Below are 56,772 nucleotides of genomic sequence, written 5' to 3'. Positions count from 1 at the left end.
ACCTCTTACTGTACACTATAGTTAAAAAATGCATATGTGTACCTGAATTTGCTTGGCTTGAGAATGTGATATAATTAAATATGAATAAAGAAGTCCCCTTGGTCACTGGCTCATGTTTTCCTGAAACATTCATTGAGTTTCTGCTATTTGGAAGACCCTGGGTTAGTATTGGAGATGCTAAAGTAAGCCAGGCCCAGCCCTAACCTTATGGTGGTTGAGTCTAGGATCTGTATTCATATAACTAAGCTGGCCAGGTGTCCCCTAAGATCTAAAGGAAATATAAGAGAGGGGTGAGGGTGTGAGGCAACAGGTGAGAGTGGTGGAGTGTACATGCCCTGAGCCAAGGCCTTTTGGGCTTTGGGAAACTACAGTGCCTTTTGGGTGAGCTGATTCTAGTGAAATGGGTGGGGGCAGAGCCAGATTCTCAGAGGACAAGAGAAAAGCTTGGGAAGGAAAATTGCTCAGCAGTTCCTTTTGGATGGTGGAGGAAACAGAGAGTCATCTCTTCCTGGGGCAGGAATGGGAGGTGTCCTACACGCTTGTCTCAGTGTGATTCAACACAGCACACGAGGTTGGTGATGGATATCCATCCTATGCAAGGGTTTCCTGAGAGATAAGCATGAATCTGCTGGGATGTGAGGCCCAGATACCACTGGCCAGGTGCTTTTCTGTCTGGCTGGGAGAGCCAGAGCTGACTCCTTTAAAAAAGCATTCTAATTAGCTTATCTCAAGTGTCATTTGGCCAACTGTAAGAAAGAGAAAGATTTTCCATGGTGACAAAATGAATGAAAAGTAGGTGCTTTCTGTTGAGGACCTACTGTGAAAGATGTTATGGGATCTTCTATGAGTGCTCATCCACATCTTGGCTCCTCTGTCAAAGGCACAAGGGACAAGTACTCTCCCAGCCAGCATGTCTGTCTGGGCCCAACACTTTCCCGAATTATAACACCCTTTCCCTGGTCGCCAACACGTTCCCTCTATTCCAACTCAGAGGCCAAGCCTGGTGCTTGTGCTTCCTTGCTGCCTCTGGAGGCTGCACGGAATCCCCTGCTTTCCCCAGAAAATGGAGCATCCCTGTCCCCTGCAGAACTCCCCTAGCTTTCCCACGGCTCACCTTCTGTCCTGTCCCACAGCCACAGCCACCTGGTCCTCCCTCCCTAGGAGTTCCATACACATTCTTTGTTTTCCCAATGGGCTGTGAATAGACTATACTTTGCCCATAATCTGACTCTTGGGAAACATCCCTGAAGGTGGAGAGTAGGTTCTTAAGCCACTCACATATTCGCAGTAGGATTCAATAAGCTTCTTATCTGAAGCTGGGGACTGAATAGGCAAACAAATGGATAGTGCTCAGAAACTCCATTCCTTCATAAGAGGTAGAAGAGGAGCAGCCATCCTCTAAAGCTGAATTCTTACATCCTCTAAAGCTGAATTCTAAAGCTGGGCTCCTCCTGGGGCATGAGAAATGGGTCCTTGATGGACATGCCAGCTGGAATTTGAAAAGAATAATTAATCACTCTTCCACTGCCTCCTCTCTGGCATCTGCACCCAGGGACATACTGGCTTTCAGTGTGACTAGTGACACCTGCGCAGGTGTTCAGGCAAGAACAGTTATGTGGAGAGTAGCAGTATGTTGGGTAAGATTCTGCCCCTGCATCAGATGGAAGGAGGAAATCCGCAGCCTCCTGAGGTGATAGATGGCTTTGCAAAGGGAAGTGCAGTCAATGCTATGGAGTAAAGAAGGTGAAATCTCCCTGCTGACTTTTGCAGGATCTTCTTCCATTTGATGGGTTAACGCATTTGAATGCATCTGATACATGGTAGACACTTGCAAATTCAGATAATTTCAAGGCAAAACTGGTCTTCTCAGAACCGTCTATAAGAAATGAAGAGTGTAGTTAACATGACAAATTAGAGTTTGTATGTAGTTTCCTCTACTTCTGGCTGCATTCATAGCTGTTGTTTCTCCACAGCTACATTTTCAAATTTCTCAGATTGACATGGGTCATTTTAGCTAGTCTGATCTATGGAAGAAAAAAAAAATCTTGGTTTCGTCAACCCCTTTTACTGTTTCCAGAAGTTTCTGAAGTTTCAATTTCATTAATTTTTCTCTTCATGTCTATATCACCCCCACATTTTTGTTTTCCTCAGGTTTAATTTACTTTTGTTTTCCTAATTATTTAACATCAACCATTAGATGTTTATTTGAGTCCTTTGTTACTTTCTTACATAAGCACTTAAGGACATAAAAAATCCCCTAGGGACTACGGTAGCTGATTTCCACATATTTTAAAACATCATATTACCATTTTTATTCATCAGAGTATGTTTTCTAATTTTCCTTAAGAATTTTTTAAACAAAGAAGAGTGAAAATGTGTTGTTTATTTAAAATTACTTAGAGACTTTACAAATATGTCCTTTGTTATATTTTTATTTTATTTTATTCTGGATTTTTAAAATTTATACTTTGTACCATTTCAATTATTAAATTGAAATGTATATTTTGAAATGTATACTTTCATCATATTAAAAGGTATACTTTGTACAACTTCAAATATTTTAAAGTTGTTAAGGGTTTTTTTTTTTTTTTTTTTGGTCTATCTTTGTAAAAATTCCACATACACTAGAAAAGAATATTTATTCTGCTGTTCTTCTGTGGCATGTTCAGTAAAAGCCAGTCAGCTCAACTTGGTTCTTTGTGTTGTTCGGGTTGCTCTATAATCCTGCAGAGTTTCTGTCTACTTCAATCATGTACTCAGACAGGGGTTTTGTAATCTCCAAATGCAAGTGTAGATTTGACTATTTATTCTTTCAATTCTGTCAGATGTTTCTTGTATTTTAAAACAATGCTTTTAGGTGAAGTAACAGGATTATTATGTCTTGTTAGTTAATCAACTCTTTTGTCATTGCATAATGTCCCTATTTATCCAGGGTAATTTTCCTTCCCATAAAGTTTTTTAAAGTTTACTTTTCTTTTTTCCAGCTTTCTTTTTTAATTTTCAATTTCATTATTTAAATGAACAAACAGTATTTTTTTTCTTTTTCTGTCCAGTTCTGTGTGTGTAGCTCATGTGTAGATTCATGGAACCACCACCACAATCTTCATACAAACAATTCCGTCACCCTCCTTTCCAGAAGAAACCCCTTTTACTTGCTATACATTTATAGTTATACCCACACATCTACAACTAAGAGTGGGAACCACTCACCTGTACTCAGCATTTCAGTTTTCTCTTTCAAGAATGTCACATGAAAAGAAAAAATAGAATACGTACCTGGTTCATTTGAACCAGGTGCAAAGAGACTGGCTCTTTCCACACTGCAAGACACCTTTGAGTTTGATAGACCTTGTTGTGCATACTAATAGTTCACTCCTTTTTATTGCAGAGTAGTTATTTCATAGTATGGATGCACAAAAACTTCATTATCCATTTATTCACAAAAATACATTTGTATAATTTTCAGGTTTTCTCAAATATGACTAGACCTGCTATAAACACTCACGTAGTAATGTGTTTAAAAAATTTCTTAGTCATTTTCAAATATATGTTATTGTAGCTCATTATGCCTTAATATGCATTTCTCTAATAGCTGTGATGCAGAATAATTTCTCATGTGCTTCTTTGTCATGCATGTGTCCACATTGGACAATGCCCTTAACATACTAGGCATTGAAGCAACACACCTCAAAATGATATAGCCATCTAAGTACAAACCTACAGCCAACATCATATGGAATGGACAAAAGCTGGAAGTGATCTCCATGAGAACTGGAACAAGACAAGGATGCACATTTTCACCATTCCTATTCAACATATTATGGAAGTCCTAGCCAGAGCAATCAGGCAAGACAAAAACATAAAAGGCATCCAAATAGGAAGAGAGGAAGTCAGATTATCTCTCCTTGAAGATGATATGATTTTACACCAAGAAAGCCCCCCATAATCTCTGCCCAGAAGTTCCTAGATCTGATAAATAACTTCAGCAAAGTTTCAAGATACGAAATCAATGTACAAAAATCAGCAACAATTCTATACACCAACAACATCCAAGTGGAGAACCAAATCAAAAACATAATCATGTTCATAATAGTCACAAAAGTATAAAATGCCTAGCAATGCAGCAAATCAGAGATGTGAAACACATTTACAATGGCAGTTACAAATACTGCTGAAAAAAAATCGGAGATGACACAGTCAAATGGGAAAACGTTACATGATCATGCATAGGAAGAATCAATATTATTTAAATGCCCATAATGCCTAAAGCAATTTACCGATTTAATGCTATTCCTAACAAACTACCAATAACATTTTTCACAGATTAGAAAAAAAACTATTCTAAATTCCAAATGGAGCCAGAAAGGAACCTGAACAGTCAAAAGCAATCATAAGCAAACAGAATGTAGCCAGAGGCATCACAGGACCCCACTCTAAACTATACTATAATGCTACAGTGACCAAACCATGATACTGTTCTCTAACACAGGTCATAAGCAAAAACAGCATAGACAGAGGCATCACAGGACCTGACTCTATACTGTAATGCTACAGTAACTAAAATGTGATACTGTTCTCTAACACAGGTCATAAGCAAAAAGAGCATAGCCAGAGGCATCACAGAGAGGCATCACAGGATCTGATTCTATACTATAATGCTACAGTAACCAAAACATGATACTCTTCCCTAACACAGGTCATAAGCAAAAAGACCATAGCCAGAGGCATCACAGGGCCTGACTCTAAACCATGCTATAATGCTATGGTAACCAAAACATGATATTCTTCTCTAACCCAGAAATAAAGACACACAGCTATAACCATCTGATCTTCAACGAGATTGACAAAAACGAGCAATGAGGAAATGACTTCCTATCAATAAATGATGCTGGCATAACTTGCTAGCCATATGCAGAAAATTGATAGTGAACCCCTTCCAGTTTCAACTCAAGATGAATTCATCTTTAATCCATCAACTCAAGATGAATTGAAGACATAAATTAAATCCTAAAACCATAAAAATCCTACAAGAAAACCTAGGAGATACCATTCTGGACGTAGGCCTTGGCAAAGATTTCATGATGAAGACTCCAAAAGCAATTTCAAAAAACCCGCAAATTGATAATAAGACCTGATTAAACTAAAGGACTTCTTCACGTGAAAAGAAACTATCAACAGAGTAAACAGAAAAGCTACAGAATGGGAGAAAAGATTTGCAAACTATGCATCTGACAAAGATCTAATATCCAGAATCTATAAGGAACTATAAAAAATTAACAAGAAAAGAACAAACAACCCCATTAAAAATGGGCCAAAGACATGAGCAGACGAGCAGACACTTCTCAAAAGATGACATATACACAGCCAACAAGCATGTGAAAAAGTGTCCAACATCACTAATATAGAACGGCAAATTAAAATTACAGTGGGATACCATCTCACAACAGTCAGAATGGCCACTAATAAAAAGTCAAAAAATAAAAACTGATGCTGCTGAGGTCGTGAGGAAATTGATACTCTCCTGGTGGGAATGTACATTCCTTCAGCTATTGTGAAAAGCAGTTTGTAAATTTCTCCAGGAAATTAAATCAGAACTACCAATCGACCCAGCAATCCCATCACTGGATATGTACCGGAGGGAATATAAATTGTTCTACCATAAAGACACATGCACACATATGTTCATCGCAGCACTATTCACAGTAGCAAAGACATAGAATTAACGGAGATGCCTATCAATGGTGGACTGGATAAACAAAACGCGGTATATATAGAACATGAAATACTATGCAGTCATTAAAAATAACAAAATCATGAACCTTGCAGCAACATGGATGGAGCTGGAGGCTATTATTCTAAGCAAATTAATGTAGGAACAGAAAACCAAATACCACATATTCTCACTTATAAGTAGGAGCTACACATTGAGCATACGTGGACACAAAGGAGGGAACAATAGACACTGGAAACTACTCTACCAATGTGGGAGAGTGGAGCTAGGGGTAGGGTGACAATTTGAAAATCACCTATCTGATACTATGATGATTACCTGAGTGATAAGTCATCAGTATACCAAACCTCTGTGACACGCAATATACCCTTGCAACAAACCTGCACATGTACCCCCTGAACCAAAAATAAAAGTTGGAAGAACCAAAGAACCAAAACCTAATTAAAATTTTTTAAATAAATAAATGCAGTAAAGACTGTAAAGCCAGAAAAAAATTTCCAAATCATTTCCCACAGTTTTTGTACTATTTCATACTTCCCACTGGCAACATACCAGATTTTAAGTTGGTCTTCATCCTTGCTAGCACTTAGCAGTATCTTTTTTTGAAAAAATTTCAGTCATTTTCAACTATGTGCTATGCTATCTCTTTATGGTTTAATTCTCATTTCTCTAATAGATATGATGAACAATAATTTTTCATGTCTTACTTTGTCATGCATATATCCACTTAGGGGAAGTGTCTATTGATATATTTTGCCCATTTACAAAATTTAGTTATTTGTGATAAGTGAACTCATGTCAGGTGATTGTTTTGGACCAAGGTCTGTGTCTGGGCTCTAGCAGAACAGACCGATACAGAATGGAGACACTGGCGCTAACTGTCACTTAATCAAAGCGAATGGTGGCTCATCCTGTACTCTCTTGTTCCCTGGACTGTCTCCTCTGCTGCTCTCCTTTTGCTCTACCATGCCCTGCTCTGAAAAGACACCTGCCATTTCTCCCCCAGCAAGCAGGCCTGCTCTGCTGAGGAAGGCAGCATGCAGCTGTGCTTTGCCTGCTCTCCAAGCATCCATGGCCCTGAACCAGGGGTCTTGGCTGATCGCAGCGTATAACCTGTATAGTGCCTACGATTGTACAATACCATCTATGGAGTAAGCTCTTGTGAACAGTGCTCTTCCTGCTGGCTGCAATGGATGAGTGGCTCCGTGGTCTGGCCTGGCTGCAAAGCACTTTATAGATACAGGAGCTGGTGTCATAGACAGAGATTATAGAGGAAATGGTGGTGCTGTAGTGCTTAATTTTGGTAAAGAAAGATTTGAAGTAAAAAAAGTGATCAAATTGCACAAGTTTTTTGCGAACAGATTTTTTATCTGTAAATAGAAGTTCAAGCTCTGGATGAAATGGAAAGGCCTTCAGAAGGTTTAGGTCCCACTGGAAAGAATGAAAATCTCTGCCAAAAGTAGAAAATGAGAAATCATAACTTTTTCTGAAAAATGAAGAGTTTTGCTTAAAGGGATTTGTTGGTTGGTATTTCTGTAAACTTAATAGTTTTAACCTTCTAAAAACACTGCATTTTCATATGATCAAGGAATGAGTACATCTGTACAGATCACATAAAATACCTTCTTATGTTTTTTTTTCCAATAAGCAGTCATCCTAATAGGTGTGTATCTCACTTTTATTGAATTCATAATTTCCTATTGAAGAATGATGTTGATTATCTTGTCTTATGATTATTTTCCATCTGCACATGTTTTTTGTCAATGTTTCCATTCAGAGATTTTGCCTGTGAACTTTAAAAAGCATTTGGGGCTAGGCATGGTGGCTCACGCCTGTAATCCCAGCACTTTGGGAGGCTGGGGCGGGCGGATCATCTGAGGTCAGGAGTTCGAGACCAGCCAGACCAACATGGAGAAACCCTGACTCTATGAAAAATACAAAATTAGGTGGGCATGGTGGCGCATGCCTGTAATAACAGCTACTCAGGAAGGCTGAGGCAGGAGAATCGCTTGAACCAGGGAGGTGGAGGTTGTGGTGAGCCATGATTGTGCCACTGCATTGTAGCCTGGGCAATAAGAGTGTAACTTGGACTCAAAAAAAAAAAAAAGCATTTGGGCTTCCATTTTTTGATAAAGTCTTTTAGTGCTTTTTTGTCTTTAAGTAAATTAAATATAGAAAATTAAATTATATAAATTATATATAGGTATACAAAACATATAACATAAAATTATATACACATAAGAGATCTCATGAGCTCTTTTGAAATTAGAAAAAATCTAATTTTACAAACTTCAAAATTATTTAAAGTCCCTTATGCAGCAGAGAGTAGCAAGAAGAAAGAGACAGGCAGAAATAAATGGAGAAAACAGAATTCAGTTGACTGAACAGGGTAAAAAAAATCCCTTTGTGTCAAAAAAATAATATCCTAGAAGAGAAAGAAAGCATAAAGTCCTGATATATATATGTATATATATGCTTCCTTTATACACATATATATGTATGTGTATGTGTATATTTATGTATATTTACCTTTTATTATTATACTTTAAGTTATAGGGTACATGTGCACAATGTGCAGGTTTGCTACATATGCATACATGTGCCATGTTGGTGTGCTGCACCCATTAACTAGTCATTTACATTAGGAATATCTCCTAATGCTATCGCTCCCCCATCCCCGCGCCCCACGACAGGCCCCAGTGTGTGATGTTCCCCACCCCGTGTCCAAGCATTCTCATTGTTCAGTTCCCACCTATGAGTGAGAACATGCAGTGTTTGGTTTTCTGTCCTTGCGATAGTTTGCTCAGAATGATGGTTTCCAGCTTCATCCATGTCCCTACAAAGGACATGACTCATCCTTTTTTGTGGCTGAATAGTATTCCATGGTGTATATGTGCCACATTTTCTTAATCAAGTCTATCGTTGATGAACATTTGGCTTGGATCCAAGTCTTTGCTATTGTGAATAGTGCCACAATAAACATATGTGTGCATGTGTCTTTATAGCAGTATGATTTATAATCCTCTGGGTATATACCCAGAAATAGGATGGTTGGGTCAAATGGTATTTCTAGTTCTAGACCCTTGAGGAATGGCCACACTGTCTTCCACAATGGTTGAACTAGTTTACAGTCCCACCAACAGTGTGAAAGTGTTCCTATTTTTCCAATCCTCTCCAGCGCCTGCTGTTTCTTGACTTTTTAATGATCGCCATTCTAACTGGTGTGAGATGGTATCTCACTGTGGTTTTGATTCTCATTTCTCTGATGGCCAGTGATGACAAGCATTTTTTCATGTGTCTGTTGGCTGCATAAATGTCTTCTTTTGAGAAGTGTCTGTTCATATTCTTCACCCACTTTTTGATGGGGTTGTTTGATTTTTTCATGTAAATGTGTTATGTTCTTTGTAGATTCTGGATATTAGCCCATTGTCAGATGGGTAGATTGTAAAAACTCTCTTCCATTCTGTAGGTTGCCTGTTCACTCTGATGGTAGTTTCTTTGGCTGCGCAGAAGCTCTTTAGTTTAATTAGATCCCATTTGTCAATTTTGGCTTTTGTTGCCATTGCTTTTGGTGTTTTAGACATGAAGTCCTTGCCCATGCCTATGTCCTGAATGGTATTGCCTAGGTTTTCTTCTAGGGTTTTTATGGTTTTAGATCTCACATTTAAGTCTTTAATCCTTCTTGAATTCATTTTTGTATAAGGTGTAAGGAAGGGATCCAGTTTCAGCTTTCTACTTATGGCTAGCCAGTTTTCCCAACACCATTTATTAAATAGGGAATCCTTTCCCCATTTCTTGTTTTTGTCAGGTTTGTCAAAGACTGGATGGTTGTAGATGTGTGGTCTTATTTCTGAGGGCTCTGTTCTGTTCCATGGGTCTCTATCTCTGTTTTGGTACCAGTACCATGCTGTTTTGGTTACTGTAGCTTTGTAGTATAGTTTGAAGTCAAGTAGCGTGACGCCTCCAGCTTTGTTCTTTTGGCTTAGGATCGTCTTGGCAATGCGGGCTCTTTTTTGGTTCCATATGAACTTTGAAGCACTTTTTTTCAATTCTGTGAAGAAAGTCATTGGTAGTTTGATGGGGATGGCATTGAATCTATAAATTACCATGGGCAGTATAGTCATTTTCATGATATTATTCTTCCTATCCATGAGCATGGAATGTTCTTCCATTTGTTTGTGTCCTCTTTTATTTTGTTGAGCAATGGTTTGCAGTTCTCTTGAAGAGGTCCTTCACATCCCTTGTAAGGTGGATTCCTACGTATTTTATTCTCTTTGAAGAAATTGTGAATGAGAGTTCACTCATGATTTGGCTCTCTGTTTGTCTGTTATTGATGTACAGGAATCCTTGTGATTTTTGCACATTGATTTTGTATCCTGAGACTTTGCTGAAGTTGCTTATCAGCTTAAGGAGATTTGGGGCTGAGATCATGGGGTTTTCTAAATATAGAATCATGTCATCTGCAAACAGGGACAATTTGATTTCTTCTTTTCCTAAGGGAATACCCTCTATTCCTTTCTCCTGCCTGATTACCCTGGCCAGAACTTCCAAAAATATGTTGCATAGGAGTGGTGAGAGAGAGCATCCCTTTCTTGTGCCAGTTTTCAAAGGGAATGCTTCCAGTTTTTTCCCATTCAGTATGATATTGGCTGTGGGCTTGTCATAAATAGCTCTTATTATTTTGAGATACGTTCCATAAATACCGAATTTATTGAGGGTTTTTAGCATGAAGGGCTGTTGAATTTTGTCAAAGGCCTTTTCTGCATCTATTGAGATAATCATGTGGTTTTTGTCTTTGGTTCTGTTAATATGCTGAATTACGTTTATTGATTTGCATATTTTGAACCAGCATTGCATCCCAGGGATGAAGCCCACTTGATCATGGTGGATAAGCTTTTTGATGTGCTGCTGGATTCTGTTTGCCAGTATTTTGTTGAGGATTTTGCATTGATGTTCATCAGGGATATTGGTCTAAAATTATCTTTTTTTGTTGTTTCTGCCAGGCTTTGGTATCAAGATGATGCTAGCCTCATAAAATGAGTTAGGGAGGATTCCCTCTTTTTCTATTGATTGAAATAGTTTCAGAAGGAAGGGTACCAGTTCCTCTTTGTACCTCTGGTAGAATTTGGCTGTGAATATTTGTGGTCCTTGAATTTTTCTGGTTGGTAGGTTATTAATTATTGCCTGAATTTCAGAGCCTGTTATTGGTCTATTCAGGGATTCAACTTCTTCCTGGTTTAGTCTTTGGAGGGTGTATGCGTCCAGGAGTTTATCCATTTCTTCTATATTTTCGAGTTTATTTGTGTAGAGGTGTTTATAGTATTCTCTGATGGTAGTTTGTATTTCTGTGGGGTCGGTGGTAATATCCCCTTTATCATTTTTTATTGCTTCTATTTGATTCTTCTCTCTTTTCTTCTTTATTAGTCTTGCTAGCGGTCTATCAATTTTGTTGATCTTTTCAAAAAACCAGCTCCCGGATTCATTGATTTTTTGAAGGGTTTTTTGTGTCTCTATCTCCTTCAGTTCTGCTCTGATCTTAATTATTTCTTGCCTTCTGCTAGCTTTTGAATGTATTTGCTCTTGTGTTTCTAGTTCTTTTAATTGTGATGTTAGAGTATCAATTTTAGATCTTTCCTGCTTTCTCTTGTGGGCATTTAGTGCTATCAATTTCCCTCTACACACTGCTTTAAATGTGTCCCAGAGATTCTAGTATGTTGTGTCTTTGTTCTCATTAGTTTCAAAGAACATCTTTATTTCTGCCTTCATTTCGTTATGTACCCAGTAGTCATTCAGGAGCAGGTTGTTCAGTTTCCATGTAGTTGAGCGGTTTTGATTGAGTTTCTTAGTCCTGAGTTCTAGTTTGATTGCACTGTGATCTGAGAGACAGTTTGTTATAATTTCTGTTCTTTTACATTTGCTAAGGAATGCTTTACTTCCAACTATGTGGTCAATTTTGGAATAAGTGCAATGTGGTGCTGAGAAGAATGTATATTCTGTTGATTTGGGGTGGAGAGTTTTGTAGATGTCTATTAGGTCCACTTGGTGCAGAGGAGTTCAATTCCTGGATATCCTTGTTAACTTTCTGTCTCGTTGATCTGTCTAATATTGACAGTGGGGTATTAAGGTCTCCCATTATTATTGTGTGGGAGTCTAAGTCTCTTTGTAAGTCTCTAAGGACTTTCTTTGTGAATCTGGGTGCTCCTGTATTGAGTGCATATATATTTAGGATAGTTAGCTCTTCTTGTTGAATTGATCCCTTTACCATTATGTAATGGCCTTCTTTGTCTCTTTCGATCTTTGATGGTTTAAAGTCTGTTTTATCAGAGACTAGGATTGCAACCCCTGCTTTTTTTTTGTTTTCCATTTGCTTGGTAGATCTTCCTCCACCCCTTTATTTTGAGCCTATGTGTGTCTCTGCATGTGAGATGGGTTTCCTGAATACCAGATTCATAAAGTAAGTCCTTAGAGACTTACAAAGAGACTTAGACTCCCATATAATAATAATGGGAGACTTTAACACCCCACTGTCAACATTAGACAGATCAACGAGACAGAAAGTTAACAAGGATATCCAGGAATTGAACTCAACTCTGCACCAAGAGGACCTAACAGACATCTACAGAACTCTTCACCCCAAATCAACAGAATATACATTCTTCTCAGCACCACATTGCACTTATTCCAAAATTGACCACATAGTTGGAAGTAAAGCACTCCTCAGCAAATGTAAAAGAACAGAAATTATAACAAACTGTCTCTCAGACCACGGTGCAATCAAACTAGAACTCAGGACTGAGAAACTCAATCAAAATCGCTCAACTACAATGGAAACTGAACAACCTGCTCCTGAATGACTACTGGGTACATAACAAAATGAAGGCAGAAATAAAGATGTTCTTTGAAACCAATGAGAACAAAGATACAACATACCAGAATCTCTGGGACACATTTAAGGCAGTGTGCAGATGGAAATTTATAGCGCTAAATGCCCACAAGAGAAAGCAGGAAAGATCTAAAACTGACACCCTAACATCACAATTAAAAGAACTAGAGAAGCAAGAGCAAACACATTCAAAAGCTAGCAGAAGGCAAGAAATAATTAAGATCAGAGCAGAACTGAAGGAGATAGAGACACAAAAAACCCTCCAAAAAATCAATGAATCCAGGAGCTGCTTTTTTGAAAAGATCGACAAAATTGATAGACTGCTAGTAAGACTAATAAAGAAAAGAGAGAAGAATCAAATAGCTGCAATAAAAAATGATAAAGGGGATATCACCACCGATCCCACAGAAATACAAACTACCATCAGAGAATACTATAAACACCTCTACGCAAATAAACTAGAAAACCTAGAAGAAATGGATAATTTCCTGGACACTTACACTCTCCCAAGACTAAACCAGGAAGAAATTGAATCCCTGAATAGAGCAATAGCAGGCTCTGAAATTGAGGCAATAATTAATCGCCTACCAACCAAAATATGTCCAGAACCAGACGGATTCACAGCCGAATTCTATCAGGGGTACAAGGAGGAGTTGGTATTATTCCTTCTGAAACTATTCCAATCAATAGAAAAAGAGGGAATCCTCCCTAACTCATTTTACGAGGCCAACATCATCCCGATACCAAAGCCTGACAGAGATACAACAAAAAAAAGAGAATTTTAGACCAATATCCCTGATGAACATCAATGCAAAAATCCTCAATAAAATACTGGCAAACCGAATCCAGCAGCACATCAAAAAGCTTATCTACCATGATCAAGTGGGCTTCATCCCTGGGATGCAAGGCTGGTTCAAAATATGCAAATCAATAAACGTAATCCACCATATAAACAGAACCAAAGACAAAAACCACATGATTATCTCAATAGATGCAGAAAAGGCCTTTGACAAAATTCAACAGCCCTTCATGCTAAAAACCCTCAATAAATTCGGTATTGATGGACTGTATCTCAAAATAATAAGAGCTATTTATGACAAGCCCACAGTCAATATCATACTGAATGGGAAAAAACTGGAAGCATTCCCTTTGAAAACTGACACAAGAAAGGGATGCCCTCTCTCATCAGTCCTATTCAATATAGTGTTGGAAGTTCTGGCTAGGGCAATCAGGCAAGAGAAAGAAATAAAGGGTATTCTGTTAGGAAAAGAAGAAGTCAAATTGTCCCTGTTTGCAGATGACATGATTGTATATTTAGAAAACCCCATTGTCTCAGCCCAAAATATCCTTAAGCTGATAAGCAACTTTAGCAAAGTCTCAGGATACAAAATCAGTGTGCAAAAATCACAAGCATTCTTATACACCAGGAACAGACAAACAGAGAGCTAAATCATGAATGAACTCCCATTCACAATAGCTTCAAAGAGAATAAAATACCTAGGAATCCAACTCCCAAGGGATGTAAAGGACCTCTTCAAGGAGAACCACAAACCACTGCTCAGTGAAATAAAAGAGGACACAAACAAATGGAAGAACACACCATGCTCATGGATAGGAAGAATCAATATTGTGAAAATGGCCATACTGCCCAAGGTAATTGATAGATTCAATACCATCCCCATTAAGCTACCAATGACTTTCTTCACAGAATTGGAAAAAACTGCTTTAAAGTTCATATGGAACCAAAAAAGACCCCACATTGCCAAGACAATCCTAAGTCAAAAGAACAAAGCTGGAGGCATCAAGCTACCTGACTTCAAACTATACTACAAAGCTACAGTAACCAAAAGAGCATGGTACTGGTACCAAAACAGAGATAGAGACCCATGGAACAGAACAGAGCCCTCAGAAATAATAGCACACATCTACAGCCATTTGATCTTTGACAAACCTGACAAAAACAAGAAATGGGGAAAGGATTCCCTATTTAATAAATGGTGCTAGGAAAATTGGCTAGCCATAAGTAGAAAGCTGAAACTGAATCCTTTCCTTACTCCTTATACGAAAATTAATTCAAGATGCATTAGAGACTTAAATGTTAGACCTAAAACCATAAAATCCCTAGAAGAAAACCTACATAATACCATTCAGGACAGGCATGGGCAAGGACTTCATGTCTAAAACACCAAAAGCAATGGCAACAAAAGCCAAAATTGACAAATGGGCTCTAATTATACTAAAGAGCTTCTGCACAGCAAAAGAAACTACCATTAGAGTGAACAGGCAACCTACAGAATGGGAGAAAGTTTTTGCAATCTACTCATCTGACAAAGGGCTAATATCCAGAACCTACAAAGAACTCAAACAAATTTACAAGAAAAAAACAAACAACCCCATCAAAAAGTGGGCAAAGGATATGAACAGACACTTCTCAAAAGAAGACATTCATACAGCCAACAGACACATGAAAAAATGCTCATCATCACTGGCCATCAGAGAAATGCAAATCAAAACCACAATGAGATACCATCTCACACCAGTTAGAATGGCAATCATTTAAAAAATCAGGAAACAACAGGTGCTGGAGAGGATGTGGAGAAATAGGAACACTTTTACACTGTTGGTGGGATTGTAAACTAGTTCAACCATTGTGGAAAACAGTGTGGCGATTCCTCAAGGATCTAGAACTAGAAATACCGTTTGACCCAGCCATCCCATTACTGGGGATATACCCAGAGGATTATAATCATGCTGCTATAAAGACACATGCACACATATGTTTATTGCAGCACTATTCACAATGGCAAAGACTTGGAATCAACCCAAATGTCCATCAGTGACAGACTGGATTAAGAAAATGTGGCACATATACACCATGGAATACCATACAGTCATAAAAAAGGATGAGTTTGTGTCCTTTGTAGGGACATGGATGCAGCTGGAAACCATCATTCTCAGCCAACTATTGCAAGAACAGAAAACCAAACACACCGCATGTTCTCACTCATAGGTGGGAACTGAACAATGAGATCACTTGGACACAGGAAGGGGAACATCACACACCGGGGCCTATTGTGGGGAGCGGGGAGCGGGGAGGGATAGCATTAGGAGATATTCCTAATGTACATGACGAGTTAATGGGTGCAGCACACCAACATGGCACATGTATACATATGTAAGAAACCTGCACATTGTGCACATGTACCTTAGAACTTAAAGTGTAATAATAATAAAAAAATAAAAAAATAAAAATAATTAAGACAATTTCAAGGAGAATCAGGTCTCAGAATCTTCTCTAAATAATGAAGAATGTTATCACAAGAAAATTATAGTTTACATATACTTTCCTCTATTTGAAGCTTTGTTAAAAGTCGTTGCTTCTGAACAACTGTTAGAAAAACATTCTCATATTGACGTGAGACATTTCAACTAGTCTTATCTATTTAAAGAAGTAACTTTTAGAGGCCAACACAGGCAGATCATCTGAGGTAAGGAATTCGAGTCCAGCCTGGCCAACATGGTGAAATCCCGTCTCTACTAAAAATACAAAAATTGGCTGGGCGTGGTGGTGGGCGCCTGTAATCCCAGCCACTCAGGAGGCTAAGGCAGAATTGCTTGAACCTGGGAGGCGGAGGCTGCAGTGAGCTGAGATTGCACCACTGCGTTCCAGCCTGGGCGACAAAGTGAGATTCTACCTCAAAAATTTAAACAAAAAGTAAATTTAGTTCCATCAACCTCATTTATTATTTTTCTATAATTTCTGAAATTTATTTTTGATGTTCATATATATATATATTTCTTTTTTTGAGATGGAGTCTCACTCTGTCATCCAGGCTGGAGTGCAGTGGCGTGATCTCGGCTCACTGCAACCTCCGCCTCCTGGGTTCAACTGATTCTCCTGCCTCAGCCTCCTGAGTAGCTGGGATTGCAGGTGCCCACCACCACGCCCAGCTAATTTTTGTATTTTTAGTAGAGACAGGGTTTCACTACGTTGGCCAGGCTGGTCTTGAACTCCTGACCTCATGATCCACCTGCCTCGGCCTCCCAAAGTGCTGGGTATCATCCATATATTTTTCTTGGCCTTAGGTTAATTTACTTTTTTTTTCTCATTATATAAGATCAAAGTTTAGATTTTTTGTTTGAATCTTTTTTTACATTCTAATATAAGCATTGATCTAGGCACTACTTTACCTGAATTCCACAAATTTTTAAACATGAAAGTTACGTTTTAATTTATTTGGAAATATTTTCTAACTTTCCTCAAGAATTTTTTTGAAACATGGATCACTAAAACTATATTATTTAAAAAACTACAGGTATCTCGTTTGTTATATTTTTAATTTTATCCCGCTAAGGATTTTAAAAATATACTTAGTACATATTCAATTATTTTAAATTAGTTATGGGTTGATTTGTGATTTATTTTGGTAAAACTTCCACATATACTTGAAAATCTTGTATCTTCTGCTGCTTTGCTGTGGCGCATTCAGCAAAAGCCAATCAGCTTGACTTGGTTCATTTTGTTGTTCAGGTCCTTCCATAACTTTGAGGACTTTCTGTCTAGTTCATTTATCATTTACTCAGAGAGGAGTGTTGGAGTATCAAAATATGATGGTAGATTTGACTATTTGTCCTTTCAGTTCTATCAGATGATGTTTTGTGTATTTTGAAGCTCTGCTTTTAGGTGAATTAACAGTTGTTAGGATTATTATGTCTTATTTGTTAAGTGACTATTTTTTATCATTGCATAATGTCCCTATTTATCCATGGCAATTTTCCTTCTTATAAAGTCAAAAAAATTAAGTAATATAGTCACTGTAGCTTACTTTTTAATTTTTAATTTTATTCTCTAAAATATCAAATACTAAAATTCTTTTCTTTTCTTTTGGTGTCCAGTTCTATGGGTTTTAGCCCATGTGTTAATTCATGGAACCAAAATTACTATCATAATACAATTTCATCACATTCCTCCCCCAAAACACCCCCTCCACCTGCTATTACAGTCAATCCCACCCCTCCACCACTAACTCTAGTATCCACTCACTTGCATACCATCATTTCAGTTTTCTCTTTCAAGAAGGTCACATAAACAGAATAATAGAAGTCAGGCATGTTTGGCACTTGTTCTTGTGGGGCAGTCGGGATTCTGGAATACTTTGGCTTTTGGGGTAGTCAGGCTTGTGGAGCAGTTGTGTTTCTGGTGTACTAGGCCTTGTGTGGTAGCCCGCTTGTGGGGCAGTTTGGCTTTTGGGGCATTCAGGCTTTTGGTGCACTAGGGCATTTGGGGTAGTCAGTATCGTCGGGCACTCAGGCTTGTGGGCCAGTCCGGCTTGTAGGGCACTCAGGCCTGTGGAAAAGTGAGGCTTCTGGAGTACTAGGACTTGTGGTGCAGTCAAGCTTCTGGGACAGTTGGGCTTGTGGGGCAGTTGGCTTGTGGGACAGTTGGGCTTGTGGGGCAGTTGGCTTGTGGGACACTCCGGCTTGTGGGGCAGTCAGGTTTGTGGAGCACTCAGGCTTTTGGAGCACTAGGGCTTGTGGGGCAGTTGGGATTGTTTGGCAGTTGGGATTCTGGAGAACTAGCGTTTGTAGGGCACCTGGGCTTATGGGGCAGTCAGGCTTGTGAAGCACAGAGGTTTGTGGGGCTTTCAGGCTTGTGGGGCTTTCAAGCTTTTGGGGCAGTTGGGCTTCTGGAGGACTCAGGCTTGTGGGGAACTAAGGCTTGTGGAGCACTCAGGCTTGTCAGGTTGTCACGTTTGTGGGGCAGTCAGGCTTGATGGTCAGTCAGGCTTTCAGGACAGCTGGCATGTTATGCAGTCAGGCCTGTGGGGCAGTCAGGTTTGTAAGCAGTTGGCTTGTGGGGCAATGGGGCTTGTGGGGAAGTTGTGATTCTGGAGAACTAGGGCATGTGCGGCAGTTGGGCATGTGGGGCACTCGTTCTGCTCTTTTGCCTTCCTTTTTGTCTTTCCATATCAGTTTTGAAAGCATCTATTTTCATTTTTTTCTGGCTTTCTTCTTGTTTCCTCAGCCATGTCCTGTCTATTGATGAGTTAATCAAAGTCATTCTTCATTTTTGTAACAGTGGGGATTTTGGGCTTCTTTTTTTTTTTTTCTTTTGAGAAAGGGTCTCACTTTTTCACCCAGGCTGAGTGCAGTGGCACTGAGTGTGAGTCACAGCTCACTGCAGCCTTGACCTCACTGGCTCAAGTGATCCTCCCACCTCAGCCTCCCAAGTAGCTGGGACTACAAGCATGCACCACTCTGCCCAGCTAATTTTTGAATTTTAGTAGAGAGAGAGTCTTGCAACTTTACCCAGACTGGTCTCAAACTCCGGATGTAAGCAATCCTCCTGCAATCCTCCCGCCTTGGCCTCCCAAAGTGCGAGGATGAACAGGCATGGGCCACTGTACCTGCCCTGGTTTCATTTTTTTCTAATAAAACATTTTTATTTTGGTAAAATACACGTAAAATTGACCCTGCTAACCATTTTAAAAGTATACTTCAGTGGTATTAAGCACATTCATATTTTTATGCAACCATCACCACCGTTCATCTCAAGAACTTGTTTCCTGTGGCAAAAGTGAAACACTCCACCCACTAAACATTAGCTCCCCATTCCCTCTTATCCCAAAGCCCTGGCAACTACCTTTCTTCTGTCTGTATGAATTTGACCATTCTAAGTACTTCATGTAAGTAGAATCATAAAGTAATTCCTTTTTTTGTGACTAAATTATTTCACTTAGCCTAATGTCCTCAAGGTTCATCCATGTTGTATACTATTCCACAATTACCTACCTTTTTAAGGATGAATAATATCACATTGTATGTATATATTACATTTTTCTTATTCATTCATTTATCAATGAATTCCTGGAAAATCTTTCTCATAGATCTCTTCCTGTCCACACCTCATGTGCAGTTCTCATATGTGGGCTGACTGTGACTCCAGGCTTGGAGGTACCAGAGGAAAACATGGTACAGGAATTTTCACTACCATATTGATCTTACTTCAAGTCTGGTTTCTTTCCCCAATGCTCTTGTTACTATTTACTTTTTAGAAACCTAACCATTTTGTTTTAGAACAGAGTTGGATTTACAGAAAAACTGCATAGATAGGACTCAGGGTTTTCTTCACAAAATGGGTGGAACAATAGAATCTATCTCAAAGGGGAGTGGTGAGGATTAAATTGGATGTTTGCAAACCATTGAGAACAGGCCTTGAGACCTAAGAAGCACGTAAGCAGGCTTGTCCATGATGATCCTTCTCAGCAGTGTCCTAATCTGAAATTCCCTGGAGTGGGAGATGGAAGGGATGGATAGGTGTGTCAGGGTCCCCAAAATGAAATGGGGGACCCCAAACCACTGAATCAGGTCCAGTAGCTCACTAGGAGAGCTCATAGGACTCATGATATAGTCCTACCCATGACTACAACTTATTACAGTGAAAGGATACCAAGCACAATCAGCAAAGGGAAAGGGTGCACAGGGAGAAGTGCAGGAGACCAGACACAGGTTTCCAGAGTCATCTCATCTCCCAGTAGGGTCACACAGAATGCGCTTAATTCCCCCACAACAAGGTGTGACCACACATGTAAAATGCTGCCAACCAGTGGAACTCGCCCATGAGTTGGACTTGGCACTGGTCACACAAGTAGTTCTTCCTAGGATGAACCAAAATTCCAGACTCCCAGGAGGAAAGCAGTGTGCAGCTTTTTGTTTGCATAAGCAGCTTGGGTATAGTGAGCCACTCTGATCAGTTCTGAGAAAAGTAGAATCCCTTCCAAATCCAAGTCCTCAGAATCCAGCCAATGGACAACATTGAAAGCAGCAGGCTTTGCCAAAGATAGCAGCGAGGCCTGCTGTGTGAACTCTTTTCTTCACAGTGCACCCCACTGGCCAAGGCATATTATAGGAAAATTATCACAGGACCTGACACAACAGGGTGAAACCAAGCTGCTTATAGATGTCACTTGTGCCAGTTAGGGGTCCTGTACTGAACCAGTTAACACAAACCCCATTAACCAAAGAGGTGTATCTTAGACAGCCACGTGGCTTCCCTCTTAAATTTCAGCACTTTTTCTTTATACTTGGCCAATTCAATCAATTGGGGCATCAATTCAGATAAAACACAGCTCTGGACAGGAAGTTTGAGTTGACCTGAAAGTCATCCAGGGCTGAGGCAGTGTCATGACAGGCAGGGCACATAAGCTGTACAATACCCGAGCATACACATGGTCTCCCTGCAAAATTAGAGTGTACTATAGTTTGGGCAACACAAGAGGATGTACCCAAGTCAAGCAGCGCAGGTTAACAGTGCCACACTGTGGCCTCCCACTGTAGCACCTCCTGCCAGTCACAGGTTTTCCAGTACAGGCTATATAATCCAGTTCCATCCTTGGTTTCCCTTGCAGACAGTTTGACCTGTGCATGACAGGTCCATAGGATACCAGGAGGTGCTCTGAAGGGAACATGGAGAAGCTGGGGCCACCCCCTCTGTCCCCTAGTCAGTGGGGTCTGGTGTGGTCTCAGGCATGGCCATGATTTTGGATACACAAAACTTGCAGAAGCTTGCAAAGGCAGCATGGGGTGTTTTCCTTCAGCAAGAGGAGAAAGCTTTCAGGATCAGTTCTGAAACACCAAGACCACAACGCCTTCATGCCTTCTCCCACACCTCTCCAGATGTCTCATTCTCTTTTTACTCCATCCTTATAAAATCAGCATGGTCCACTCAACAATAAAAGCTTTATATTGCTTCAATCATCTCTTACCCTCCCCCTGGCCTTCTTGCCTGGCAGGGCTATATTAAAGACAGATGAAACTGTTTTTACAGAAAAACACTGTCATACAGCATCATGAGAACAGAAAGATCCATCATGTTTAGGAAGCAGTCTAGAAGAAATCCTGCATTTCCAAAAGATTCCAAAATGGGTTTACTTCTTTTCATCCTGCTCATTTATGCAGTGAGCAGTGTAGAACAAAAATTTAAAAAATAATAATCCCTCCCTGGGCACAGCTGCATTTGATAATCCTACTGACTGACTTGCAGACCAGAAGTGAGGAAAGAAAGTAGCCCGACTGTCTGTCCACTTTACCAAACTGAAACTAATGTGGATCATTGGACACAAGTCACCAGCAGTGGACATCACAGAGAGAAGGTCTAAGACTGATCTGTCACAATTGGGCAGAGGGATCACAATCCCTGTTGGGTGCCCTCTATCAATGTGCAGCTTTTGACAGGCATTACCAGTAAAAAATGCCACCTGTCTACATCAAAAATACAGTGTTCATGAGTAGCTCCACTCTAGTTGGCCCCACCAGAGAACAATCCCCTCATCATGGGCATCTGCAAGAGATGCAGACAGTCCAGGACAGCATCTAGGTTGTGAGAGTTTCAGACTCCAGAGAGGGGTGTTCAAAACCTACCAGGATCACAGGGTCAAAGACCCCTCCAGTGCATCGAGCTATGCCTGCTTTCTGTTCAGCACAGCTTGACATGAGTCTGAAACAGTCCAGAGTGCACATTTTTGGGTTTTAGCTTAGAGTCAAGACAAGCCTATTGTAATTTGTGACTTCTGGGTTCCAAAACAGTCAGAGTTTTCTACAGCAGCAGGAAAGCTGAGATACTTCAAGACCAGACAACAGCAGCATTCCACGTCCTGGTGAGAAGCTTGCCTGGTGTGCTTTTCTAAGGCCTTCTGGCCTTGTCAGTTTAACCGTCCAAACAGACCCCCCAAAATCATACACCTCAGCTCAGACAACCATCAACCTCTAAGTGCAAGACATCCAAGTTCAGCAGAGTTCATTGCACACTCTGCAGGATTAGGGGGTTGATCAAGAAAAATGCTATGACCAACCAGGGGCAGTACCACACAAACAGCTTTATTGGGTGGTGCTTGGATAGGATGGCAGGAGCGGGGACATCCTCAGAGCAAAAGACTATCTAGAGTTTATGGGTGTGGGATCACCATCAAATGGGGAGGAAGGCAAGAGAACTGCTGAGGGAGATAGAAATTGGAGAAGGAGCTTATGGGTCTAAGTGAGGTGTCTCAGCAGCTAGACAGTATGTTTTGGGGGTCTTCTAACCACAAGGCTCCATCTTATCTATGGTTAGCAGATGTGGGGTGAGGTTTGCCAGGGTATGAAAGCCAGGAAGGCCTCCAATGCCTAACAATCTTCTTGGCTGAGCTATGTTGAAAACAATTTAGAAGTACGCAAATCTGAGTTTTATGCTGGTGGACTTCTGAGCCCTCAGTGTGGAGGAGAAAAACAATAGAGAAATGTCAGTGGTGTTGCAGGAGAGCTGAATTGCTGCAATGCTCTTTGATATCAACATCCCAAGTCTAAATGACAAGCAAGGCTTTCCTCCAACCTAGGGCCTATACACACAGGTCACCTTTGGTGCTTTTATAGAACACAAGCTGAAAACTTCCTTTAAAATCTCTGAAGATGTATCGCTACCTGGAGACTGCCTCTCTTTTCCATATGGACTTCCTTTTTCCAGGGATCCCAAGTGGCAAGAATTATCACCTACAGAAGCTCTATGTCCTATACTTGAGTTTAACATACACACACACACACACACACAATGTGTGTGTGTTCAGGCATTAGGTATTAATTCAGAATAATTTTAACACAATTCCTCACAAACGTTGCTACGAAAGGCTTTTAAGATACTGTAGAAAAGAAAACCAGCGTATTTTACTCTGAGCAGTAAATTAGGATAAATTAATTAGGATAAATTAATTAGATAAATTAATTAACTAATTTTTAAAAACGTGCATGGCCGGGCGCGGTGGCTCACGCCTGTAATCCCAGCATTTTGGGAGGCCGAGGCGGGCAGACCACGAGGTCAAGAGATTGAGACCATTCTGCCCAACCCCATCTGGTGAAACCCCGTCTCTACTAAAAATACAAAAATTAGCTGGGCATGCTGGTGCGTGCCTGTAATCCCAGCTACTCAGGAGGCTGAGGCAGGAGAATCACTTGAACCCGGAAGGCAGAGGTTGCAGTGAGCCAAGATCACACCACTGCATTCCAGCATGGCTACAGAGAGAGACTCCGTCTAAAAAAAAAAAAAAAAAAAGAAAGAAAGAAAAAAGAAAAAAAAAAAAGCAAATTATGAGCATCTAGATGTCCCTGTCTATAGCAAGAGTGGAAAGATGGCTGATAAGCAAACCAAGCAAAGCCTCCTTTAGAAAGACTCATTAACTCAGGGGCCTGTGTGAAACGAACTTCAGGGGATGCCACTGTTGTGGACTAGCCTCCTTCCCTAAGCCCCAGCTGACCAGACCCAACCAGAATGGGGTCACTTGTACTGAATGCCACATAATTATACTGAACTTTCAAAGGAGCCAATTAAAAAAAAATACAAAAATACTCAGAAGATTCAGTCAACCTGAGTCAGTGTTACAAGCATGTCCCCTCATCTTTAACTCTAGAAGGAAAGTAACTTTGAAATGATTGTGTTGGTCAGTTTTGTACTGCTATAAAAGAATACCTGAGGCTGGGTAATTTGTCAAGAAAAGAGGTTCATTTTGACTCCCAGTTCTGCAGGCTGTACAGGAAGCATGGTGTCATCATAGCCTTTTTGTGAGGGCTCAGGGAGCTTCCATTCATGGCAGAAGGCAAAGGAGGAGCTGGCATATCACATGGTGAGTGAGAGAGCAAGCAAGAAAAGGAGGAGCTGCCAGGCTCTTTTAAACAACCAGATCTCATATGAACTCACACACAGAGAGAACTCACTCATTATTGTGAGGACAGCAGCCAGTTATTCATAAAGGACCCACCCCCATGACCCAAACACCTCTCCCACTAGGCCCACCTCCAACATTGGAGGTCACATTTCAACATGATATTCGAAGGGCACAAAGTACCTAAGCTGTTTCATTCTGCCCATGTCCCCCCAACAAGTCTCACATCCTTTTCACACTGCAAAATACAAGCATCCCTTCCCAATAGTCCCCCAAAAGTCTCAACTCATTTCAGCATCAACTCAAAATTCCAAAATCTGAGACTCAAGGCACGTTTCTTCCAACTATGAGCCTGTAAGATAAAAAAACAAGCTATTTACTTACAAGATACAATGGTGATCTAGGCATTGGGTAAATACTCCAATTCCAAAAGAGATAAATCAGCCAAAAGAAAGGGGCAACAGGCACCACACAAGTCTGACACCCAGCAGGGCTGTCATTAAATGTTAGAGCTCAAAACGAATCTCCTTTGTCTCCATATTCTGCAACCAGGTCACAGTGATGGAAGGGGTGGGATGCCAAGGCCTTGTGCATACCCATCCCTGTGGCTTTGCAGTTGCAGCTCCCATGGCTGCTCTCAGCGGTTGGAGGTGAGTGCCGGTTGCTTTTCCAGGTTCAGAGTACAAGCTGCTGGTGGCTCTATCATTCTCAGCTGCCTTCCTACAATCCCACTCAGCAGTACCTTGATGAGGACTCTGTGCAGGGGCTCCAACCCCACATTTTCCATGAGCACTGTTCTAGTAGAGTCTCTCTGTAGGAGCTCTACCCTTGTGGCAGGCTTTTCCCTGGCAACCCAGGCTTTTCAACACATACATCCTCTGAAATCTAGGTGGAAGCTGTCAAGCCTCTTTCACTCTTGCATTCTGTTCTCCTGCAGACATAACACCATGGGGAAGCCACCAAGTCTTATAGCTTGTGTCCTCCAAGGCAGTGGCCTGAACTGTACCTGGGACACTTTTAGCCATGGGTGGAGCTAGACCAGCCAGGTGCAGGGAGCAGCGTCCAAAGGCTACAAAGAGCAGTAGGGCCCCCAGCTTGGACCCCAAAACCATTCTTACCCACTAGGCTTCTGGGTCTGGGATGGGAGGGGCCTAGATTCTGAAATGCCTTCAAGGGCTTTTTCCCATTGTCTTAGATAGGAGCACTTAGCTCCCTTTTAGTCATGCAAATCTCTCTAGCAAGAGGTGCCTCTGCATACTGCTCGATTTCTTCTCCGAAAATGCTCTTTCGTTTCCTACAATATGGTCAGGCTGCAAGTTTTCCAAACTCTTATGCTCTGCTTCTCTTTTAATTATAAATTCCAATTTTAAGTCTTTCCTTTTCTCCTACATCTGAGATAGGTTGTTAGAAGCAGGCATGCAACATCTTGTATACTTCGCTGCTTAGAAATATCCCTTTGGCCAGATACACTAATTTATCACCCTTAAGTTCAAACTTCCACAGATCTCTAGAGCATGGACCCAATGCAGCCAAGTTCTTTGCTAAGATATAACAAGGATGACTTGCCAGTAAATTCCTCATTTCCATCTGAGACCTCATCAGCCTGGCCTTCATTGTCCATATTTCTGTCAGCAATTTGGTCAAAACCACTTAACAAGTCTCCAATAAGTTTGAAACATTCCTGCATCTTCCTTTTTCTGAGATCTCCAAACTCTTCCAACCTCTGCCCATTACCCAGTTCCAAAGCTGCTTTCACATCTTCAGATATCTTTATAGCATCACCCAACTCCTGTACCAATTTTATATGTTAGTCAGTTTTGCATTGCTATAAAGGAATACCCGAGGCTAGGTAATTTATAAAGAAAAACGTTTATTTTGGGTCATGGTTCTTCAGGGTGTACAGGAGGCATGGCACCGGTATCTGCTTCTGGTAAGGGTTCAGGAAGCTTCCAGTCATGGCAGAAGGCAAACGGGTAATCAGCATATCACATGGCAAGAGAGAGAACAAGGAGCTGCCAGGCTTTTTTAAGCAACCAGATCTCATGTGAACTTAGAGAGTGAGAATGTAAGGTTAGCCAAGAGAAAGGACAAGAGAGACAGAGAGCCCCAAGTTCAGGCAAGCCTTTATTAACCTGCCAGCTGCCCCCATAACAGTCAAGGAAAGCAGCTCCAAGCTTACAGAATGAGGGAGTTACATTGGGGCAGGGAGTTTGAGGGAGTCCTTTGGTATGGCTGCATCCCGGGGTTGTTTGCTGGTTAATTCTGCCACATAATCACCTTGTGATGTTTATGGTACTGGAGGGTGCAGGTAAAGTTTGTTTATGCTTCCCACAACCTCCCCCTGTTCAGTCTGGATGGTTTGTAATTGGGGTTTGCTTTATCGCTCAAGGCCTGATAGGTAGTCTAACAGGCTGGCTTCACTGCGGTGCCTAGATAAGGACTTAGAAATGTAAAAAGGTTTGGGGAAAGGGTAGGCAGCACAGAGAGGTTTGGGGGGAGTGTTGGCAGTACCAAGAAGCTTTTTGCGGTGGTTTGTACCTAACAAAGAACTCACTCATTACCACAAGGACAGCACCAAACCATTTATGAGAGATTCACCTCTATGACCCAAACCCCTCCCACTAAACCCACCTCCAACACTGAAGGTCACATTTCAACATGAGATTTGGAGGGACAAAACAGCCAAACCATATCAATGACTAATATGCCCTTTGTTTTCTGTTTTTGCTTTCTTCAGCCATTTTCTGCTTAAAAAGTCAAGTTCTGCTCAGATCATTGGAACACTCACTGTACTTGAGTAAGGTTGTAAGTCTGACAGTCTGACCATGTGGGCCTATTCTGGCCCTGTTGCTTCCTCACTGCGGAACCTGCACCATGGCTCAACCCCTCTATGGCCTAGCTTGGCTCATTGGAGAAATGTGCTCATTCCTAATACCCACTCAATAGATGGGTGTGCACAGTAAATGACACAGATTAGCAGAGCACTTAGCACAACTCATTGACTATGAGTTGTCCAGATCATTGGCGTTTTGAACAAAGAATTGAACAAAATGCACAAAGTAGCAGGGGAATGAAATGTAGCAACAAAGCAGTGAAAGCAGGAATTCATTAAAGTGAGAAAGCCCTCTGCAGGGTGGGAGTAGGTTTGAGCAAGTGGCTCAAGGGCCCAGTTACAAAGTTTTCTGGGCTTTAAGTACCCCATTTGAGGTTCTTAATGACTATTCCTTATCTGAAGGATTTGGCCTGTGGCTAATTAAAGGCTGAAGTGAACTGGCACCCTATGCAGATGAAGGGATGGTCCCTGCTTGGCCCACGGTCAACAAGGCACTCTACCCTCCCTTTCCATCTGAGATGTGGTGGAAGAGGGATGGTTGTAGGGAGAGTAGCCTCTGATCCTTTGTTACTCAGCATGGTTTTTATCTTTTGGTTTAGCTTTAGGAAGTTTGTGTTAATTGGCCTTAGGTTTCCTGCCCCCAGACTCAGGTATTTTCCTTTTGATCCAGCTTTGGGAAGTCAGAGTGAATTGGCCTTAGATTTCCTACCCCCAGACCCTAGTGTTTTCTCTTTTAGGAAGTCAGCACAGATTGGCCTTAAGTTCCCTGTTTCTAGACCCTATTTTTCTGTCTCAATAGGAGCTCACAATAATTGCCCTGTTATCACTGTTCTAATGTAGAACCATGTCCAAGGATGCTAAACTCCACTGAGCTGGTGACATAGAACTTTCTTCATCCAACTTGTATTGAGGGCTACATTTGCACTGCGGTCTTGGCCATCCTCATGGGCCTCTTAGTCCAGAGGGGAGACAGCCCATCAACATGCCCAACCTCACAGGAGTTCAGGATCCACCCAACCAATGGTGGAGAGCTGTGCTGGGCCAGCCCCTGGGAATAAGCTTTGCCAGCTGACCTCATGGAGTGACCTGGACCCTGACAAGCTGAGTGACTTCTGGGTTGAAAAGGGCGTTCCCATAGGGGAAGAAGCACAAGCACCCTCATCAGCAAGGAAGTTCAGTGTGCTCAGAAAACAGCACCAGACGGAACCAGAGGTTGAGAGTTGTCTTACCCAGGACCTAGCATCAAGCAAATGCTGAGTGAAGGAGGGTTAAGGGTGGGTGGCATGGTGGATGCCTGAGTGTGTGAGAAAGAGGAGCCCAGTGGCTAACGAGGCTGGGAAAGGAAGGCCTTGGAGGTGTGAGGAGGTGGTGCCTAAGCAACTGACAAGATCCGAGCCACAGTTTAGAAAGACTCCTCTGGAGTGGGATGAACCAACTGCAGGGACAGATCAGTCCGGGAGAGATCAGCAAGGAAGAAGATCCTGAGAGGCCAGGGGGAGGATGAGGAGAGCCTGGGGGATCATGTGACAGGCAAGGCCTACACAGCGAGTCTTGGCCTGTGGCTGGCTTCATGCCTTGGGGCCCCACTGTCAAGAGCTCAGCACTGTTCTTGATTGCTGCACAGCTACAAAGCTGCAGTGAGTCAGCACTGAGACCGCCTTCCACAGGGCCACTGGTCTTCATACCATAGTCAGTTGTGCTCTGCTTGGGTCGCCTGACCATGATGTTTTCATTCATAAAGCAGCAAACAGAGGGTCCATTGGAGCATGGAAGAGAAGACCAACCATTTTCCTCAAAGGGGCTTGCAGGTGGCAGGTGTCTCATAAAGAATGTCCGAATGGTTGCTGAAGGTTGCAGAGCTGATCTTTGGGGACTGAGCAGGCTTAGCTGGAGGAGGCTGGTTTTCCCACTATGCCTCTTCTTGTCTAGACTTAAGTCAGTGCCCTCAATATTCCCTCCAGGGGACAAGAGGAGCTTGATGTCTTAGACTCGTAATCCCAGTGGACATTCTGTGACTTAAAACAAAGGAGAATGGTAGCTAATGGTCCTATAGAAGCCACATGACATAGTGTGACTAAATCAAATCAATACCAGCTCTTGGCTGAATGCCACTGTGTAGTTTCCCTAGCCATTTTCTTCATGATCGTTCCCCTCCCACCCAATGGCTAAAAGCCTTTATATAAGTAATCAGCAGAGTTCATAAGTTCGCAAAAGCCACAACACAATGTCATTCTCAGTCTTAAGAATTCCCCTATGAAAAAGCACTTAGGTATGTAAGTGAAAGATGCCAGCTGTGTAACTGAATACTCAAGGATCCTCATTCAGTGATGTCACCAAAGGCCTCTATTTTAATATTTAGCCTCAGAGTGCATGTGCCTACAGGTTACACTGAGTCCTTGAACAAAACCTTTGTAAACCTGTTTAAAAAGCTTGATGACCATGAACCAAGCCTGCATCCAGGCATGGGGGGCACCATGAAGGATTAGAGAGCCCTGACATTGAAAAGCACCTTGGAAGAGCCTCTTCCAACCCTCTTCGCACTCAGGGCCGATCCTGAGTGGGCAAAGGGTGCTACTCAGTGGGACAAGGACCCAGGGTCCTTTCAGCCTGGGGCCTTTCCACTGTACCACTCTGTCTCCCTATACAGAGTGAATATTAAGAACAAAGTTGTCTTTAATGGCTAGAGAAAATGTATTACCAGAAAGACTGTTGTATCCTCTCATCTGGGGTTGAAGATGACTTTCATTTGGGTTTTCTCCCTCCTCCTGCCCACCCCAACACACACTCATACGCTCATCTGTTTTCAAATACACAATGATGGCACTTTTGTGCTGGATTACTTTAATCAGGTCTAACTAGACAAGCAGGAACTTTTCTTAGGCTAGTTTGTGTAAAGCAGGCCTCAGAAATGAACATGTCTTGAGCAATGAAAACAGTATTTATGGGAAAAAACAGAAACTAAAGGTAATCTCCTGCTGTGATCTGCAAGAGGGTGAGATGCAAGGGCAAGCAGAGCTCCACAGGGGACTCCAAAGCACAGCTGAGGATGTGGCCATCCAACCACAAATGGTGCTCTGGGTAACACAGTGGTAGAGGAGTGAGGGGAATGCTCCCACCACGCTCAGGCACAGCACCTCTGGGGACAACTCGACCAAATGGAATAAGGAACACTTTATCTGGGCCCACTAGAGCAGATCCAACCAATCATTAGGAGTACTTGGAAGAGACCAAAGCAGGAAGGAGATGGGGGAGACTGGAAAAGAGGGGTGCTACCACACAGATCAGGTCAAACAGCCTACTAGGGACCACCATCTCCTAGAAGGAAGTCACCTGTGAGGAGTCCATCTGACTCAGGCAGTCTTGGTGAAACCCAAGCTAGGGCTAACGAGGGGCTGGCTCTTGAGTAAACCAGAGGCCAGCAAATGGCCTCCCCTGTCTTCATGGTTGGCAGTGGCCATAAACCCATGGTTTCTCAGCTTATCTGAGGCCCGGCCCTATGACACAATGTGACTTTCAGAAGATGGGAGACTTTTCTGGGAACTTGAACCACGCCTGTTTATACTTTTAGAAAAGGGAGAAGCTGAAGGCAATGCCACCTGTCTACTCCCCCAACACCTGGCCAGCGTCCCCTCTCCAGATTGGCTGAGAGCCACCTTTGTGACATCGTGTGACAAATACAGCAGATGGTGAGTTAAGTCACTGGTTGCCCTGATACCGAGACTCTAGAATTTTGTGGACAGTATTTATTGGGCATGCGTACTCTGACTGAAGGCATTTTGGACTTGCTAGGACAGTGATAAGGGTCTCGGGTACAAAATGCTCCTGATTCTGGTGTAGCTCCATGGCGAGTCAGAACACCGAACAGGAATATGAAGACAAGCTGGCCCCGTCTGTTGGTGGAGAGCCAACAAGCGGGGACCCATTTAGTTCTTCACCTGATCCAAATCCAGATTCCAGCAAGGTTTTGGACAGACACGAGGACCACGCCGTGAGCCAAGATCCAGGCTCCCAAGTTAACTCACCACCAGAAGACCGAAACCAATGCGTGGTCAACACGGAAGACAACCAGAACCTTTTTAGGCTCTCCTTCCCAAGAAAGCTTTGGATGATCGTGGAGGAAGAAACATTCAAGTCTGTGAGCTGGAACGATGATGGAGACGCCGTGATCATCGAGAAGGATCTCTTCCAGAGGGAAGTTCTTCAACGGAGAGGTGCAGAGAGGATCTTCGAAACAGACAGCTTGAAGAGTTTCATTCGCCAACTGAACCTCTATGGATTCTGCAAAACACGCCCAAGCAACTCTCCAGGAAACAAGAAAATGATGGTAAAGTAGAAAGCATTTCTGTAATTTCTGTGATCCCTTTTCTCTCCTTCTCAAACATATCTTCATAGGACACCAATATAAATAATACACTGTAAGAGCTTAAGTGTCAAAGATAGCATTTTAAAATGTAAAATATTGTTCATTGAAAGATGAAAAGTACAGAACTTAAAAAGTATGGATTTTGATATTAAACTACAACCCCCTTAGAGATAATATAAGCATCATATTACGCGGACCTACATATTACCTCTAAGGGGGTTGCAGTTTAATGTCAAAATCCATGCTATTTATATATTACTGCCTTGACCTATGAATTGTTTATCTCCAGTCAGGTCATGAGGTAGGGCATAACCACACTTGCTGCCACTTAAAGCATTCTTTTCTCCATTGCAGAACGAAATCGTAATTTTGAGAGGTGGGAAAGGAATAATTTATTCCGGAACAACTAACATGTTTCAATTTGTTTCAGATCTACCACAACTCCAATTTTCAGAGAGACAAGCCCAGGCTCCTGGAGAATATCCAGAAAAAAGATGACCTCAGAAACACGGCTCAGCAAGCAACCTGTGTCCCAACTCCAAAGAGAAAGAAGCTGGTAGCTACAAGACGCTCCCTACGTATCTATCACATCAATGCCAAGAAAGAAGCCATCAAAATGTGTCAGCGGGGAGCCCCCAGTGTTCAGGGACCCAGTGGCACTCAGTCCTTCATGTTCTCTGGCATGTGGTCCAAGAACAGTATCACTGGGCATCCCCTGGGAAATAGGCCCCCTCAGGAACCAAATGGCCCAAGTTGGGAGGGCACCTCTGGGAATGTCACATTTGCATCTTCGGCTACTGCCTGGATGGAAGGCATAGGGCAAGTGCCTAGTAGCCCGGTTTACTCAGATAATGGTAGTGTATTGTCTTTGTACAATATCTGTTACTCCATTCTGTTGGCCACCCTCTCAGTCATGTCTCCAAATGAACCCTCTGACAATGACGAGGAGCAGGAAGGCTCCTCAGATTATAAGTGTAAACTCTGTGAACAGTTCAGAAACAATGCAAGTCCGTGAACTCACAGGCCACTAATGACCGATAAAAGTTGCCATTTGCAAATGAGAAACACATTTTTGGTCTTAATAAAGAAAAACAAAATTCCATGGAAATAAATAATAAACAATTTAAATGAGACCTGTTGTCTGTGTTCTTTTTAACCTTCTATATTATACACATCTCATTGGCACAAGCCAGGGGAGGCTGGAAATCCTGTCCAAGACAGGCTTTGGTCCCCATTGTCCTCGTTTATTTGGAGAAGCAGCATTTTTGCACACTCAGCAAAGGATATTGCTAGAAGTGTCGAGACCAAGCCCAGGAAGACCTGGTCCCCTGAGATTGGCCTGCTAGTCAGGAGAAAGAACAGACTCACGCCTGATTCTGGCAGTATCTTCCTGTATCTTCAAACAGGAGATTGTTTCCTCATGGGTCCCTCCCAGTGTTGCCAGGAAGTGTCTGATCAGCAGCTCAGCACCCCTAGCCTAGCATCCAGGGGCCTCCAAAGAGGTCCACTTGAAAGTCAGGCCACCCCATCTGCCATGGGATGTACGACCACCATGACATCCTGGCTCAGAAGAGAAGAGCCACTGCAGTCAATACCTGGGGGGAAATGCCCATCATCCTCAAAGATAACAACTAGAAACTTTGCTAAATCACCAAAAAAAAAAAAAAAAAAAAAAAAATTACTACAAAATAAAACAACACTACTGATCACATTTCCAAGTTAACCTCACTCTACCAGAGCTGTATTTTGGATGTATTGCTAGGATAGGAAGTAGCTATGTGATGCAGGTGACACACATGCTTCAGAAACCGACAGACACTTTCACAACAGAGTGAGAGTAACCTCTGATGGCCAGTGATGATGAGCATTTTTTCATGTGTCTGTTGGCTGTATGAATGTCTTCTTTTGAGAAATGTCTGTTCATATCCTTTGCCCACTTTTTGATGGGGTTGTTTGTTTTTTTCTTGTAAATTTGTTTGAGTTCTTTGTAGGTTCTGGATATTAGCCCTTTGTCAGATGAGTAGATTGCAAAAATTTTCTCCCATTCTGTAGGTTGCCTGTTCACTCTGATGGTAGTTTCTTTTGCTGTGCAGAAGCTCTTTAGTTTAATGAGATCCCATTTGTCAATTTTGGCTTTTGCTGCTGTTGCTTTTGGTGTTTTAGACATGAAGTCTTTGCCCATGCCTATGTCCTGAATGGTACTACCTAGGTTTTCCTCTAGGATTTTTATGGTATTAGGTCTAACATTTAAGTCTCTAATCCATCTTGAATTAATTTTCGTATAAGGAGTAAGGAAAGGATCCAGTTTCAGCTTTCTACTTATGGCTAGCCAATTTTCCCAGCACCATTTATTAAATAGGGAATCCTTTCCCCATTTCTTGTTTCTCTCAGGTTTGTCAAAGATCAGATGGCTGTAGATGTGTGGTATTATTTCTGAGGACTCTGTTCTGTTCCATTGGTCTATATCTCTGTTTTGGTACCAGTACCATGCTGTTTTGGTTACTGTAGCCTTGTAGTATAGTATGAAGTCAGGTAGTGTGATGCCTCCAGCTTTGTTCTTTTGACTTAGGATTGCCTTGGAGATGCGGGCTCTTTTTTGGTTCCATATGAACTTTAAAGCAGTTTTTTCCAATTCTGTGAAGAAACTCATTGGTAGCTTGATGGGGATGGCATTGAATCTATAAATTACCTTGGGCAGTATGGCCATTTTCACGATATTGATTCTTCCTATCCATGAGCATGGTATGTTCTTCCATTTGTTTGTGTCCTCTTTTATTTCACTGAGCAGTGGTTTGTAGTTCTCCTTGAAGAGGTCCTTTACATCCCTTGTAAGTTGGATTCCTAGGTATTTTATTCTCTTTGAAGACACCAACATGGCACAAGTATACATATGTAACAAACCTGCACGTTATGCACATGTACCCTACAACTTAAAGTATAATAATAATAAATAAATTAAAAAAAAAAAAAAAAAAAGAGAGTAACCTGAAAGGACAGACAGCTGCTCTAAGCCTGATGTCCTCTTCATCCTGGATGAGTTGGTTGATTAACGGCTGCTCACTACCAGGCAAACATTCAGTGCCAGGTCTCAGACTTTCTGCAATGTCTCCTGGATGCTAGTTATACATTTGATGAGTTTTGACCAGAACAAATCAGGGGAAAACATAGAACGAAGTCTCAAACACTAACCAGTCATCTACAATACATTTATTTACACAATCCAGAAACTAGCAGGACCAAAATTAGCAACAGTGCCGAGACATTTACTGGCAGCTTTTCCTTCTACCCAAAGGTCAAAGTACTTGAGACATTGCCTGTGTGTCTAAGAAGGCATCACACCAGGAAAGCCCCTCCCCCTACTTCCTTCATCTGAGAAAAGAAACCTGTTTACATGCACAGTGCTTAGTGGGTGGGACTCTCCAAAGCAGTGGAAATTCAGATTTAACCTAATGTATATAGGTCTGCGTCATGATGGTGAATTGAAGGTGTCATGATTTAGCTGGTTTCTCTGGAACATTCCTCTCAGGAGCCCACACTTGTCACACTTCATGCCCCGAAGGGATCAGGTGCTCTGGGATGTCTACCTGGAATACATCTCTGCCTCCTTTCCTAGGTATGGGCTCCAGTAACCACCTGGGGTTTGAAATCACAGTCAGGTACTTCTGCTTCAGGTTGGTCAGTACAGCTTGATTCTCTAGTTCCACAACCTCATTGGGAGTTAAGTCTTCGGGGCATTGCAAAGTTTCCCCAATGTCAATGAGTCCTGTACACAAAGAGAGATACATATGAATGCCTTTCACTTCCATAGCCCAAGGCCTGCCCATGTGACAACACGGTTACTCAAAGTCACAATCAGAGAGTAAGGTGGCATCAGCAAAATGACAAGAAGGGAGTCAAGTCCTTCTTCCACTGCTTTGATAACGAGCCAAACCCGATTCAGGAAATGCTGGGAGAGGCGGGGGAGGGCTCCAGAAAGGCAGAGGAGAGGGCCTTGTCCTCGATGAAGCCACACAAGTAAGAGGCAGGTCCAAGCCAGACTTCTGAGGGCAGCGGTTGCAGATTGGAAGGGCACCAGCCACTGCCTGGGAAGCTACAGGTGATGCCTGAGCAGGTCACCAGGGGACAGATGCTATTGTCAGGCCTCAGTCACCTAGAGGTTAGGGGACTTGCCCAGGGTGCCGTGAGTGGTGGGGCTGGGCCAGGCTTGTGAAGTCAGGCAGGCAGCCCAACTCTAGAGGCCACCTGACCCATTCGGCGGGCTGGGCTGCTTTTCATGGTCTCTGCCACACATGTGCACTCACACATGTATGCACACACACACATACACACACAGCCAAACACCACAAGCACCACGTGTACATGGACCTGATCTGGTTTCTCACTGAGATCAGAAACAGGAACTGAGGCTCAGAGTGGAGAAATGATTTACCAGAGCTCACAGAAACTAGGCCTGCCAACCCCCAGCCCAGGGCCCTTGCCGTCTCTTTGAAGGTGTGCTGCCAAAGGAAACTGTGGTATACATGCCAATCAGTTCAGACGACAACAAAAGTCCCCAAACTCCCAAGCAAGATCTTGGGTGGCAACTCTAGGCGTTGTCTGCACATTTGGCACATCGTCACTTACCCGCTATCACTCCTCGACCAAACTTCTCCCCTTTCCTGAGCAAAGCCTGAATCTCAGCAGGAGTCATCCCCAGCCTCTCCACCAGCAGCTCCTGCCAGGCATCGTCATCCCAGTCCCTGTGAGCAATGTGGACGGCGATGGTACGGTTCCGCTGGCTGCTCAGCAGGGGATGCCAACAAGTCTCCACAGTCTTGACTCCATCTTCGCAAGTGCCCCGGGCCTCCTGTGGCCTGCAGAAGCACAGAAGCGCATCACATGCCAGCCCTCCAAGCTCACGGGCAGTGGCCTGACCATACCCCTGTGTCTCTCAGGTGGCCTAAATCCCACTGACCCTGATGGTCCGCTGCTTCCGTCTGTCACTGATGTACCGCGCCACGGCAGGCCCAAGGGAAGGGGCTGGGATTCGGCTGACTCAGGTTCATCCCACAGAGTCTTTGGGGCGGTCTGGAGTAGGGCGGAGACAGCTAGAAAAAGGCACAGGCAGGATAGCTTTCTCTCTTTATTCCCCACCCCCCCACCCACTCCACTGACTGACCTATCCCCACAAGCACCCATGGCCGGCCTCATGCCAGTCCTGTCTTCATCTTATTCCATGCTCGGCAGCCCCAGCAGGGCTGAGCACACTCCTTCCCTCCTTCCGGGACCCCCACATTGCTCACCAGCCTGCTCTGAATCCCGTGGTGCAGGGCCACGCCCCTTCAGACTCAGCCTTAGGTGGACAGGCCTGTACATACTCAGGACCCCAACCACCACCACCAAGTCCACCTCCCTTCCACTGTGAGTGGCATCACCAGCTACGCAGTGTTCCTGCCCCAGACCTAGCTGCTCTCTGCCCTCCCTCTCTGCGGCCCACATCCCGTGGCACTGTGTCCAAAACCGACACTGAATCTGATCTCTTTCCATAATCTCTATGGCCACAATTCCAATCCAATCCCCTAAAACCCCCTGCCTTCTGAAGAAGTCTCCTGATAGCACCCCCACTCCCGTCTCAGCCCTTGTCCTCTGCACTCTTGTGACCACACTGCCATCAAAATGATCTTGGTACAGGGACAATGAGATTATGTCACTCCTCTACTGAAAGCTTTCAAGGGCTCCCTGCCCCAACTAGAACAGAATCCACACTTCCTCTCAGGGCACTCAAGGTCCCTCCTGATCTGTCTTCCCACCCCAGCCATGTCCTCTCCTCTCCCCTTTATTCACCACCCTGCAGCCACAGGGGCCTTCCATCCCCTGAGGGAACATGCCAAGCTTGTTTCTACCTCAGGTCCTTTGTCAGTTCTGATGGGTTGCATTGTGTCCTCTTAAAACGCGTATGTTGAAGTCCTAAACCCCAGCACCTCAAAATGTGGCCTTATATATAAAGACAGAGTCATTACAGAGGCAATCAAGTGAGACTGAAGCCATTAGGGTGGACCCATATCCAATGTGGATGGCGTCCTTATGAAAAGGGGGATTTCAGAGACAGTCATGCACACAGGGAGAACACCATGAGAAGATGAAGGCAGAGATAAGGGAGATGCTTCTACAAGCCAATGAGTGCCAAAGATTGCCGGCTAGCCGCCTGCAGCTAAGAAATAGGGACAGACCAGATTGTCTTTCACAGCCCACAGAACAAACAAACCTGGCCAACACTTTGATTTCAGACTTCCATCCTCTAGAACAATGATTGTCTGTTGTTTAAGCCAGCCCCTTTATGGTCCTTTGCTTCAACCATCTTGGCAAACTGCTGTTCCCAACACATCTCCACAGGATAGGGCATGAGTTTTCCATTTGACAGCACATCAAGTCCATTCTTTCCACCTGACAATCTTCATCTACCTTGTTTTTCACTGCCTGTGTGATACCCCATTGTTGGCCGTCTCATCATTTGCCTGACCACTCCTCCACTGACAGAGAGTTACAAGCTGCTCCCCACTTTTGCCACTAGAAATGACATTACCTCTAACACTTGCTGTGTGAAGACATGCTGAAGGGAATGCCTCGGCCGCCTGGCATGCCCATCTAAGATGCTGATCTCTGCCAGCAAATGACTTTCCACAAACACTCACCTGTGTACCCTCCACCAACCCATCCATGGTGCCATTTCCTCACACACTTGCGGCCCCTGAGCCTCATTATTCTCCTGATGGGTGACCAAACATCACCAGGTTCCTTGGTTCTGGATTACTTCTGACGGAGACTGAATGTCTCCCACAGGGCCAGGCCACTTCCATCGGGATACATGGCTACAGTGAATGTTTGCCTCTTTTCCGCCACTCAGTTTTTTAGCCAACCCTTTTCTCATCATCACCACAAAATCACAACAAACGCGAACTGTGTGTGGAATCCCTAGTAGGAACTGATGTAACTGAAAAGGCAAGAAGGGGATTGACTCCCCTCCTACCCGGTGCTGCAGAGAGTACCTGCTTTGCACCCTACCTGCACAACAAGGAAGATAAAGAGGAAAGGTCATTAAGTGCAAGACAGCAAAGCTGGTTCATGGCCCGAAGAAGGTCATCTACTTAGCAGGCATTGGAAACCAAGAAGAGCTGGGAGGGCCGGTCTTATCAGTAACACACATGTGCACCTCACAGTTTGGTTCGGCTAATCACAGCAGTGGGATCCTCAGCACCTGTCTGGGTCAAGGACACAGGGTGCACCAGCCCGCAGGGCAGAAAATCATTTCACCACGTTGAACAGCATTCCTGCAGCTGAGCACGCTCCATTCGAAGGGAGAAAAATGACACTTCCCGTCCCATTGTCGAGGGGCGAGGGTTTGGGGCTCTAAATCCCATTGTCCTCAGCTTAATTCTGGGTAAGTCACGCTGAGCACGGCGCCACAGGCCACAGAGCTGTGCACCGCCGGGCCTCGGGTCCAGGCGAGCTCACAGCAGAGGGGCCAATGGGAGGCAGGGAAGACCAGGCTGAGGTGGGGCCGCTGTGTGTGGAGCAGCACACCGGCTTTCTACTCGCAGACGGACGTCGCGGGTACACGCGCTTAGAAGGAGCGGAGCCAAGACCCTGGCAAGAGCAGGGGGCAGGAAAAGGAGCCTTGGTCGCGCCCCGCACGGGTTCCCAGCCCCACATCCAGGGAAGCCCTAGCCCTCAGGTACCGTCCGCAAGAAGGCTGCGCACATAGGCTCCTGCATCATGGGCCCTGGCACCTGTCAGCCCCGGCAGGTCTCACGGCCTCCGGAACCACGGACCCTGCGAGTCGTGGGTGCCCAGGGCCGACTCCGGCTTTTCGCCACAGGGAAGAACAGTACTCCGCCTCCCCGAGACCCAGCGAGGCCACCGGAGCCAGGACAATGGGCTCCCAAACGAGGAGACGTGGGCCGCGGTGAGAAGAGGGAGCGCCTGGCTAGTGTCGAGGCTGCAAGGTCGCTGCCGCTAACTCCGGGAAACCGGTGGCCAGTGACAAGCGCTAGCGGTCCAGAACTCTACCGCTTTAATGCAGCTCCCGTCATCCCTTTCATGAAGAACGCACGTGGGCACGTAATCACGCATGTACGCACAACACGCAGGAGGCACGTAGTCAGCCATGCATATAGACAGCCAAGTCATTATGAATCTCGCATTCTCGAAGACACGCACTGACGACATCACGCACGTACGCACGCCCTGGCTGCTAGGAGACGCTATTCCCTTTACCAGGCCCTCATGCGGGCCAGCCAGCCAGGCAAAGGCCAGGGGAGCTCGAGACTGGCAACCTGGGCGAAGAACCGGAAGGAGGAAAAGGAAACGGAGGGAGAAAGAGTAAGGGGAAGGGCGGGACGAGGCCACCAGGCAGGAGTTTTGGGTCCAGAGCTGCTATACCAGCAGGGAGGAGCTGGGAGAAACCGCTGGGGAGTGGGTGGAGGCGGGGTTGAGAGGAGGAGGGTGGAGCTGGGGGAGGGGCAGGGCGGGACTGAGAGAAACGATTGGGGGCGGTGTTAAGGGCGGGGCTAGGATAAGGGGTGGGGGTTGGGGCAGGGCCGGGCGGAGCTGAGAGAAACCACTGCGGGCAGGGCCGTGGGAGAGCTGAGCAAGGAGAGGCTGCAGAAGGAGCTCGCGGACTCCCGAGAACCAGCAGGGGGAGGCAGGAGTCCGCTGAGAGTAGGAGGGCGGGGGAGAAAGAAACCGCTGGGAGGGGCTGGAGGCGGGGCTTTGAAAGCAGCTGCGCGAGAAGCAGGGCGGGGCTGGGAGAAGCAGGGCGGGGCTGGGGTCCAGAGGGACCGTCTTTTTAACGCCTCTTTTGCAGGTGATGAGAAACGTCCACACTCCTAATGTCTTGCCTCCTCTAAGTCGCCGGACACACAGCCCAACTTCCCTGGCAAACTTGCTTTTCAAACTCTCTTCTCCATCTCAGTCAGGGGCTCAGGTTCTGTAGTGCTGCCATGCTTTACTCCTCTGTCCCTCCCCTTATCTAGTCTCCCGCATTGACTTTATAAGCAAGTTTTGAGTCCCTGCCTCTGGAGTGCCTGATGAGACAAAACTGCTCCTCGTCCTGCATCCCCGCTGCTACTTCCAGAACTCAGGGCTCGTGGTCTGGAGCCTGCACTGTTCCATGAGCCTCCTGACCAACCTGGAAGCCTCTGTCTTTCCTCCCTCAGGTCTGTCCTCCACATTCCATTGGCTCAGTTTCTAAGTCACAGATCTGTCCCCAACAATCCTCTAGTGAAAACGCGGCCGGGCCTTCTCAGGTTTAAGTCCTAACAGTTCAGGGAGTCGGCTCAGCTCTCCCCACCCTTAAGCCGAACACTGGGTTCACGCTGTGCTGTTTAGTCACTGGTCCCCACCAGCCTGCTGTTCCAGGTCTCCTTGCTTTGCACCGTTAGTTCCCATGGCCTTGTCCTGGTGCACTCCTGGCCTCCTTCAAGGCACAACTTTAATGTCACTTTCACAGTCCCACCCCAAGTATTACGGACTTTTGTCTCCAGCTCTGATAGCATTTTCTACATCCCCCATTCCCACCCCACATTAGGCTCTTGCAACTCCAGGTGGTAATTGCTCTGTAAGAGTCTGGCTGCCGCAGGGTCTCTTGAGTTCCTTGAAGGAACCGCTGGTGTTTTACTCATTTCTGAAACTGGGTGCCCAGGGCACAGTATCTACTTAGTAAGTGTTTAATCAGCAAAGGTCTGCCTTCTTGTTTTTTCTAGTGAGATGCACCTACTTCTCCCTGGAGAAGCTCGAGGAAGCAGGAATACTGAAGATGAGGTGAGGAGGAGAGGGTCCCTCTTTATGGGATGTAGGCCGTAGGGCTGCAGGGGACCTTCAGATCACCAGTTGCAATTCCTATGCATGCTAGCATCCCCTCCTGGGTTCCTTCCCCCCAAGAATGGTTGCCAGCTTCTGCCAAACACCCCAGAACCTGCTGGGAGTGGTTTCAAATCATGAGTGAGGATCCCCGGGATGGTGGGTGGCTGTTGCTCCGCCTGTAGCGTCTTGTATGAAGGACTAGAACTTGCATAATGAGCTGGATAGTCACCGTGTGGCTGCTAGCGGGGAAGCCCATGGTGGCTACATAAGAGCTCCCTTTTCCAACTCTCCCAGCTGCCCCTCACTCTCACTCCTGGGTGTGCTGGGCAGTGGGGTGCAATGCGCACGTGGGTGCACACTGTCCCTGAGACCTCCCACAGAGGTCTCATCTGTGGTCGGATGAGGAGAGGAAGTCCCAGTAAAGCAGCTGCAGCGGTGAGTGGGCCTAGGAAGAATGGCATCACCAGGCCAGGTAGGGATGCGGGTGGTGTTCAGCTATCCCTGAGAAAGGGACCAGAATGCACCTGAGTCTTCATTTTCATTCCCAATAGCAGGTCAGCACCAGACCCGAAAACGCTCTGATTTCTGCCCTCCACGCCATACTCTCTTCACCTGCTGCCTCCTCATTCCTCCCATTAACAATGTCCTGGCAGGAACAAGACTTTCCCCTCCCTCTCTGCTTGTCTCTTAGCAGGTCAGGTCGGCCTTCACCTCCCCAGGCCCGTCCTGCTCCTGCCTTCCCCTGTGGGGCCCTCCGTGGATGCTCTGGAGCCCCAGGCAATAGCCAACTGCGGGCATGCGGGGCCTTCTCGGGTTCTTTGCTGTGCTCCCATGAAACCGCTCTGCTTGGCTGCACCCCACTAGCACACACTCAACTGACCCCAACTCCTGGGGCTGGGGGTGTGTCTCCTCAAAGTCTGCTTTCTTTTTCAGGCTTTGCTTGCATGCCCATTGTGCTACACGTTGTGTCTCTTTTAGGAAGCCCTTGTCTTTTCCAAAGATCCTGCTTTGCAGCTGACCATACCCGCTGCCCGTCTCCGCCAGGATAATGCCTCCTTCCTGAAACCACAGCCCCACTCAGGTCTTCCTTCCATCCTAATCCCTGGGGAGCCCCCTGCAGAGCTCCCTGTCCATCCCAGTGGCCTTCTGAGCCTTGCCTCCCCTCCCTTCCCCTCCCTTCCCTTTCCTTCCCTTCCCTTCCCTTCCCTTCCATTCCCCTCCCCTCCCCTCCCCTCCCCTCCCCTCCCCTCCCCTCCCCTCCCTCCCCCTTACCTCTCCCTCGCCTCTCCCTCACCTCTCCCTCCATGGCAGGCTAGCCTCCCTGGCTAGAGCTGTCCCCTGGGAATTTGCCATCACTTTCCCTCTCTGTGCTCAGCATCCCTGGTTGAGAGGTTTAGGAGGAAGAGGAGAGGACGAGAGGAGGAGAAGAGTCCCTCTCTTCCGCCCACATGCTCCCCTAGGGAAGCATTGTTTTTGCTCAGCGTGATTTCTGTGCGACTCCTCCTGTTTTCTGAGCCTGTCACCCCCTTCCTCTTCCCTTGGCTCCCCACTGAGACTTTCCAGAGTGCAGCCACCTCCCCTCGCTGTGCTTCTTTGACTCTGAGGCCCAGGAGGAAGTTGCCCTCCTCTGGAGAGGCTTCGCGTTTGATCCAGCCTAGTGTTCTGGGACCGCTTTGACCCTAATTCATGATTTCCCTTCAGATGCTTCTTGTTTGGCCTGCCTTCCTCGTCTAGGAAATGGATTTTGCTCATTTTTCTATTGAGTCACTTGCCTTGTTGGTATGGAGTTATAGGAGCTCTTTCTGAATTCTGCCTCAAACCCCATGTTGGTTTTTTGTATTTCAGAGACCACATCTGCTCAGGGGTTTATTCTTCCGTCTGTTTGCAGGGCTGTTTTGGACTCAGTATTCACCTAAGCACTCCAAACTGTAAGTAACCCCAGAGCTCATGGAGTGTCCCACTGCCCCTCCATCTGGAGGCTGTGGCACCTCCCCCGAAGAGGAGGTGCTTGCATGCGTCCAGTGCCCTGCCCATTAGATTAGAGAGGGCTCCCTTCTTTGCTCTCTTGCACTCATTTGTCTGCCTTTTAGCTTTCCTTTTCTGCCCTGGACTCACACAGGGTCGCGTGAACGTGTGGTGTAGCAGGAGGAGACAGGTAAAGTGGAGGAATAGGAGCTGGAGGGGAGCAGAAGGGAAGAAAAGAGGAGGGGGAGGGGAAAGAGAGGGAGTGGGTGGAAGGAGGAGAAGGGGAGGAGGTGAAGGAGGAGAGGAGGACACAGAAAAGAGAAGAAAAAGGAGAGGAGGAGACAGGAGGAGGAGCAGCAAAGGAGGAAGAAGAGGAAGAGGACAAGAAGAGCAAGTAAGGAGGAGGAGGGGGGAGTGGGAGGAGTAGGAAGAGAGAAGGACCGAAGGAAAAGGAAAAGGATAGGCAGATGTGGAGGAGAGGAGGCAGAGGAGAGGAGGAGATGAGAAAGAGGAGGGAAAAAGGAGAGGAGAGGGATGAGTGGGAAGGAGGAGGAAGAAGAACAGGAAAAGGAGAAAAGGAGGAGGAGAAGAGGAGGAGTGAGAAAAGAGGAGAAGGAGAGGAGGATGGGGGAGGACGGAGAGGAAGGGAGAAGGAGAGAAATAGGAGGAGGGAGGAAAGGAGGAGAGGTGTAGGAGGAAGAGGAGAGGAGGAGCAGAGGAGGAGGAGGAGAGGAAGAGGAGATTTAGAGGAAGAGGAGAGATGGAGGAAGAAAGGAGGAGGCGGAGAAGAGGAGAAAGCAGAGAGGAGGAGGCAGAAGAAAGGAGGACCAGGAGGAGAGGAGGAGGAGGAAAGGACGAAGAGGAGGAATAGAATAAGAGGAGCAGAGGAAAAGGAGGAGGAGGTGGGGGAGGAGTGGAGAGGAGAGGAGGAGGAACAGAGTTGGAGGAGGTGGAAGAGAGAAGAGGAGAAGGAGGAGAGGAAGAGAGAAGGAAATGAGAAGGAGAAAAGTAGGAGGAAGAAGAGAGAAGAGGAGAGAGGAGAGGATGAGGAGGAGCGGAGGAGAAGGAGAGCAGGAGGGGGAGGAGGAGGAGAGTAAGAAGAGGAAATGAGGAAGAAAGAAGGACAGGAGATGGAGAGGAGGAAGAGAGTATTAGGAGGGGAGGAAGAGGGGAGGAGGGGGGGAAAAGGAAATGAGGAGGAGGAGGAGGCTGCAGCGCCCTTATCAGGCTCCAGTTCTCGGTGTGCCCCGTTCTGTAAGACACTCCGCTGTGGTCAACCCTGGCCTGCAGAGGATTCCCGCGCTGGATCTCTGAGGGATGCTGGCGCCCTCTCTCCAGCACATTCCTGATGCCCTTGCTGACGCATGTGTCCTCTGGGCCCTCTCCTGAAACATGATCCTCCAGGGTGTCTTCTGGCCTCACCTCTTCTGTCCAGTTCCAGCAAACTCACTTTGCTTAGCCTTTGAATCCCTTCCTTCACCATCTGCCATGACAATTCGGGCCTTTCACCGTCACTCAGGCCTGGACCATCACTGATGCCCATCCCATGCCATCCACAGGTTTGCCCCATCCCTTCGGCTCCCTACCAGGGCATTCAGTTGTGTTGAGCAGCAGAGTGTCTCCAAGTCCCTTGTGTAGTTTTCGTTTCCGGCCCCCACTGGTTGAGCTGCATCCGGGTCCCATCCCACAGGGACCCCCCGGCCGCTGCAGGTGCATGCTGATCCTGCAGCTCCTCAGGGGTGTCATGGCTTTCCCCCTTCCCAGACCCAGCACACCCTGCCTGCGCAGCTCTGTGCTGCACCTTCACTCTAGTCACGGGTGTGGCAGTCAGCTCACCAATTCCTCCTGCTTCCCTGGGACTCGCTGGCTTTTAGCACCGCAAGTCCCTCAGCAAACTGGGACTGTTGATCACCCTACCCGGCAGCCAGTGATAAGGTGAGGGCCGCTTCTGGGAGGGAGGACACCTGTGGGGAAAATGCTTGTGTTATTTATTTCTCCTTCGGGATAGGGTGCCTGCAATGCTTCATGGGAGGGGTGGGCTGATGCTGCAAGCTCAGAAGTTTCAAGGGCATCTAGGGAGACCAGATATTCAGAGACCTTCTCTTAGATGTGCGTGTTCCATGTATCAGGGATGCAGGTTTTCCCAGCAGGACTTGTGTCATTGGCATGACAGACCTGCCTTGGCTGAGCGTTCAACTGTCTTTGGAGTTCAGCCACCTTAGCAAGTCCTGGGTTTGTTCTTCAGACTTTGCTGCTTGCCCATTGCTTGGATCGGGGGCTACTTTGTAAACCACCAGGAAGACTCCAGTGTTTCTGCTTAATTTTTAGATGTTTGTTAATTGCCCTTGGCCTCTCATTAATCCCGGTGGGTCCTTCAGGAAACATACCGTTCCCTGAGTTTTCATTTCCAGGCATCTGCCCTGCCTGGATCTCCTCGCCTTCCAGGAACTTCCTCTTCACAAGCCGCGGCCATCCCAGCAAAAGTTCTAACATCGAAGGTCTAGCAGCTAGCCTGCCATCTTGTGCCTAGAGCCACCTGCGTGCCACCTACCCCCGAAGATGGGAACCTCGTTGCCAGCTGGGGAGATGCAGGGCAATCCTGTACCAAGACCCCATCTTACCACCTGTTTTCTCGGACCACTCTGGAACCCACTGTCTCAGATTGGGTCCTCCAGGAAGCAGACTGTGAGAGCGAGTTGGCAGGACCAAAGGTTTACTGGGGCTAACTAACCCTCAGGAAAGGGACAGGAAGGAAGCAGGGCTGGAGAGCAGGTTGAGCCCGACCTGACAGTCTTGAGCAGCCCAGCAGGGAGGTGTGGAGCAAGGGTTGCCCAGTAGAGGGGCCTGCATTGGGCATGGGTGGTGGGGTCCACATGGTACCTGGCACACAGCAGGCTGTGCAATCCATATTAACTGCCTAGATGAATTAATGCCCAGGAAAGGTGCCCTGGAGAACGGGTATGTGCTGAGCACAATAGGGAAGGGCCCAGCATCTGCCTTGGCATAGGCAGAACTGTGCTGTGCCCTGCAACAGGCCACCCGAGAGCTGCTTTCATCTTGTGTGTGCGTTAGACAACTGCCAGGGGCATGAAGGGGATGTGCTTCCAGGGCATTTGCTGGCAGGGTGTCTCGTGATCTCTTGGTATTGGTGTGAGCACAGCCTGGCAGGAGAGGGCAGATCTCAGTGCAAAGTATCATGTCAAAAAGCAGATCGAAGCCAGGCCCCCTCCTGGAAGAGGCTCCTTGAAGGTAGGTGCACACTCATGTCTTTGTTACTTGTAAGGGGGCATCTTACAGGCAAGAGGAGTTAGGTGAATGTGAAGAGGAAGGAACTGCTCACTCTGGGCAAGGGGCTGGGGGAGGCTTCGTAGAGGAGCGGGTGTTTGAGCTGGGCCTTGAAGGTCGAAAGGGTTTTGTTAGGTGGGAAATGGGGGAAGGACAGCCTGAAGGGGTTAGGTACCTTCAAGGAGCCCAGAGAAGGTTGGTGGCTGGAGCAGACCCATTCGTAGAGTGAAGTCGTGGGAGAAGAGGCTGGGAAACTAGATTGGGTCCAACTCCTAAAGGCCCACTGAAGGAGTATGGGTTGCACGCTGGGTGCAGCAGGTGAGTGTCCTCACTTGGGTTTCACTGTCAGCATTTTTAAAAGGCAAACTGGTTCTCTTCCTGAGGAAAATTCACTGATTCACTGATGTGGCCAGTAAGTCATCTGACAAACCTTTGTGTACTTCTGATGGGATAGGAGTGTTTGTAGACAACGGTCACACAAATATGCAGCCCAGTGCAGCTCAGGAGCAGCCTTCCATGGATAAGCCATTGGTACCTACAGTGTGCTCCTGTCCTTGCTAATCTGAACACATGGGTAGTAACCTTAAGCGTGTCTCAATCTTCTGACTTGTGATGAGGTTTCCAATTCTTATTCCTGACTTTAGAATGAAGTTTGGAGAGATGTCATTAAGTCTCTAGGTTCTGAGGATTACTGTGGGGTGGGCAGAGGGAGAAAAGGGTGTTGGGGCCAGATGTTCCTGTGCTTCTACCAGAAAGTTGATTTGCCCAATGTACCACCCTCACTTGGCAGGCCTGAGCAGAGTGGCCTGCCACTCACAACCCAGAGAAAGAAGGTACAGTGCGGGCTTGCCCTGGCGGGCGCTTGGATGCCCTAAGCTGCAGCATCCACGCCAGGTGGGATTTGGTAGGGTAGGCCCCCCATCCACTGTGTCTGATCATACTGCCTTTGAAAGAGGAGGGTGGATGATGAAGACAAGACGATGAGATAGGGTGGCCTCAGCATGTTGCAGCACCCAACTGGAACATTTGCAAATGATACTTGGAGAAAGCTTTAGGAAAGAGGCCCACTTCATTTATGAAATGACACTAGATAATGTTTGACCTTAGTCACATGTTCCTTGATTCCTCATTTTGCCCTCTGTTGGCTGACTCATGCAGCTTCAGTTTTAATTAAAGGTGGGCTGTGATGAGAGTCATGATCAGTGAGTGGCTTCCATAGCAGAAAGTTCTGTGTAGTTCTTGGGGGATGTGAGTTTAAGTATGAGGTGCTAAGACGAATATGTCCATACATTGTATTCTATTTCCTCTATCCTTTCCCTCCTCTAACCATTTCTGCCTTCTTCATCTTTCTAACTTTCCCAAGGCATTTTACATCAGATTTCAGATATAGAACAGTGGATGTTAGAACAAACCCAAATTCTTAATGCTTGTTACCATGAAAACATGGCAACACCATTCACATTTTCTTTACAAATGGCCTGTACGGGTCAGCCCAGGCATTGACTTAGGAGCCCATTGTTTGCATCCTCTAGGTCCTTGTAGTTCATATGCTGGAGCAATGTATAGAGGCGCACAGAAGGGCTGAGAATGTGGCCATGAGGTATGTAACAATGAGGCCCAGAGCCTGAGCTTTGGTGTCTAGCAAACCTAGGTTTGAATGTTAGCTCTTTGTGTTCCTGTGTGACCTTGTTGGTTACTCGTGTCTCTGTGTCTCCTTCTCTTACAAACCAGGAGGTACAAATGCCACTCATGTCACAGGGCTGTTGCTGGGACATACACTTGCACCTTGTGTTCTCTCTTTCTGGGACTCAGGTTCTCAAGATTTGCTTCTACATTTACAGGTTGGAGATTATTCCAGCAACGCTGAGGAAACTTTTCTTTTATTTTTTTTCTCAGCTTTGCAAATTTCAGAGATTTCCAACAGTGTTCGAGGGACTGTGATGTGCTCTTGCAAAAATCCCATATGTTTTTTGAAGAATCTCAGTTGTGCTATCTAGAAAATGAATCAGTTAATCTAGAACATGGTTTTCAAACCTATGTGGCCATGGAATATCATTTTGGAGGGACGCTTTCACAGGATGTAAGATTCTGAGTGAAAGCTTTTTTTTTTTTTTTTTTTTTTTTTTTTTTTTTGAGACAGTCTCTCGCTGTGTGGCCCAGGCTGTAGTGCAGTGGGGCAATCTCTGCTCACTGCAACCTTCGCCTCCTGGGTTCAAGCAATTATCCTGCCTCAGCCTTCCAAGTAGCTGGGATGCCATCATGCAAGGTGCATGCATGCCATTACGCATGGCTAATTTTTGTATTTTTAGTAGAGACAGGGTTTCGCCATGTTGGGCAGGCTGGTCTTGAACTTCTGACCTCAGGTGATCTGCCCACCTTGGCCTCCCGAAGTGCTGAGATTACAGGTGTGAGCCACCACACCCAGGTGAAAGCTATTTTCTTTAAGCCCTTGAAAAAAGTTGTGCCACTTCCTTTTGGTATCCTTGGTTTGGTAAGGTATCATTTTTCTCACATTGCTTCCAAGTTTTTCTTGTTTTTTTTTTTTTTTTAAATTATTATTATTATTTTAAAGACAGGGTTTTACTTCATTGTCCAGGCTGCAGAGCAGCATTGCAGTCATAACTCACTGTAACCTTGAACTTTTGGGCTCAAGCAATCCTCCTGCCTCAACCTCGCAGGTAGCTAGGACTACAGATATGAGCTGTCATGCCCAGTTAAGTTTTTTTTGTTTTTATTTAAGAGTTCTCAGAAGTTTAACTCAAGTGTTTTAGTGTAGAATTTCTTTGGATTTATTCTCTTTGGGATTTGTTCAGCTTCTGAAGTCTGCAGGGTTATGTCTTTTGTCAAATTTGGGAAATTTTCAGCCGTTACTTCTTTGATTTTTCATCCCCACACTTTTTCTCATTTCCTCTGGGACCCTTATGACACAGATGTGAGATCATTGTTCGTAGTCCCACAGGTACCTAAAGCTCTGTCCATCTTGTTTTCCCATGTATTTTCTATTCGTTTTTCGGAATGGGAAATTTCTGTTCTGTCTTCAAGTTCACTGGTTCTTTCCTCTGTTCTTTCTATTCTGCCAGTGATTCCTTTATAGAGTTTTTAAAATTTCAGTTATGGTATTTTTCAGTTCTAAAATTTCCATTTGATTCCTCATTATGTCTTCTATTTATTTTTTGGCTGAGACTTTCTATTTTTAGTTTGTTTCAGATGCGTTCTTAATTGCTTAATGAAGCATTTATATAATGGTGGTTTTCAATTTTTTTTTACAGATAATTCTAACATCTTTGTCATCAGTGTTGACATCTCTTGATTGTATCCTGTCATTCCATTTGAGATCATCCTGGTTCTGGGTATGATGTGTGACTTTTGATTGAAATCTAGAGATTTTCATATTATGTTACTAGGTTTAAAGTGTTATTTAAACTTTGTTTTAGCTGGCATCCTCTGACATCACTCCAGCAGAAGAAAGGGAAGGATCATGCTGCATTACTGCCTGGTGAGTGCAGTAGTCTACCTTCCCCACATGGCCTCCATTGATTCCTGAAATGGGTGGGGGTACTCCTTGTTTCTGCTGGGCAGGAGTGGACTTTTTGGATCTGATCTGGGGCTGCACTGATACCTTTGTGGCTGGGAGGGTTTGATATTTTTCAGCACTGTATTCAGTATCACCTGCACAGACACCTTAGGGGATGGGGACTTGCTATTGCCTGGCAGGGATGAAAATGCCAGCTCCCTGATTGGCCACCTCCAACAGCACCAAGGTAGACAGGAGGGATGTTACAGCTTAGCAAGCATGTTACACTGAACCCCCTAGTTGACCTTTGCTGGCATGTGTGGAAGTGGGGATCAAACTATATTTCTGTGGTATTTAACTAGAGTAAAGCAGCTTACTGTCTAAAAGTTTTCTATCTTGGTAAGTTACAACTTTCTTGGTCCTCTGGCTTTGGTTCTTCTTTCCTCCCTCCCTTACTGTCCACCTTTCCTCCCTCTTTTCCTTCATTCCTTCTTTCTTCTTTCCTCTGTGTTTGTTGACATTTCTGGATCCTAGCTCCTTCAGCTCCATGTCTGGTGTATATGGGCAAAGAAAAAGAGAGAGAGAGAGAGAGAAAGGGAGGAAGGGAGGAAGGGGAAAGGAGAGGAGAGGGAAAGAAAGAGGGTGGAGAGAGAGGGAGGGAGGAAGGGGAAAGGAGAGGATAGGGAAAGAGAAAGGAGAGAGAGAGGGAGAGAGAGAGGGAGGAAGGGAGGGAAGGGGAAAGAGAGGGAAAGAAACAAAAAGAGAGGGGAAGGGAGGAATGGGAAAGAAGAGGAGAGGGAAAGAAAGAAAGACACACACCAGAGAACTAATTAACTCCATTGTTCCTCAGGTCACAAGGTCCCTATCTGATCTGCCTTCACTCCACCTTTCAGAGTCTTATGTTTGTTTTGTGTATATTATCAAGGGGTTTTAGGTCACTTAGTTGGAAGAATAGGGAAAAGTATATCTACTCTAGTTTTGTGGAAGTGGAATTCTTTTGAGAACCTCTTTTTTGATACAAAATATGTACTTGTGCATATTTTGTATCAAAATATATAATGTACATGTCCATTTTGTACATGTATATAAATTGTATATAAGTATTTAGGGTGCCGGGCGCGGTGGCTCACGCCTGTAATCCCAGCACTTTGGGAGGCCGAGGCGGGCGGATCACAAGGTCAGGAGATCGAGACCACGGTGAAACCCCGTCTCTACTAAAAATACAAAAAATTAGCCGGGCGCGGTTGTGGGCGCCTGTAGCCCCAGCTACTCGGGAGGCTGAGGCAGGAGAATGGCGTGAACCCGGGAGGCGGAGCTTGCAGTGAGCCGAGATCGTGCCATTGCACTCCAGCCTGGGCGACAGAGCGAGACTCCGTCTCAAAAAAAAAAAAAAAAAAAAAAAGAAAGTATTTAGGGTTATAAAAATAACCAAAGACACCAAAAACTGCCACAGGTGGATTTGAGAAGACGTTGAAATGCCTCCCCTGCTAAGACACGCTCCTCCTTGACAGAGTGGGAACCCTGAAAGCTGTAGTGTCACCACTGCCCTGTCCTGTACCTACCTATCTTTTGACTCATTTCCTCCAAGCTCAGGTTTTCAGTTTTGGGTGTGTGCCACCTAAAACTGAGCTGTGGAACTGCAGCACAATCATCAAATTCAAAAAAGGCAAGGACATCTGGCTCAGATTTTAAGATACACCATAGATGGAGTAAACTAAAACCTTTGATTCCAGATCCTTAACCCCGATTAAAAACAACACAACCCTTCATGCCTATTTAAAACGTCCCTTGCAAAAGATGGTTTGAATATTCCAAGTTGGAAATACCCAGCCTTTTTAAGTTACAGCACCCTTTTTGATACAAAAAATGGGCATGACAGAAATTGTATAGTGAGTAGTGTTATAAAAATAACCAAACACACCAAAAGCTGCCACGGGTAAATTTGAGAAAGTGCTGAAATACACCACACAGCGTGAGACCTTGCTGGCTCTGTCTAACAGATGACGCTGGGGCTGCAAATGGTGTCCCAGCCTTCCAGCGTCTGTGGTCTCCAGAACAGGGCTGAAACCTGTTCTGCGCTGACACTGCTCTCCTAAGAAGACCCCAAGTTGAGAGGAGCCTCTTACCTACTCATCTATAATCAAAGCAGACTTGATGCCCATCAGAGTTGCCCAGTGATTCTGGTGAGCCCTTCCTCCCTCTGGCTGTGAGTACTGGGGAGCATGGTGGGGACTTTCAGATAGCTCGGTGGAGGGCAGAAAGAGAGGGAGTTCCCCCTGACTCCTGCCCCAGTCGGTCAGCCCCGTGGGCCGAGGGGTAGCCCCACTGCTCAACCTCTCCACTCTCTTGGGGAGGACGAGGCAGCCTTGACCCACGAGGGCTGATGAATGGGTCGGTTATCGGCAGGCTCCTAGGCCACCAGCTTGGAGATCACGTTGTCCCTTTTAGATTCAGTGTGGCGGGAATCTAAAAGGTTGAGGATGGAGAAGCCTGCAGGATGGCAAAGTGAGGGACCCCGGCAGTGGGACCTCAGGAATCCACCCCTGAAACTCTGACTGGGGTGCCCGTGGAGGCCCTGAAGGTACAGCAGTCAGGCGCTCTGTGGCATTCTGAATACTGGCACGCAGCCTTCGGCCTCTGCCAGCTTTTGTGAGCTGCCCTGCACCAGGCAGAGGTGGCCCCCAGGCCTGGCACAGGGTCTGACACATGGCACATGCTATAGAAATAACTGTGGACTGCCTGACTGCAAGATCTCATTGAACATCTGGAACATCTGGCCTCAGCCTGTGCTGCTGCAGCCAGGAGCAAATACGGGGAAGTCTGGCTAAGGAGAACGCATGCCTGTGTGGGCCCCAAGGATCCATCCTGAGATCAGGAGGAACAAAAACCCAATGACCTTGACAGGCCCCTCAGGCAGCCTGTTAAATCCCACGTTCTCATGCCCAGAGGTTTTTGGCTCCTGCCCCAGAGGCCCAAGATGAGGACCTGGCAGCACAGGGAGGCTAAGGGAATGATGAGCTCAAGGAGAGGTGGCCAGACCACCTGAGACACCTGTTGAAGTGCACTTTCCCATGTCCAGAACTGCGAGCTCCTGAGACAAGGTGCAGAAACCAGATTACACTTATCTTTCTGACCTAATTCACAGAATGGGCAGCAGCCCCCGCCTAACCACTGCCCCCTCACTGAGCAACAAGTTAGCAACAGCAATGCTGGCCACATGGGAGGCCCTCAGGTGTCCTCAACCCACCCCTAGGTTTACTGACAGGTACCCTGCAGGGAGGAGGGTGGGTCCCCGAGCTGGACTTCACCCAACATTGCCACCTCCTCAACCCGTGTCCTGCCTACCACCCAAGGAGCTGAAGGACCCAACGGCACACCCTCAGTGGTTTCTGAAAGGTAGCAAAGCTCTTTCTACCCTTTTCCACTTTGGGTGAGAACATGTAGCTGGGTTGACAAGTTGGTTTTTCAGAAAGGAAGCACTGAATAGTGAGGCACTCGCCCAGCCAGAAGAGCGATCTGCAAAGACAGCCCCATCCCCAGGACGGGATTGCTGGATTCAGATACCACAACCCAAGAGAACCCAGACTCTGAACATGGAGCAGTACCAGGGTGAAAGACTTTTCCCACCGACATGGTCACATAGCCATTCTCCTTGAAGTACTGGGGGATGGTGGAGAAGTTTCCAGCGTGCACCCTCCAGTAGGAGTTGAAGTCGTACAGGCGGGTGGTGTCAGGTCTCCTGCCAGTGAGGAAAGAAACGCGGCTCGGGGCGCACACTGCTTGCTGTTAGGGAGCAGAAGCAGAGGTAAATGTCCTCACAGCAAAATGTGCCTTCCATCTCATAGGTATCCAAGCAACCTCCCTCCTGAGGCCCCTAGCAAACAGCTTGGTAGCTGAGTCATGCAGAGCTCAAACCAGACACTGGGATTTGGGCATCACCTAGGCAACAGACAGCTTCCCGGAGAGAGAAAGGGAAGCAATCAGCCTCTGAAATCAGCAGATGCTTATCTCCTCCTACGCAATGGCCTCCCCAGGCACGCAGACCTGCCAGTGTTGCTGGGGGCAGAGCCATGAGGGGTTCAGGGAACAGAGCCACCCTGACTAGCTCTTACCTGAGGCCCAGTCTGCAGACCTGTGGGTGCCCTTCTGCAGTACCCCTTCCTTCTGAGCAGCAGGCAAGCCCCCGTTCTGGGAGAAAGCTGCCCAGGGCTGCCATGAGCACATTAGGTCCAGGGCAGACCTTCCACCCAAGGAGAAGGCCACCCTTGAAGGTCAAGCTTTCCCATCAGTGGAAAGCCAGATTTTCTCCACTACCATTTTCTAGACTGCTTCCTCCTAACAAGATGTCCCGCACAATCTGCGCCATCTGACAATAGCTGAAGCTCCCCGCCCCCAACCCTCAGTACCCGAGGAGGCACACACCCACAGCTAGAGGTTCCCAGACACACCTGCGCAAAGGCATTCTGGAAGAGGAGGCCCTGGGATGCCAGTTGGTCAGTGTTTGGGGCCTTCACTAGTTCATCCCTGCAACTTGAAAGGGTAAGACGTGTTCTAGAAAATAACACCTGTGGCCAGGCGCAGTGGCTCATGCCTGTAATCCCAACACTTTGGGAGGCCAAGGCAGGTGGATCACTTGAGGTCAGGAGTTCGAGACCAGCCTGATCAACACGGAGAAACCCCATCGCTACTAAAAATACAAAAGTAGCTGGGCGTGGTGGTGCATGCCTGTAATCCCAGCTATTCAGGAGGCTGAGGCAGGAGAATCGCTTGAATCCGGGAGGTGGAGGTTGCAGTGAGCTGGGATTGCGCCATTGCAAATGAGTGAAAAACCCCATCTCAAAAAAACAAAAACAAAAACAAACACTTGTAAGAGAGTGAGGGAAGTAGAATTGAGTCAGTCCCTCAGGGAGCTCTATGGTTGGGAAGATTCTATTGAGATGTTGCAAGTAGAGGCTGGAGTCCAGGTGTTGGTACTCTCCACCCTTCATTGACCCCTTGACTGATATTTGGAGAGAGAGTTATGTGCCATCATCACGCAACACCTTTGTCAGGCAGGGGAATGATTATCTCCGCCATCAGGCTGGGCTGTGGAACAACCACAGCATCGACCACAGCCCATGTCTTGCAGGCCTCAGATGGGCTTGCTTCACACAGGATGCTCCCCTCATTTGGGAATAACTTCTCCAGGATTTGGCTTGGCCCTTTTCCTGGGGAGTTGAACATGAGGCAGGGTAGTGGGATGGTGTATGGCCCGCATGACTGCAACTGGCTTTGAAGCCACAACTGATGCTCATGGTCTTCCTCGTCTATCCAATCTAGAGTGCTCTCAGTCTCAGCCACCATGTCTGCTGTTCTCAGTGACCTACCTGGTCGAGTAACAGACCTTTATCCCTGAGGATTGGTTCTGAACCCATGGTCCCCATGACCTTCTCAGACTGTGGGAATTGCATGTGTCCATTTACCATAAAAATTGGGCAAAGAATTATTAGGAGACATTCAAATGGATCACCTGGGTGCCAGATATATCCTTCTCTGTTCACAGTGTGTAAGAACAACCCTGCCTCCTCATCATGATCAGAGCCAATACCCCTGACAGAATGGCTACTCTTCTTTACACCTGCTTAGTCCCATAGCCATAGCAGGATGAATGAACCCAAGGTTCCCATGACTTGTAATTCAGTTATCAGCCATGGCTCATAATTCAGTGGGACTCCTACTGTGTGTACTGGTGGAAGCATTCCCATTTGAGTAGCCAGGATCCACTGTTCAATTAGGTAGCCACTGGCTGCATGTGCCTACTGAGTACTTGAAATGTACCTGGTGTATCTGAGGAACTGAATTTTAATTATCTAAAATTCAGATAAAATAACTAATTTTATCTTAATTTAAATTTAAATAGATGAATTTTGCTAGTGGTGACTGTATTGGGACGGGAAGCACAAATTCCCATGTGGATCACTAGGAGAAATAATAAGTGAGGTCATTCCACTGCTTGGTCCCCTGCTTCCAGACCCAAAGAGGCCTACATGGCATCGTGCTTCCTTCTTAGTGGTAGGAGGTGTGAGATACAGTCATTTGCCTCTGACTTTGGAGGGGTGGTCCTAGCATGCCCCTGATCAGTAGCCCCTTAAATACTTCGTTGATATGGCAGGGCTCTGAATCTTTATAGGCTTAAGCTACCACTCTCTGAAGTGCTTATGTCTTTCAAAGGCCTCTAAAATCCCTGCCTTGTCTTGCTCATCCAGTTGTTAGCATGATGTCATTGATACAGTGGACTTTAGAACCTAAGTGGGCAGACACTGGTAAGTGACCAATGACTTCACCTGTGGTGTGCAAGCCAGATCAGGAAGCCTCTACCATCACTTTGATGTACTGGGAAAGCTATTTTTAGTGTGTAGACTTCATGCCAGATTTGCCCAGATCAGGGGTTGGATGCCCAGAGCTCCTGGTTGTTGGAAGTGCTCTACCTTGAGTACAGAAATCCACACCAACTCACTCCCTTCTCCAAGGGGACCCTCACCCTGAGAAATTTAACTGGACCTTGCTAACATGCCGGGAGAACGTCCCTGAGAAAAAGAGCAGTGAAGGTGCACGTGAATTTCCTGTTGCATACCCACAGTGGGCCAGAAACAAGACCATTGGATTTTTACCTCGTACTTTTGATGTTTGGC

The 56,772-nt window shown here is 45.6% G+C and overlaps 3 protein-coding genes across 11 annotated transcripts; 2 read left to right on the top strand and 1 right to left on the bottom strand.

Annotated features, from left to right (window-relative positions):
* Positions 1–26,159: 26,159 nt before the first annotated feature.
* Positions 26,160–32,630, top strand: HSFX3 (heat shock transcription factor family, X-linked member 3). Its single transcript, XM_001089561.5, has 2 exons — positions 26,160–31,458; positions 31,928–32,630. The coding sequence occupies exons 1-2, from the start codon at positions 30,976–30,978 to the stop codon at positions 32,510–32,512; spliced, it is 1,068 nt and encodes a 355-aa protein (XP_001089561.1). The 5' UTR covers positions 26,160–30,975; the 3' UTR covers positions 32,513–32,630.
* A 2,059-nt stretch (positions 32,631–34,689) lies between these two features.
* Positions 34,690–39,621, bottom strand: EOLA1 (endothelium and lymphocyte associated ASCH domain 1). Of its 6 annotated transcripts, none has more exons than XM_077988048.1 (4): positions 39,544–39,621; positions 36,452–36,564; positions 36,121–36,350; positions 34,690–35,260 (listed from the first exon to the last, which is right to left on the bottom strand). In XM_077988048.1, the coding sequence occupies exons 1-4, from the start codon at positions 39,604–39,606 to the stop codon at positions 35,037–35,039; spliced, it is 630 nt and encodes a 209-aa protein (XP_077844174.1). In that variant the 5' UTR covers positions 39,607–39,621; the 3' UTR covers positions 34,690–35,036. The 6 variants fall into 6 exon arrangements, with proteins under 6 accessions (XP_077844174.1, XP_028697891.2, XP_028697888.2 ...); XM_028842058.2 differs by having other exon boundaries at positions 37,380–39,544; XM_028842055.2 differs by having other exon boundaries at positions 36,452–36,584; positions 38,169–39,544.
* Positions 39,613–51,688, top strand: LOC114674844 (uncharacterized). 4 transcript variants are annotated; one of them, XM_077988049.1, is made up of 8 exons: positions 39,613–39,855; positions 41,238–41,295; positions 43,183–43,265; positions 45,067–45,237; positions 45,714–48,187; positions 49,857–49,937; positions 50,022–50,083; positions 51,555–51,688. In XM_077988049.1, exons 1-5 carry the CDS (start codon positions 39,641–39,643, stop codon positions 45,790–45,792), a joined length of 606 nt encoding a protein of 201 aa, XP_077844175.1. In that variant the 5' UTR covers positions 39,613–39,640; the 3' UTR covers positions 45,793–48,187; positions 49,857–49,937; positions 50,022–50,083; positions 51,555–51,688. The 4 variants fall into 4 exon arrangements, with proteins under 4 accessions (XP_077844175.1, XP_077844176.1, XP_077844177.1 ...); XM_077988050.1 differs by lacking the exons at positions 45,067–45,237; positions 49,857–49,937; positions 50,022–50,083; positions 51,555–51,688 and having other exon boundaries at positions 43,226–43,265; positions 45,714–45,979; XM_077988051.1 differs by lacking the exons at positions 45,714–48,187; positions 49,857–49,937; positions 50,022–50,083; positions 51,555–51,688 and having other exon boundaries at positions 43,226–43,265; positions 45,067–45,328.
* Positions 51,689–56,772: the final 5,084 nt, after the last annotated feature.

This window comes from Macaca mulatta, chromosome X (genome assembly GCF_049350105.2).
Source record: "Macaca mulatta isolate MMU2019108-1 chromosome X, T2T-MMU8v2.0, whole genome shotgun sequence".
NCBI lineage: Eukaryota > Metazoa > Chordata > Mammalia > Primates > Cercopithecidae > Macaca > Macaca mulatta.
This window is presented reverse-complemented; position numbering and strand designations above follow the sequence as displayed.

Excerpts from the sequence above, each read along its gene's own strand:
- EOLA1 (XM_028842054.2), bottom strand. The coding sequence starts at position 36,687 with ATGAGGCCGGCCATGGGTGCTTGTGGGGATAGGTCAGTCAGTGGAGTG. Across the intron at positions 36,351-36,451 it reads GGAAGCAGCGGACCATCAGG|GCCACAGGAGGCCCGGGGCA; the intron begins GTCAGTGGGATT and ends GTGCTTCTGCAG. Across the intron at positions 35,261-36,120 it reads TGGTCGAGGAGTGATAGCGG|GACTCATTGACATTGGGGAA; the intron begins GTAAGTGACGAT and ends CTTTGTGTACAG.
- LOC114674844 (XM_077988049.1), top strand. The coding sequence starts at position 39,641 with ATGCATATAGACAGCCAAGTCATTATGAATCTCGCATTCTCGAAGACA. Across the intron at positions 39,856-41,237 it reads AGGAAACGGAGGGAGAAAGA|TGAGATGCACCTACTTCTCC; the intron begins GTAAGGGGAAGG and ends TGTTTTTTCTAG. Across the intron at positions 45,238-45,713 it reads ACCCGGCAGCCAGTGATAAG|GCATCTGCCCTGCCTGGATC; the intron begins GTGAGGGCCGCT and ends TTTCATTTCCAG.
- HSFX3 (XM_001089561.5), top strand. The coding sequence starts at position 30,976 with ATGGCGAGTCAGAACACCGAACAGGAATATGAAGACAAGCTGGCCCCG. Across the intron at positions 31,459-31,927 it reads CAGGAAACAAGAAAATGATG|ATCTACCACAACTCCAATTT; the intron begins GTAAAGTAGAAA and ends AATTTGTTTCAG.